We start from the raw sequence: 72089 nt of genomic DNA on the forward strand, positions 1-72089 counted from the left end.
AGAGTTTGGTCCTGGGTAGAAGACTACTTTTCATTTAAGAAGAAAATATATGATTTTCTGGGAAGTATACAAACATTTTCAGTAGACTAATACAAACACTTTCATGAAACAAATGCAAACCCTTGGCACTAAAATACTTATGAACTCACCAACTTAAATGTTGATATTCTCTTTCAAAATAACTTATATTCTCAGAGAACCAGTAGGCAGGTACACGGGCACATGTTTTGAGAAGATGGAGCATGTTCAGACTCGTCTTTTATTTTTGCTATACATTTTTGGTGTCATACTACTATATAAAGAACACACATGTATTATCTATTTTATTAATGAAATGGATGTTGTTGCTTGTTTTACTATTGTGCATTGTTATGATACTGTACATGACGTCCTCCACCCCCGAATGTTTCCACCATCTCGGTTTGGGGGTGTGACAATATCCCAAGTAACTCAAACCATGATCCATGGTTACCTTAAGATACTTAAACACTCTATTCACTGCTTCCCAATGTTGAGCATTAGGAGTTTTACTGTACCTGCTTAACTTTCCTACAGTAAAAGCAATATCAGGCCTAGTACTTGTCATTGCTTACATTAAACTACCAATATCCTTAGAGTATTCAATTGTGAAATAGGAGTTCCTATGTTGTCCATCAATTTCACATTTGGATCCATAGGAGTGCTCATAAGAGAACAATCTGTAAAATTAAACCGCTTGAAAATTTTCTTAATATAATGACTTTGAGTCATTACCAAGTGTTTGTTCATTCTTTTAATTCTTATTCCAAGAATTATATCAGCCTCTGCCAAATCTTTCATGGAAAACTTTGATGATAACAATTTCTTTATTTCATCCACTTGATTTTGCACGATACCAAAAATCAGCATGTTATCTACATATAAGCAAATGATCACTCCAGCACTAGTGGCATCATCAAATCTACTATAAAAAGATTTGTCACATTGGTTAATCTTGAAACCAGAGGACAAAATAACCTCATCAAACTTTTGATGCCATTGTTTAGGCGCTTGTTTCAGCCCATACAAATATTTGACAAGTTTACAAACCATATGCTCTTTATCGAGCATAATGAAGCCTTCTGGTTGTTTCATGTAAACTTCATCGCCAAATTCACCATTCAAAAAGGTTGTGTTCACATCCATTGATTATGTATACTTTCCAAGGATATCAACAATCTACTAGTAGAAATACGTGCAACTGGAGCAAACGTATCAAAACAGTTAACATCAGATTTTTTTCTAAAACCTTGAATGGGCTTTGAACTTGTAAATATTCCCATTAGCATTCACTTTCTTTTTCGAAAACCATTTGCAACCAAGTGGTTTAGAACTTTGAGCAAATTAGTCAACACCTAAGTGTTATTTTCAAGAATTGATGGCATTTCATTATCAATTGCTTCCTTCCAAAATATTACATCCCGAGACTACATGGCCTATTGAAATGTCTTTGTATCATCCTCAATACTATAACAATTAGAGTATTGAAGACCCTCCTCATCCCTTGTGCCTTCCACCAACTACATTTGGATGTCGGAACCGGAAATTTTCGGAAATTTTGCATCTTTTTCTTTTTCGTAGCTCTTGTGTTTCTAGTTTAGTAACACCATCTAAACTTTATGGATTTTTCCCTCCATTATTACCAAAATTCAAATCCTTAGGCCTTTGAATACATGCAAAGTGAATCTCATCAAAAATTGCATCTCGTGACTCAATAATGGTGTTAACTGATACCAAATCATTAGGTTTAATTATTTAGAACCTATATGCCTTGGGATGTTCAACATATCCAATGAAAATATAATCTATTCCACTTTCTCTCAAAGTTTTCCTTTTATGCTCGGTTAGTTTTACAACTGCCCGACATCCCCAAACCCGAAAATAGCTTAAATTCAACTTTTTCTTGAACCAAAGTTCCTATGGGAGAGATTTGTTCTGTTTATTTGGAACCCTATTTTATAAATAGTAGGCCGTTAACATGGCCTCTCTCCAAAATCCATTACTCAATCCCGGGTATTAAATTATCAAGTTTACTATTTCATTTAAAACTTGATTTTTGCATTATTCAATTCCATTATGTTGGGGAAAGTAAGGTGCCTTGGTCTCATGAATGATACCCATTGATTGGAAGTGTATGGGATCCATATATTTACCTCCACTATCAATCCTAAGACAATCAGATTGCCCAAATGCAATTCCACCTCGGTTTTGTATAATTTGAATTTATCTAAGGCTTTGTCCTTAGAATGTAACAAATACACATAGCAAAACTGAGTGCAGTCATCAATGAAGGTTACTACATACTTTCTATTTCACAACGAAGGAGTGGGGTAAAAGTCACACAGGTCATTGTGTATAAGTACCAAAATAGCCGAATTTCTAGTGACACTAGGAAAGGGCAGTTTTGTCACTTTTGTAAGCATGTATGTTTTACATTTATCAGAATTCATATCAAATGACAGAATTAATCCATCTTTTGACATCTCATGCATCCTTTTAAAGTTGACATGACCTAATCTTGCATGTCAAAGCGTAGATTTATCAACATTACAAGTACAAGATACTAGTGTAGAATTTTGAACATGTAATAATTTGTCAACAATACTCAAACGAAACATTCTATAATATAAATATCCAAAACCAATAAACATTCAACCTCGAGATAAGATGAACTTATTCGACTCAATAACTTGTTTAAAACCATTGGATTTCAAATAATCGTTTATCCATGCATACATGGTTCGTTGCTCCGAAGTCGATCCACCAAGCAACGTCATCATCTTGTACATAGAATAATTTAGGAATGAGTGAAACATAATAAACATAATTCTGATTAGGATTATCGATGTTACTAAAAAACTGACCTCCTCTAACTTGACCTGAAGACACGTTTACACATCCATTGGCTCCACTGTTTGCATCTCCATTAATGTTATTATGGTGCTGGAATGAGAAAAACCCTAATCTCGGGGGTTGCACCCTATTTAAAGGACTTTATGTCCTTCTCTCAGTCTCCTTATTACCCTAAGCTCGTGTGTGTGAGGCCTTTGGAGGGAGATTGAAGCTTTGGAAGTTGTTTCTAGTGGAAGAAACTTGAAGATCAAAAGGGCTTGCATCAAGAGAGTGGTGTAGATCCAGAATCTACTGCAGTTTGGGCACATCTTGGAGGTAATAAGTTGTTACCTTGCCTTTGTTGCTTCTAGATCTATTTTTAAATGAGATTTGGGGCCATTTTTGTATGATTGAGATCTATTTCGGGTTTGGAGTTTAGATCTGAGGTTGCTACTCCATATCTAGACTTGTGTTGATTTAGAATGTCATAAAGCATCAGTCAATGAGTTGTTGGTGAAGCCCCTTTGTCTTAAACCCTAGCCCTAGAGTGATTTGGACCTTTAACTCCTTGGGAACATGTAAAGTTTGCAACTTTACGTGGGAGTTATGCTCTAGAAGAGTGGATCTATAGTTTGGAGCCCCTACATGGCTCGAAAAGCCTCTGTATGGATGAAGGACTGAAGGGACTCGGCGAGTCACATGGGTGGACTCGGCGAGTCGTATGAAGATGGGCATGGACTCGACGAGTTGGAAGAACAACTCGGCGAGTCTGTTGAAGATTGCCTTGGACTCGGCGAGTCTGTTTTTGGACTCGGCGAGTCAGGTCGCAGAACCCCAACCTCTTTTGGTTGAGCTTCAGATCAGTGAGTCGGTTGGCGACTCAGTGAGTTGGACAAGATGGAATTCAGAGATCGTTGAACTCGACGAGTCCTGGGGCGACTCGGCGAGTTGAGGCGTGTTATGGGAGTTTTCTGAGTATAAGAACTTGACAAGTCGACGGGTTGACTCGGCGAGTAGGGTCAATCAGGAAGGTTGACTTTGGCCAGGACTTTGACTTTGACCTGTTTGACCTGCAGGGGTGTTATGGTATTTTGGATATTTATGTCATGGTCCATTAATGGCATCAGGTGTTGGAGTTTGGAGCAATGCTTTGGGTCAGTGCTTTCGTGGTTCGGTTTGGCAGTTGCAAGGTGAGTTATTCTCACTATATCAACAAGGTCTAAGGCACCAAGGCCGGCCCTTTATCGGATTTGAATCCGGGTAACTGTTTGATATGTTTTTGATTTGTTAGATCTGCATCCTGGTAATTAGGATGGTATTATGTTAGTGACCTGGTTTAGGTCGGTATCCTGGTATATAGGATGATGCTATGCTAGTGACCGGTTAGGTCGGTATCTTGGTTAGGATGTTGCTATGCTATATGATCTGCTGGATTGGTTTGTTTGGTTGTGGATAGTTATGTGATTACCTGTTTATGTGCACATGGTTGTTTGATTAGGGTTCGGTTGAGGCGGGTCCTGCTTTGTGCTGTAGGGCAACATACCCAGGGAGGACCGGATAGACCGAAGGCCCAGTGAGCGGTCCGGATAGGGTGAAGGCCCCGAGAGGGCGGTCCAGACGTGCCGAGGCTCGGAGAGTGGGCCAGAAAAACTGAAGGCCGGGTGCGGGCGGACCAGTCATACTGTAGACTCAGAGGGTGGACCAGGTGGACTGAAGGCCCGGTGCGGGCGGACCAGTCACACTATAGACTCGATATGCGTGGCTGCTCTGTGTTGTGATATGATATGACATGATTATGGTTGTATGTGGTTGGTATTTTGGGGGAACTCACTAAGCTTTCGGGCTTACAGCTTCAGTTTATTGTTTCAGGTACATCAGGAGATCGTGGCAAGGCAAAGGCGTGATCGTACCGCTCCTCACTTTTATGATGTTGTTTCTGGGATACTCTGATAAATAATATTTTGAAAACAACGTTGTAATGTTTGATGAACTTAATATGTTTTGAAAGGTTTAAATTGGTTTGAAATTTTCTGGGTGTTACAAGTTGGTATCAGAGCCTTGGTTTGAGTGAATTGGAGGAACATTCGTGTGAATCCAGTCTCAAATCAAGGAGGGATTTTCAAAATGGTTTTCAAAAAGTTTTCAAAATAAGTAAAGGAGGATGCAGAGGGTACGATCAGCCAGAGCCAGTAAGTAGACCCCAAAATACCATACAAGTTATTTGATTATGTGATATGTTAGAACAGCATGCTAGTACTAGGCTAGGGATCTTCAGGAATTGCATGATAGAATTGCCTGATTATGTGATGCCTACTAGCCTAGGGTTTTCTTTATATGAGATATTCAGCTTTCCTCTAGGAGTGAGGATTGAGCGCTCGCCATGTGTGTGTATATGGTTAGGGTGTTGTGATGATACTTGAGACAAATATGGGTAGGTGTGGAAGGTAGTATGGGCCCGTACTACTGAAATCACAGGACCCATACGCGTATCAAGGAAGTCACAACTCTCTAGGGTGTCGGTTATGAGGTAGTTCCCCGGGCGGGTATGTGATGTGTCTAAGGGTCTTGTTGGTGTATTGCAGTATGGCGATTACGAGACGTTTCGGGGCAGGATCCTGTTCGGGATCGGGATCAGGAGCGGATGGTCAGGATGGACCAGTACCACCCGAGGTCATTGGTCAGATGCGTACGGATGAGTTGGATGCCAGGATTCGTGAGATCCTGCATGATGAGGTTGCTGCTATGTTCCGGTCTGAGTTGTCGGAGTTGTTTGGGTCGATCAAGACCGCCATGGTTGAGTACTTTGATGAGCGTTATGCAGCTCTTGCGGAGACGGCTGCCGCGGCAGCTACAACGACTGTAGCAGCGGCAGGGGGAGGAACCGGTCGAGGTTTTCAGTATCGGGACTTCGATAATACGAAGCCCCCTACCTTTGATGGAGTTCATGATCCTATCATTTCTATGAGATGGGTGTCAGACGTGGAGGGTTTTTTCTTCACGTGTTCATGCCCAGCGGATCAGAGGGTGAGGTGTGCTCTGAACCTTTTGAGGCTCGGGGTGAAGGATTGGTGGAGGTTGACTACGGGATCTTATTCTGATGCACAACAGGCTACGGTTACTTGGGATCAGTTCTAGGAGATGTTCAGTACTCGTTATGTTCCGCGGATTGAGAAAGAGAGGTTAGCTCAGGAGTTCTTGGAGCTGAAGCAGGATTCAGAGTCGGTAACGAAGATCACCAGGATGTTCACGGAGAGGGCAATGTTTTGCCCTGAGTTTGCTTCGGAGCAGGCTCAGATGTCCCGATATCTGAGTATGCTCAAGAGGGATATCAGACAGTTTGTGTCCACGTAGAGATGTGATACCTTGTTGGAGTTACAGGAGGCCGCCAGGCGGCGTGAGTTGGAGATTGAGTTGCAGTTGCGAGAGCAGAGGCAGGCCCCGGTGCAGTCGCAGACGGCGCCGAAACGGTCCAAAACCGTTGACTCTAGGATTGGGGGTCAGAGCAGCCACACTTGCGATAAGTGTGGGAAGGGTCATGCCGGAGTTTGCAGATCCGGTGGTGCGTGTCGCAAGTGCGGGAGAGAGGGTCATTATGCGAGGGATTGCCGTCAGTCGGCCCCGATTCAGGATATGAGGATTTGTTATCATTGCCATCAGGTTGGGCACTTGAGGGCCAGCTGTCCACAGCTTGTTGCAAGACCGGTGCAGGCTCCAGCACCGGCCAATTTGAGGATTACGGGCGGGGGTCAGGGTGGAGCGGAGCCTCCGAGGGCTCAGGGACGCGTTTTCCAGCTTATAGCAGAGGAGGTCACGGCAGAGCCAAATGCAGCTGCGGGTATGTTTCCATCTTGTTATCTTGTTATTTGTGTGGTATTGTAAACCTGTCTGCCTCTTTCCACATGAATCGTAGTATGATTGAGGATCTTAGTAGTTAGGAGTTGTAGTTGGTTAGCGACCAGGAGGATTCATGGTCGGAAGATAAGATATATGATCTCGCTGCTAGGAATAACAACTGCGATGTGAGAAGTGTTCAGCTGAGATTCGAACTTCCTTAGAATTCGGGATGTGCGATGACGGAAGAGTTGTTCTGTGGAGGTTGCTCACTCCTGAGGGAATCAGTTCATGGATAAGGGGGAATATATCGAGTAGGGACGTTTGAGCTATGTCGGTTTCGTCATCGGTAGTTAGTAGTTGGTGCACTAGTTGGGGAGAATTGGAAAATTCTCAGGTGAAACAGTAAGCATCCGAGGTTGGTTAACTATTTAGATTCAGCAGTGTCTTTAGTTGAGAGTGTGATCTGATTAGAGCAGGTGATAGACACGTGCGGCATGGAGCAGACCATGGTTTCAGATAAGGTGGTTGATTGATATGAGGCCTGGGGTTAGGCCGGGGTTAAAATTCTTAGAATGGATCTGGAGTTCGGAACCCCAAGAGTGCTAGAATAGTCTACATGGGAGAGGTTCCCAGGAAGAATGGTTCAGGGTGGTGTACAACAATTTTGAGCGGTCCGGATAGACTGAAGGTCGAAGGACGGTCCAGTTAGGCCGAAGGCTCGAAGGACGGCCCAGATAGGCTGAAGGCCCAAGAGGGCGGTCCAGACATGCTGAAGGTTCTGAGAGTGGTCCAGATAGGATGAAGGCCTGGTAAGGCGGTCCAATCATGCTGAAGACTCTATATGTGTTAGTAGACCTGTATGCTGGGAATGAGTGAGTATGTCACCATTCAATAGCAATCAATAGGTCTGGCCTCGAGTATTGATCATGATTATAGAGTTAGCTAAAGGCCGTGTTTGGGCTTTGTTAGTTATGTGATCAGATTCGGAGTATATGGGAGTTATGAGTAGCAGTTGCTCTACAATGGGTAGTGTAGAGCGGAAGTTTTAGCACCGTGGCACTTGATGGTGTGGTAAAGGTCGTCGAGTAATTTTCCTTCAATAATGGAAAGGGAAATGTAAGTAGCTCCGGGAAGGAGTGTTGGGAAACTGAAGTGAAAGCAATAGTGTGAATGGATGATCGAAGGTATTCCAGTTATTGATAGTGAGCACTGAGATTGTACCAGATGTATGGAAGCACATCCGGGCTGGGTGTCCGTTAAGGTTGTGGAATGATTATCTCTGATGTCGATCTAGAGGAGTTCAGAAGTGATGCCAGGATAAATCCTTGGTTCCGAGTTTGGTTGTAGGCTTGAGTTACGTATGTGGTGGTATTCCAATCTAGGGTATTCCATCACGAGGATGACCGAACCCTATGATTGATTGGACCCGGTGCGTTTGGTATTCCAACCCGAGGGTTGATTGGGCCAAATATGCGTGGAAATTCATGGGTATACCATCCTAGGGATGACTGGACCCATTATAGGTTTGCCTGGTATTCCCGCCCGAGGCTGATTGGGTCAGGTACGAGTGGTTTTGAGATATAGCTGGTTGATTCATGGGAATTTCTAGAAGCTGAAGGATGCAGTATCCTGTCAGCACGAGAGATGAGGGATTCAAGAAGAGGATGGATTGGGTTCCATCATTGCGAGCTACTCGGGCTATCACTAGTTTGGAAAGGGAAGGGTAGTTTGACACTATGAGAGGATCCAGTGAGTCATGGTGGTACCTAGTAGTTGCAAGTCACGGAAAGTGTGTTCCTGACAGGAAGGGATAGTATCATCGGGTGATACTTGGTTATTATGTGTTGTCCTCAAGAAGAAAAGGCCGATGGTCGGCTTGGAGTATTGGCAAGGATGCCACGCGAGTAGGAGCTATGTTAAAGGGGGTGTAGTGGTCGGGTCTGGGAGGACCTGAGTTAATTGGGAAATCGGAGTCTGTAGTGCGAGTAGGTTGTTCGGAAGCGTATACTGTAGTAGGCTTCGAGGACGAAGACTAATTTAAGTGGGGGAAAGTTGTAACATCCCAAATTTCAGAAGTATGATTTAAGGGTTTAAAGTGTAATTTTGAAGAAGGGACTCGATGAGTAGGTATGCTTACTCGCCGAGTCGGAACGGGTTTTGGGTCGCGAATTAAGTGACCAACTCGCCGAGTCGGAAGCTGGACTCGACGAGTTGGTGCTGGAATGAGAAAAAACCTAATCTCGGGGATTGCACCCTATTTAAAGGATTTTATGTCCTTCTCTCAGCCTCCTTATTGCCCTTGAGAACCAGAAAACCCTAAGCTCGTGTGTGTGAGGCATTTGGAGGGAGATTGAAGCTTTGGAAGTTGTTTCTAGTGGAAGAAACTTGAAGATCAAAAGGGCTTGCATCAAGAGAGTGGTGTAGATCCAGAATCTACTGCAGTTTGGGCACATCTTGGAGGTAATAAGCTGTTACCTTGCCTTTGTTGCTTCTAGATCTATTTTTGAATGAGATTTGGGGCCATTTTGGTATGATTGAGATCTATTTCGGGTTTGGAGTTTAGATCTAGACTTGTGTGGATCTAGAATGTCATAAAGCATCAGTCAATGAGTTGTTGGTGAAGCCCCTTTGTCTTAAACCCTAGCCCTAGAGTGATTTGGACCTTTAACTCCTTGGGTTCACGTAAAGTTTGCAACTTTACATGGGAGTTATGCCCTAGAAGAGTGGATCTACAGTTTGGAGCCCCTGCATGGCTCGAAAAGCCTCCGTACGGATGAAGGACTGAAGGGACTCGACAAGTCACATGGGTGGACTCGGTGAGCGTATGAAGATAGGCATGGACTCGACGAGTTGGAAGAACAACTCGGCGAGTCTGTTGAAGATTGCCTTGGACTCGGCGAGTTTGTTTTTGGACTCGGCGAGTCAGGTCACAGAACCCCAACCTCTTTTGGTTGAGCTTCGGATCAGTGAGTCGGTTGGCGACTCAGTGAGTTGGAGAGGATGGAATTTAGAGATCGTTGAACTCGACTAGTCCTGGGTCGACTCGACGAGTTGAGGCGTATTATGGGAGTTTTCTGAGTATAAGAACTCCACGAGTCGACGGGTTGACTCGGCGAGTTGGGTCAATCAGGAAGGTTGAATTTGGCCAGGACTTTGACTTTGAGCTGTTTGACCTTCAGGGGTGTTATGGTATTTTGGATGTTTATGTCATGGTCCATTGATGGCATCAGGTGTTGGAGTTTGGAGCAGTGCTTCGGGTTAGTGCTTTCGTGGTTCGGTTCGGCAGTTGCAAGGTGAGTTATCCTCACTATATCAACAGGGTCTAAGGAACCAAGGCCGACCCTTTATCGGATTCGAATCCGGGTAACTGTTTGATATGTTTTTGATTTGTTAGATCTGCATCCTGGTAATTAGGATGGTATTATGTTAGTGACCTGGTTTAGGTCAGTATCCTGGTATATAGGATGATGCTATGCTAGTGACCGGTTAGGTCGGTATCCTGGTTAGGATGTTGCTATGCTATATGATCTGCTGGATTGGTTTGTTTGGTTGTGGATACTTATGTGATTACATGTTTATGTGCACATGGTTGTTTGATTAGGGTTGGGTTGAGGCGGGTCCTGCTTTGTGCTGTAGGCCAACATACCCAGGGCGGACAGGATAGACCGAAGGCCCAGCGAGCGATCCGGATAGGCTGAAGGCCCCGAGAGGGCGGTCCAGACGTGCCGAGGCTCGGAGAGTGGGCCAGACAGACTGAAGGCCCGGTGCGGGTGGACCAATCATACTGTAGACTCAGAGGGTGGACCAGGTGGACTGAAGGCCCGGTGCGGGCGGACCAGTCACACTTTAGACTCGATATTCATGGCTGCTCTGTATTGTGGTATGATATGATATGATTATGGTTGTATGTGGTTGGTAATTTGGGGGAACTCACTAAGCTTTCAGGCTTACAGTTTCAGTTTATTGTTTCAGGTACATCAGGAGATCGTGGCAAGGCAAAGGCGTGATCGTACCGCTTCTCACTTTTATGATGTTGTTTCTGGGATACTCTGATAAATAATATTTTGAAAACAACGTTGTAATGTTTGATGAATTTAATATGTTTGGAAAGGTTTAAATTGGTTTGAAATTTTATGGGTGTTACACATAATCACGCTTGCAATGCCCCACCCTGTTGCATCTCCAAGAAACTAGTTCCTTTTTCTTTTTGTTGGATTCATTTTGGGACATGTTCCTGCTTATGTTTTCCATGTGCTTTATGGTTCGGGTTCCTAACTTTATTTTCAACCATATGAATAGAAGGCTACCCATATTCAACTTTCCCTTTGGTGTTATCGGATTTGTTAACTTCCTTCATGCGATGAGATTCTTCAATACAAATATGACTAGAAGTTGAACCAATGACAATTCCTCCTTTTCATGTTTTAGGTTATGTTTGAAATCTTTTCAAGATGGTGGAAGTTTGTCAATTACACTTCACAAGACAATGGATTCATCCATATTCATGTTGTGTAGTTCAAATTGACAATAAATACCAAGGAGTCCATTGTATTGTTCAGTTACATACCTTGAATCGACCATCTTAAAGTTATTAAAATCACTAACCAGAAACTTCTTGTTAGAAGCGTCCTAAGTGATGTATTACACGGGTGTCCCAAAAATAATTAGAAGTTAAACATCACCATGGATATAAAATATAGCACCAGAAATGCCACTCAAAATGTGACCTTTGCAGATGTAGTCATCGTTTTCCAACTTTTGCCTCTTCCTGGTTTCTTCAAGTGTCTTATTAACACCTTCCTCCGGTTCAGGTGTTCTTGGAGTAGTCAACATGTATGTTGCCTTTAGTGTGGTCAGCATGAAGTACATCTTCTTCTTCCAGCGCCTGAAATCAACGCTTTCAAACTTCTCCAGAAATAGAAAATATCAGTTCATTGTTAGAAAGGGGGTAGGGTTTATATTGGAGATCTGGATACCCCGTGGATCGTGTAAACACTTTTCGAACTAATATTTCTATGCTACGTCAGGGATACAAGAAACTCGGCCTAGGATAATCCCAAGGGGACACTTACAAATCTAGGCACAAAAAATGTAAGCCAATTTGCTAGAACTTTTGAGTTCGTATGAAGCAAAACGAGAGCTAATGGTCATCTTTCTTCTCAAGAGGAGAGTCGTGTATATAGAAAACGAGATGTATAATTTTCTTCTAGGGTTGGCCGTCATGGGTTCCTTTGGAAACAATTCAAGGGAATTTGGAATTAACAAGGAAATCATGGATTTCCAAAACTGACGATCTTAGTCAGTTTTACCATATTCCCCCTCAAAAATTCGATTTTTCCACCATGTATCCACTTGTAAAATTTGGAATTAATGAGAAAATCAAGGCACTGCTCCTTGTACGCCGCTAGGGGTGCTACTCCAAGCCCCTGCCAAAGGGGCGCTGCTCCCGGACCCCTGACTTGTAGTCGAACCAACTTCTAATTCAACTTTATACATGTGTGCAACTCACCCGTATTGATCAATGTACTTTAACTAACCAACATGGTTTGCTTTTGCACTCTAATGAGAACTGTATTAACTCATAAGCAATGTCAAGTCAACTGGAAGGTGCACAGAAACAAGAATGTATCAACTGAGCACGACACGTTATCAACCTTAGGTCGTACACTAGTGATGACCAAAAGGTTTATTGTCGACTGACTCCTGAAACTTTCAAGATCAATAAGACTCCCACTGACTTCTTTACATATGATTTTTTTCTCACTGAACATTCCTTGATGACTAAAAGAAATATTTAAAAGTGCGTGCGGATTCTCGACAAGAAAAACCTTCACAAAATAGGTCTCGATTTATCCTTTATTTCTCGATTAACGAAAACATCACAACTCAAATTCTATTTGTGTTAGAGTAAGAAAACACTTTACTCCACATATTAGAGGTTTTTTTCAACCTTCTTAGTTTGAAATTAGTTTCAAGATACGATTTGTAGTACCAGAGTAAGACTTTAAAACTTGATTGGAAACGAAGTATGATTCATCTCTTGATCTAACTATTTCAACAACTTCTGATTGCCTTTCTTAGTCATATAATTGTACTAAGATGTTCTTCGAGGAGTCAATCGTGATATAGTTCCACAATCATTAAGATGATCACAAAACATAATAGTAAAGTACTGTCCTTTCCTTTTATATTGGAGAAACTTTTATCTTTTTGCCTGAAAGATTCTTCTTATTTGTTCTACTACTCTTCGAATCTTTTCAAAGTACCAGAATTAAGCTTAATCTTATAAACACAACTATATTTACCGAAACATCAGCAAATCATGTCGAATAGAGTTATCTTCCTTTTTGGTGGATCTGAATAGTCCATATCAACATGTACTAGATCCATTAGTACTTTAATTGACTCACATAGACATGTGATTAATGAATTAGTCATAATTTTCCAATGAACAAGATTCTCATATATAATGCAAATTGTACAACACCAAGTATTTGTCTAGTTGGTTTTGAGATTTCTTTTCACTTGGTCAATTATGACAATACCACAAGGGATATCATAAGAATTAAATCCACAATTAATATTACTAATATTAGAAATGTAATCAAGACTTACATAAATGTCATTGCAAGGAAATATATAAAATGAGGCAACCAAGTAAACCAAAGTTTCACTTTTATTGAAAATAAACAAAAATTTGGAACTTGTCCTTACAAAGCACAAAATGAAAAACTACATTTCTAGACATCTCCAAAGCGTAATAGCAATCTATTAAACTGTAACGCCTCGTTCATGGTACGCATTTAAATTGTATTTTTTTGCTTATTTTGTAGAGCAACTCGACAAGTTGGGAGCCCCAGACTCGTCGAGTAGAAGCGGGATTGGACGTGGGTTTAAAGCCGTCTACTCGACGAGTTGAGAGTCCTCAACTCGGCGAGTAGGCATGCAAGAATGAAACCCTAATTTCAGGGTTTTCCACCCTATTTAAGCAACTTAATGCCCACCTTATGGCCTTACTTCCAGCCTCCATGTCCTAAACCCAAATCCAAGAAACCCTAGAGCATTGTGTGAGTGTGTGAGCCATTTTTGAATGTTTTTGTGTGTTTTGAAGCTTGAATAGGAAGAAGAAGCTTGAGGAATTCAAGAGAAGATTCTAGATCTAGAAGCAACATTTCATTCCCTTCCTTTTCTGGCAATCAAGTCTATCACCTAATCATTTTATTCTTTAGATGTACTTATTTTTTTCCACTTTTGAGGGTTTTGGTACAAAGAGCTTGACCCTTGAGATTTGGACGTCCCAAGTAAGGTTCCTTTCAGATCTGGGATCATTTAGGGTTGCTAAGGCATAAAGGTGCAAACTTTATGCCACTAGAGCCCCCATGCAAGACATAGAGTGTTATATTGGCCTTTTTAGCCCAAAAAAGCCATCCATGAAGAGAAAGGTGGGAGCTTTACGTGTCCAAGTAGTGTTAGGAGTTGAGATATGTGGTTGTAAGTCTTAGTTTGGTGTATGGATGGCTTAAGGACCAAGTTTTACGTCCCAAGGAGTTAGGGTTTGAGCTAAACCCATTAAGAGGAGGTATTAACGGACAAAGTTGGAAACTTCACCCTTAAAAAGATATTTTTGGGGTTTATGTGAAGTATGAAGCTTGGATCTGAAGTGTAGTGGCTTAATCCATCAAGATAGCCCAAACAGACAAAGGGACTCGATGAGTCCAGAGGAGGACTCAACGAGTTGAGTCGCTTTGTCCTGATTTCGTACCAGGTGGAACTCGACGAGTCTGTGAAAGGACTCGACGAGTTAACTCGGTTTATCACGAGTCTGAATAGCGTAGGAACTCAACGAGTTAGGAGGTAACTCGACGAGTTGGGTTAACTGGAAGTTGACATTGACTTTGACTTTGACCAGAGCGTTGACTTTGACCAAGGTAAGGATTTTCAGTTTACCCTTAGAAGGACTTTCAGTTTTTGACTATGTTTTCCTTGTGAATTTATAGCCGGGAAGTCGTTGGAGCAACCATCAGAGATTCCTCACTTGAGATATCAGCAGCCAGCTTGAGAGGTGAGTTTTTCTCCAGTAGGAACGGGTCCAAGGCACCAATGCCTGCCCGTTTATGTATGTTAGCGTATGCCGGACTTAGGTCCGATGCGGGGGTTAGCCCGATGTAGTTTATATGTTTATGTGTTCCGGACTTCGGTCCTATGCCGGGCAGGGCCCGATGAAGGTCTTTATGCTTGATGTCTTTGTGATTCTTGCATGTATTGCTATGTGTTCCGGACTTCGGTTCGATGTCGGGGCAAGCCCGATGAATTTTTAGTTATATGCTATGTGTTATATGTTCCGGATTTCGGTCTGATGCCGGTGCAAGCCCTAGGATGGTTTAGTTTATATGTTTATGTTATGTGTTATATTACATATTTGTTGATATGTTATACGTATACCGGACTTCGGTCTGATGCCAGGCAGCGCCTGATGCCGGGCGGGGCCCGATGCCGGACTTCGGTCCGATGTCGGGCGGGGCTCGATGCCGGGTGGGGCCCGATGTTGGGCAGGGCCCTATACCGGATTCGTCTGGTGCCGGGCATGGCCCGATATAGTGGGCAAGGCCTAATGTATGCTATTATGTGTATGGTATGTGTTAGTTTGGAGGAGTCACTAAGCTTCGTGCTTACAGTTTTTAGTTTTGGTTTCAGGTACTTCCGATAGCAAAGGGAAGAGCTCGGGATTACTGCATGGCACATACCACAGTTTTCAGCCTGGGATGTTTTAGACTCTGATATTTTTACACATGGTTTTGATACAATATTTTGATACGAAGTTTGAGATACATGACTTGTGATTTTATTATGTAGTTTGACGAATTATGGGTTTTTCTTAAATGATTTAAAACGAAATTTTTGGACTATATTTTTGGGATGTTATAAGTTGGTAGCATAGCCTTGGTTTGAGGGTTTTGGTCACACTTCCGGGTGTGTCTGAACTCAAACTAAGAAATTGGTATTGAAATTTTCAAAAGGAAAACCTTTTTATAAAAATGAGCTTGAGGGGAAGAAGAGAATTTTAGAAAAAAAAACTTTGAAAAAGAGAAAAGGGTGTGGTGCATGAAATCAGCCGAGCTCAAGTAAGTACTCCCAAATTACCCATACAAGTTTATGTTATGATATGTTTATGAGAATTGCATGCTAGATTAGAGCTAAGGATCTAGGAAGGATGCCTTATGTGCCTGTTATACGTCTATCAGCTTTATGAACTTCATGCTAGTACATATTAGTCAGTATGATGGCCTGATTAGTATATGCTTGATTATTTTTACACAATGCTCGAATGCTGCTTGGTTTGTGCTTTTAGGAGTTCTAGTTGTCTTTCACTAACTAGTAAATGAATATGTTAAATTACATATTGCGAGGACTAAATAGTTTTAGAAGTTTACGTGTAGCTCTATTTCGCAGCTCTTGTTTGAGTCCAACCGTTGTAGGGTAGGATCTCTCATTTTTAGAATTATCTAGTCTTAGTGGTATGTGATGGTATTTGAGAGCTACTTAGGGGAGACAACAAGGACTTCTTCTGCAGCTGATGGTGGAGAGTGGGATGGTGATTACCTTAAGGAAAAGCTAGGATGAGAGTAGCACATGAAACAATAGTAGTAGAAGGGACTCGGTGAAGTCAAGGCAATTCTTGAGGAAAGTACGGATAGATATGCAAGGTAGTATGGGCTCGTACTACTGAAAGCAGAGGATCCATACTCGAGCCAAGGAAGGCTGAGATGAATCCAAGGAACTTGTAGTATACAGATGATCCATCGAGATATGATTAGTATTCTGATGTTTATTATGATGTGTTTTTCAGAATGGTGGTTTTAAGCACTAGACCAGTCGACAGTTCAGGCGCCGGTGAGCGATCTGGCTTAGGCTCAGGAGCAGGGCAGCTAGACGACCAAACTAGGGAGTTTATCTCCTCTGAGGTCACGCGTAGTATCTTGGAACAGACTCTTGTGATGTTCATCACGATCAAGGAGGGTATTTTAGAGCTTTTGGATAAGAGGTTGAGTGCTTTCCGCACCGAGGTGGCGGCCATGGTGGGGTCACGCACACTGACTTTCATGACGCTCGGGACCCCATTGCGAGCACTAGATGGTTGGTGGATGTCACCAACACATTCTGCACTAGCAGATGTCCCAAGGGGGACAAGGTTCGACTTGCATCCTATCTTCTTAAGGACAGGGCATGTGACTGGTGGGAGGAGGTCGGACATGCCATTGTTGATGATGCAGCTCTACATGCTGTGACTTGGAGTGATTTTACGGCCAGGTTCAGTGCCGAGTTTGCACCTCTGATAGAGGTGCAGCAGCTTGGTAGGGAGTTCCAGGATCTCCAGCAGATGACTGAGATCACCCCGATATTCAGGGAGAGGGCCCTTCTCGTTCCGCAGTACGTGGCGAACGAAGAAATGAAAAAGGCTCGGTATCATGAGATGTTGCAGAGTGATATCCGCCAGTTTGTGAGCCACTCAAGCTGCAAGACGCTGGAGGATATGATTTCTACGGCTCGAGACAGGGAGTTGGATTTAGAGATGGAGAGTAAGAGGAAACCCGAGGGGGTTCAGACAGGGAGTGCGGGCAAGAAGCCCAAGGTGTCAGATCACAGACCTAGGAGCCAGCAGGGTCGCGGCTGTTGTGGCAAATGTGGTAGGATGCACGACGAGGCGTGCAAGGCAGGGAGTCTAGGCTGCTTTAAGTACGGCCGAACTGGACATATGAGTCGAGATTGTACAGCTACTACCACCACCATGACAGCATCAGACCTGATTTGCTTTCAGTGCAATTGCAGGGGACACAAGTCGTCCCAGTGCCCGAGTTTAGCAGCAGCAGGGCATGTGGCAGCACCTGCCCCTGCTACATTGAGGATTACAGACGGCCGTCAGGGCCGGGGTGAGGCGCCTGTGGCGAAGAGCACGACCTTTCAGTTGACAGAGAAGGAGGCACGAGCAGCTCCCTACGTGGTGACGGGTATGTATCTTTCCCTCATCTCTTTATTGATATTGATTATTGCTTATGTTTATGTGTTTTGATTATAGGATCGTTCTTAGTGAACGATATATCAGCTTTGGTATTGTTTGATTCGGGTGCCACCCGATCTTTTATGTCGCTTGCTGATATTGCCATATTTATACATACTTTTAGGCAATATTTGAATACATTTTTATACATATTTTGGTTATTTGCATAGCATAATGGTACTTATAAGATTTAGTTGTATTTTGCAGCCAAAATAAGTCATTTTGAAGAATAAGGACTAAAAGTGTCAAAAGATGAAACTTTGGAGGCTTGGAAGACTAAAGAGAAGAAAACCCATGAAAACAGTTGTTTCCACATTGTGGATATCATTTACACGACGTGGATAGGAAAATTCCGGAATATAAGTATGTGCAAAGTCAAAATCCTTGCCCGATAAGGATTCATCTAAGTCCACGACGTGGAGCCCTATTCCACGATGTGGAATGTAATTTCTTGACAAGTGTATATATATATATATATATATATATATATATATATATATATATATATATATATATATATATATATATATATCTTTAACACTTACGGGTTTGGCGGTTGGTTTTTGGAAGAATAGAGTTAAGTCGTTTTTAAGAAGAATAAAAGTCAGAAATCCCATAGCTTCAACTTAGGAAGAGGAAGGAGATCATACTTTGTTTATAGTCTGGTACATTACATGTCTTTGAATATGAAGTTTACTTGTGTGATTATTTTGATGAGTAGCTAAATCTAACTGCTTCTGTTAGCTATATGAAGCTAGAACTCATGGCATGTTTATATTAATTTAGACTTTCCTAGTTGGTTAATGTCTTATGTGTGATTGTTTATACCTAGCATGCTTAACTTGATACTTGATTGTTTTAATTCACATTCTGTGTAGTCTAATGACCATTAATCTGCATGAATTTGACTACCTAGTAATCTAGTGAACATTATATAATTAGAGCTAAGATCAAACCAATCTTAGATAAGTAACTGAAGTATTGAATTTGGTTGTGTTAGAGAACTTAAATTGTGACCACAATTGTGTTTGTTAACTCAATTTTACATAGCTCCAATCCTATCTAATAATTGATTATGTGTTAAATTATGTGTGACCATGCATAGCTCTACATGAATTAATTGAATATTTGTAAATTTGGAATTGAATTGCTAATAATATTTTAATTGGTAACCAACGGGAATTGTCATAATTAATATTTAAACCATTGAGGGAACGTGGATTCAAACTAACATAACTGTTTTTATAATTTGATTGAATAGTCGTTAATAAATTAAGTTCATCTAAACTTGTAATATTAGATAAAAAAAACCCATTTTACTTTTGTTAGAATTTTAGATTAATTTAATAGTAAGTAGGTTAAACAATTAATTTCGTTTCCTGTGTTCGATACCCGACTTTTGGGCTATACTATTTGCGAGGAGAGTAGGTAAAATTAGGTGTAGATATTTTCACGCATAAAGTTTTTTGGTGCCGTTGTCGGGGAACGGCTTATTCGATTGTTAATTTATTTGCTATGAGTTAGTAGATCCTTTTTGTGGGGTAAAACTTGCAAAACGTTAATTTACTACGTTAGTTTTTGTTTCAGATCTGAGACCACGACGTGGACCTTAAGTACACGACGTGGGTGCAGTTAGGAAAGTATTTTTTTAGTATTTTTATTTTTTAGTTTTTGTTCAGATTTATGTTTTTATTTTTTTTTATTTTGCAGTAGTTCATGACCAGAGGTTCCAACAAACCTTTGGTAGCACCGCTTGAAGATCCAGAGTCGGCCCTCCATAAAAAGACGAATAAAAACGTGAAAGAAGACCAACCACCAAAGAACTCACCATTTAAAGACCTTAAATCAGTTTTTGGGAAGAAGAAAGGTAAGAACGTGGGTGAGTCTAGTAGTCAAAGGAAAGAAGATAGCAAATTAGAAAGCTTTGAACAAAATCCAAATAAAAAAGTAACCGAATACGGTACAGAACCCGAGTTTGAAGAAAGCGATTCCGAGGACGAGCTAAAGAACGAGATGCCAGACATTGCTGATATGTCCATGGGGGCATCCAAGAAGTGGATAAGAGAGGATGTTGGTCCTGGTTTAGTACAACCTACAATTCCTGCCACTGCAACATTTGAGCTAATGGGACACATTCTTACTGCACTTAAGGATGTACCATTTTCTAGGAAGGATCATGAGGATGATTACAAGCATTTAGATGAGGTCAATGACATTGCGGATTATTTCAATGTCCCGAATGTTCCAAGAGAAACTGTATTGTTAAGGATGCTTCCCGTTACTTTTAATGGAGCTGCAAGAGGCTGATTGAAAGCACTTCCACATGGTGCAATTACTACTTGGGCACATATGCGAGAGCAATTTTTGGAACAATTCTGCCCACCTTCAAAAATAGCTAAACTCAAGAAGTCAACAGCCAACTTTGAGCAACAACCAGGTGAATCACTTTATGAGGCATGGGAGCGATATAAAGGGTTATTAAGAAATTGCCCTCAAAATGACCTTAACATACAACAATAAGTGTCTATATTCTATGATGGGGGTGAATGTCATGACAAGGCAACTCCTTGATTCTCAAGGACCACTTACGAAGAAAAATCTGGGTGAAGTAAAGGAGTTGGTTAAAGAGTTCTCAAAGCATTCTCATGAATACCGTAATCCAAGACATGATGGAACTAAATGAATTGGGAGAGGAAATTCTGAAGACATGGCTGCTGTACTAGTTATGCTTGACACCATGGATAGATGAATGACCAAGATGGACCAATCAATTCATGCTATTAGAGTTGGTTGTGAAAGGTGTAATGGTCCACACTTAACAAAATATTGCCACTTGGAAGAACATGGAAATAAAAAGGTGCAAGTTTGCTACTCAAGTGGGGACAACTATAATGAAAATTGGAGGAAACCAAAAAGGTAGTGGTTATCATATGATGAATACAAGAAGCAGAAGGAAGAGAAGTATATGCAAATTGACCGAGGCTTCTAACAAAAAGAGCAACCACCTCCCGAGAAAAAAGTTGATCTTACATCTATGTTACATAGATTTATGGAGGCTTCCGAGAAAAGGCATGATGAAATGGATGCAGTGATAAGGGAACATCAGAATATCATGAAGGAACAGCAAGCCTTGCTAAGAAATCACCAAGCATCGATCCAAAATATTGAAGTCCAACTAGATCAACTAACTACTATAGTACAAGATAAATTATCTCCAAAAATCCTCGAGAAAAAAGCCTCAAGCACATGTCATGGTAATAGAAACCGAAGAGGATACCATTTAGGAGTTCCTTGAAGCACTACAAGTCGATCCATCTCAGTCTAAATCAAAGCCAAAGAAGTCCAAACTCGAAGAAAATAAACTTGCTGAAACACTGAATCCACGACGTGGAGAACCCATTTCCATGATGTGGGATAAGCCTGATCAGAAAAATTTGGATAATGTTCCTACTTAGCGTCCTCCTTTACTGTTTCCTTCCCGAGCTAAAATTCATCCACTGGAACATGAGCATTTGAAGTTTATGCAACAAGTAAAGGGTATTCCAATAAATACCCCTTTCATTGATTCGTTATCTAAATTTCCCGAGCATGCCAAGTTTTTGCAAGATTTAATAAATACTCGCCAGCAATTAGAAAGGAATTTCCGGGTAGTTCTAAGTGAGCATAGTTCTAAAGTGATAATGGGAGAGTTACCAAAGAAGATGAGAGATCCTGGATGCGTCACTCTTCCATGTGAATTTGGGAATAATTTGAAGAATTATGCTTTAGCTGATTTTGGGGCTAGCATAAACCTAATGCCTTACTCATTCTATCAAAAGCTTAATATTCCAAGGTTGAAGGCTACAAGAATGACAATTCACATGGCCAATCGTTCAGTGATATATCATAGAGGCATCGTAGAAGATATTTTAGTGAAAGTTGGAAAATTCATTTTTCCGATTGACTTTGTCATAATGGACATGAATGAAGACAACAATGTTCCAATTATCTTTGGTCGCCCTCTACTCAATACTGCTAGTGCCTTATTTGATATTCGCGAATGCAAGCTTACCTTGAGAGTGGGAGATGATGAAGCTACTTTTGGAGTAGAAGATGGTTTCAAGGGAGTGATGTTCAAGATGAAGTTTTCAATGTCGATGAAGAGAATGAACTTGAGGAATTAGAAAAGCTTATGGAAGAAGAGATTTCACAAGTCAACCGCACCAAACAGAGAGCATCTGTTCCTATGGTCTTTGAAGTTATTGCTTATAAAACTCCAACATATTGGCTGAGTGAAGATAGTGAAGAATTGGTGTCTAGTGATGAAGAGGATGTTACTTCTAATTTAAGGAGTTCAATTGGGAAAAAAAGGATGGTGACCGTGGAGCTCAAAAATGAAGAAGTTAAACATGTGGAAAGTATGGGAATTAAAAAGGAAGCTCGAAGAAGGAGATGTAAAGGGTAAAAACGAAAATTCCAAAAAGGGGTATCTTAGACAAGTCCAAGCATATAAATGGAAATGGAAGGAGCAAAAGGTGCAAATGGTGGTGGATACTCCGACAAATTCAACGTGAGGTGGCATGGAGTCCGACTCAAAACTCCAACGAAAAGAAGCGCTTCTCAGGAGGCAACCCAAGCATGGTTTGAATTTCTTTTCGTTTTTTTGCACTTAGTTTAATTTTGCATTTTAGTTGAGTGTTAGGATAATTAATCATCTAATTGTTTTAATTATTAAAGAAATTGGTGAACATCATGTGTGGGGTTCAAAAAAATTTAAGTGGTAAATAAATTAAGGCTTTTATATTAAAAATGGAAATTTCAAAATTAAATTCTCAATTCTGTGTCGTGGGATAAAAGCCCATGTCGTACATATATAATACAACCCGATCAGTCTAGGCCCAACACAGAAGCCCACGATGTGGAAATAAAACGTACGACGTGGACTTTAAAAAAACACGGGTGGGGGACCAGTTTATAATTAACAGTTTGACCATTCCTTATTTGTTTACTACGCACACGGATGAAGAAGCTCAAACCCACACTTGATTTTCTGCCACTTTCTACCATTTTCTTCCAAATTTCTTGCATGCTTTCTCTTCAAACGTCATTTGGTAAGTGATACATCCATTAATCTTCTACTTTTATTTACATTTATGCATTTGGTGGTTAGGGTTTCTTTAGAGATGAAATACCCAAAAATTGAAGCCATTAGTTTGTTAATTTTGAATGCATGTGTGACATAAGGCCGTAGATTAATGAAATAAACAAACCCCAAGTGAGATATGTGGTTGATTTTGGCCACGAATGGTCTGTTCTAGAATCACGTCTTGGACCAGGTCCACGACGTGGAGATGAAACCCACGATGTGGAAACTGGGTGATCCGTTTCCTGTTTTGCGTTATAATTTCATATCTTGGTTGTTTTGGTTTGTTTCATTTTTGATTGGTTATTTCAGGAAAAATGGGTCCTCGAAGAGCAGTTCCTCAACCACAATACCCTATTGATGTGGCGAGTATTCACCCGTTATACCGGTTTCCACAAAATATTCCCCGTGCAATGTTGAATAATTATGAAAATCGTTTAGCATGGTTATATAACCGTGAGTTTGCAGTTGCTCCCACTATGGATTGGGTGTTGTTACGCGGGGTTGGTATGACACCTTGAATCCTAATTTTATTAGTATAACCGTGAGTTGGCAGTTGCTCCCCCGATGTTTTTTTGTGAGATTTCGTTAATGCTTGCGTGATTTATGAGTAGAAAGGCGACTTACTCTAGACCCGGTAGTCCCATCACAGGTGGACATCTAGTTACCCAACTAGCTCGGTCTTATGGCACCTTGAATCCTAATTTTATTGGGAATCTCATGCGCTTTAAGGATAGCGACTTAACTATCCATCTTTTGGGTGTCATGTGAGTTGTAGTGAATGTTGGTGGAGTTTATGTGATACCGCCAGGGACACCCACAACCGCCACGTCAACCATTTGAGGGCGATATACCGACCGACCCGTTTCAAAGCTGGGTTGGTTTGTATTTAGACAATCTCCGTGGAGGTGTTAACTACAACACCCAAATGATCGATGCTTTATCTATACATTTGAACATGGAGCGACCTCCCACGATGCGACCTCATTGCCCGTATATTCCAACATGGGTAGAGCTATGGACACAACAAGGAGATGGGGCAAGGACTAGTGGAGCTCGAGACAATGAAGATTATTACTAGTTTTTCTTTTTATTTGAAGTTGTTTTCATTTGTTTTTGGAACTTGTTTTTTTATCCTTTTATTTGTTTGGAACTTGTAACCGAATGATGGATGATTATTTCCTTCTCTTTTCTATAACTTGTTTTTTTGCAGAATTCGTGAGTTTTCGTGAACAAGAAGTTAAGAGTTAGAGATAGAAGTTTTCGAGAGAAGTTGTGTCATTAAGAGTTATGAGTCGAGAACCATAATCTTAGATAAGTGTGGGGTAACCGAGAGAGAAGCGAGTTAGAAAAAAATCACGTTATATACAGTTCAGAAGGGTCTTAATATGTTAAGACACAAGTCCACATTACACTTATTTAAAAAAGAAAAACTTTCTGTGATGCCCAGTTTCCACGACATGGACACCACATACACGTCGTGGATTGAGTTCAATACGCGATTTCAGAAAATGTGATTATTTGAAGCCACGTCGTGTAATTCACCACCACGATATGGAATGCAAAAGTTCCATTTTTCTTCTATTCTACACCATTCCATGTGGCGTATACTTTCCCACATTGGTCTAGTGTGTTTTGAAGCTTTTCTGCATTACATTTGTTTAAGATTGAAGTCTGGATTTCAAATTTTTTCGGTACATTTACATGTCTCGTTTCTTGAAATTCCAAGTTTCGTATTTGAAGAAGTCCAAGTTCAAGATGTTCAAGTTACTCACACGTGAAGAAGTCGATCTCGCCACTACTACCTCAGGGGAGTCTGTTCCTTTTTCTCCCTTTTCTTGCTTTTAATTTTTTTTTATGTATACAATGAGGGCATTGTATGTAATAAGAGTGGGGTAGGGGGCTGAAAAAGTAACTTGCTAGACAATTATAGAAATTACAAAATTTTGAAAATTTTAAAAATAGATTTGAAATAATAATCTAAAAAATTGAATCTAGTGATAGTTTATACTTAAGTTGCTAGTGTAATGTGGTATGATCCCATGAGAGCTCAAATCTTTAATTGAGCCAATACATGTTATAGTATATTTGTGGCTTCCCATTCCTAGTGAAAAGCCATGAGATATGCAAAGGTATTTTGGTAATTTTTATGGTATAATATGTTTTGCAGCCTAAACCTGAAATTTATCCCGGAAAGCTTATGTAGTCATTGCACATAGACTAATACCTTTAGCCAATAAAGGTTGAAGTTAAGCTCCCTTACTTAAGCATGTAGGATTTGAGTGAAAAAAAGGTGAGAAATTGAAAAAAAAAAGAGAGAGAGAAAGTACCGAAAAGTTGAAGAGTTTTTGGAGCTATCAAAGTATGAAGATCAACAGATCAAAATTATGAAGAAATTCAAAAGTAGAAGATGCCAAAAATCACACAAAAGGTGGTGAATTCAAAGAAATCAAAGATCAATTATTCAAAGAAAGTGAAGATTTCCAAGAGCTCCATTGTGGTATCTAAAGTTGTAATTTCTAGATTATGTATGCTTGGGTAGCTTAACCAAAAATACCTTGAGGTTAAGAAAGAGTTCTGAGGATTGATTCGGAGGGTTGCAGAAATGAGTATCGTATAATATAAGAGGTGAAGGTTCATAAGGATTGTGAGTAGCTAGGATAGGGAAGTTATTAGGGATTCAGACACAAATATGTGCATTCAGGTCTTGGTATAATGGCTGAGATTGAAATGGATTGTTCTACGTGATGTTAGTGATGAAGGTTTGAATTTAAAATAATTAGTTTTGCTTGAGGGCAAGCAAAGGATAAGTGTGGAGTATTTTGATATTGCCATATCTATACATACTTTTAGGCAATATTTGAATACATTTTTATACATATTTTGGTTATTTGCATTGAATAATGGTACTTATAAGATTAAATTGTATTCTGCAGCCAAAATAAGTCATTTTGAAGAATAAGGACTAAAAGTGGCAAAAGAAGAAACTTTGGAGGCTTGGAAGACAAAGTGTAGAAAACCCATAAAAACAATAGTTTCCACGTCGTGGATATCACTTACACGACGTGGATAGGAAAATTCTAGAAGACGAGTACGCGAAAAGTCGAAGTCCCTGTCCGATACGGATTCATCTATGGAGCCCTATTCTACGATGTGGAATGTAATTTCATGACAATTATTTGACACTTAATGGTTTGGGGGTTGGTTTTTTGAAGAATAGAGTTCCAGAAGTTGTTTTTTAGAAGAAGAAAAGTCAGAAATCCCATAGCTTCAACTTAGGAAGAGGAGGAGATCATACTTTGTTTATAGTCTGGTACATTACTATGTATTTGAATATGTAGTTACATGTGTGATTATTTTGATGAGTAGCTAAATCTACCTGCTTCTGTTAGCTAGATGAAGCTGGAATTCATGGTTTGTTTATATTAATTTAGACTTACCTAGTCGGTTAATGTCTTATGTGTGATTGTTTATACATAGCATGCTTAAGTAATTGAAGTATTAAATTTGGCTGTGTTAGACAACTCATATTGTGACCACAATTGTGGTCGTTAACTCAATCTTACATAGCTCCAATCCTATCTAATAATTGATTTTGTGTTAAATTATGTATGATCATGCATAGCTCTACATGAATTAATTGAATACGGGTAAGTTTGGAATTAAATTGCTAATAATATTTTAATTGGTAACCAACGAGAATTGTCATAATTAATTTTTAAACCATTGAGGGAAAGTGGATTCAAACTAACATAAGTGTTTTTATAATTTGATTGAATAGTCGTTGATAAATTAAGTTCATATAAACTTTAAAAATTAGATAAAAACCTATTTTACCTTTTTAGAATTTTAGATTAATTTAATCGTAAGTAGGTAAAACAATTAATTCCGTTCCATGTGTTAGTTACCTGACTTTTGTGACATACTATTTGCGAGGGGTACACTAACCTAAGTCAAATAGCTAGTAGGAGAGTAGGTAAAATTAGGTGTAGCTATTTGTACGCATCACTCGTGCTCAACATGCAATTCTCTGGGGCTCTTGGGGAGCTGGATTTCCTACTTTATGTAGTGATAGTAGATTATAGGACCGTCAGGGTTGTGAGGGTCCGTCAAGGATGTACACTGCAGTTGTTTGATGAGTAGCTTTCTGTTGATTTAGTCCCTATTCCCCTTCGAGGGAATAAGGTTATAGTCGGTATGGATTGGTTTAGCCCCAATATGTTAGTGATTGACTGCGAGCAATAGCTAGTAAGGGTTCGCAATCCTAGTGTGGGAGGGTTAGTGATTCAGGGTGAGAGGCCACAGGGTGGACTGACCCTATGTTCAGCAGCGAGGGCGAGGCGCTATCTTCAGCAAGGTTGCGCAGGTTACGTCGCCTATGTCATGGATATCCGGGATAAGGGTAAGGTGACATTTGATGATGTACCGGTAGTGAGAGAGTACCCGAAAGTATTCCTTGAGGATTTACCTGGGGTACCTCCGGAGAGATAGGTTGAGTTTAGGATTGACCTAGTCCCTGGCACGGCTCCGATAGCCAAAGAACCATATCGGATGGCTCCTCCTGAGATGCAGGAGTTGTCGACGCAGCTGACAGAGCTTCTAGACAAGGGATTTATCAGGCCGAGCAGTTCGCCATGGGGAGCACCGATCCTGTTTGTGAAGAAGAAGGATGGGTCACATCTCATGTTTATAGACTATCGGAAGCTGAATAAGGTAATGGTGAAGAACCGTTATCCCCTGCCAAGGGTCGATGATTTTTTTGACCTGCTACAGGGTGCATCTTGGTTCTCCAAGATTGATCTACGGTCGGTTTATCACCAGATGCAATTCGGGGATGAGGATGTGCAGAAGACGGCTTTTAGGACTCACTATGGTCACTATGAGTTCGTGGTGATGCCGTTTGGGCTCACCAATGCTCCAGCCGCGTTCATAGACCTCATGAACCGCGCTTGCAGACCGATGCTAGATCGGTATGTGATAGTTTTCATCGATAATATCTTCGTCTATTCCAAGACTCAGGAGCAACATGAGGAGCACCTGAGGGAGGTGCTGGAGACACAAAGGAGGGAGAGAATTTTTGCAAAGTTCTCCAAGTGTGAGTTCTGGTTGCGCGAGGTGCAATTTCTTGGAACCATGTCAACCAGAAGGGTATTCTGGTTGATCCGGCCAAGATAGAGGTCGTGATGTAGTGGGAGATTCCGAGGTCTCCAAGTGAGATTTGGAGTTTCTTGGCTCTAGCGGGTTATTTACGGAGATTTATTCAGGACATCTCCAAGATTGCAGTTCTTTTAACCCGACTGACAAAGAATTCGGTAACCTTTCGCTGGGGACTGAGTAGCAGGCAGCCTTCGAGACTCTCAGACAGCGGTTATGCGAGGCAACGATCCTAATTTTGCCAGAGGGAGTCGACGACTTCGTGGTTTACTGTGACACTTCGATCACAGGCATGGGTACGGTTTTAATGCAGCGGGGTCACGTGATAGATTATGCTTTGAGGCAGTTGAAGCCTTACGAGGCTAACTATCTGACGCATGATTTAAAGTTAGGGGCTGTGGTTTTCGCCCTCAAGATTTGGTGGCATTACCTCTATAGGGTCCGTTGTACCATTTACACAGACCACAAGAGTTTGAGGTACCTCATGGATCAGTCGAAATTGAACATGAAGCAGCGTTGGTAGTTAGATGTGGTGAAGGACTACAATTGTGAGATCCTCTACTACCCAGGCAAGGCCAACATGGTGGCCGATGCCTTGATCCGCAATGCGGTAGCGGTCCCGATTCGAGACATCTGTCTGAGGATGAAAGTGATTACTCCATTGCTGGAGCAGATGCAAGAGGCGCGGGTTGAGGGCCTAAAGAAGGAGCGTCGGATGTGCGAGCGGATCATATGCCAGGTGACCTCCTTTGATTACGACAGGCGTGGGCTGTTGACCTTGCATGGGAGAGTCTAGGTACCGTACTGGGGCGGATTGCGACAGATTCTGATGGATGAGGCCCACAAGTCCAGGTTCTCCATCCATCCCAGGGCGACGAAGATGTATAGAGATTTTCGCCCTGATTATTGGTGGCCCTGCATGAAGCGAGATGTAGCTTGGTACTTAGAGAGGTGCATGACCTGTAGGAGGGTCAAGGCAGAGCACCAGACGCCTCACGGCAAGACACAACCGTTAGATATTACTTTGTGGGAGTGGGAGGACATTAATATGGATTTCATTACGAAGCTTCCCAGGACCACACGTGGAGTTGATTCGATATGGTTCATCGCGGATTGGTTGACCAAGAGTGCTCATTTTTTCCCGATCTAGGAGAGCATATCGGCCGAGAAGCTGGTGGATATTTATGTGCGAGAGGTAGTGGCACGTCATGGAGAGCCTGTCTCAGTGGTGTCAGACCGAGATATAGGTTTCACTTCCCAATTTTGGAAGCGGTTCCACGACGAGATGGGTACTCGTCTTCACTTCAGCACCGCTTTCCACCCCCAGACGGACGGACAGAGCAAGAGGAAGATTCAGACTCTCGAGGACATGCTTCGTGCATGTGTTTTGGATTCGGGGGTAGCTGGGATACGTATCTTCCGTTAGTGGAATTTTCGTATAACAATAGCTACCACGCCAGCATAGATCGACCTCCCTTCGATATGCTCTATGGGAGGAAGTGTAGGACCCCAATATGTTGGGGCGAGGTCGGTCAGAGGGTCATGAGGAGCACTCAAGTAGTACTCGAGACCACAAAGCGGATCCAGCAGGTCCGGAGCAGGCTCCAGACTGCTCAGAGTCAGTAGAAGAGCTGTGCTGACAAGCGACGTTCAGACTTGGAGTTTTAGGTGGGCGACATGGTCCACCTGAAGGTGTCACCTTGGAAAGGTGTCATCTGGTTCTGGAAGCGGGGCAAGCTGGGCCCCGGGTATATCGGGCCCTTCAGAGTCATAGCCTGGGTGGGCAAGGTGTCGTAACGATTGGATCTTCCAGCAGAGCTCAGCCAGATCCACAACGCTTTCCACGTTTCCTAGCTACTGAAGTGCTTAATGGATGACTCATAGGTGGTGCCTCTAGAGGACATTCAGGTTGATGATAGCCTGAATTACATCGAGAGACCAGTAGCTATTCGCGATAAGAAGATGAAGGAGCTGAGGAACAAAAGGGTTGAGCTGGTGAAGGTGCAGTGGCAGCACCACAAGGATTCGGAGTGGACTTGGGAGCCCGAGGAGAAGATGAGGGAGCACTATCCGGAGTTGTTTCTAGATGCAGCAAACTTCGAGGACGAAGTCTAAGTCAAGTGGGGGAGAATTGTAACACCTTGTTCCTGGTACACATTTAAATTGAATTTTTTTTGCTTATTTTGTAGAGCTACACGACGAGTTGGGAGCCCCAGACTCGTCGAGTAGAAGCGGGACGTGACATAGTTTAAAGCCATCTACTCGACGAGTTGAGAGCCCTCAACTCAGCGAGTAGGCCTGCCAGAATGAAACCTAATTTCGGGGTTTTGCGCCCTATTTAAGCAACTTAATCCCCACCTTATGGCCTCATTTCCAGCCTCGAAGTGTGAAACCCTAATCCAAAAGAACCTACAACATTGTGTGAGTGTGTGAGCACATTTTGAGTGTTTTTGTGTATTTTGAAGCTTGAAGAGGACGAAGAAGCTTGAGGACTTTAAGAGATGATTATAGATCCAGAAGCAATGTTTCATTCCCTTCATTTTCTGGTAATCAAGTCTATAATTTTATCATTTATTCTTTAGATCTACTTATTTTTTTCCACTTTTGAGGGTTTTGTTTCAAAGAGCTTGACCCTTGGGATTTGGATGTCCCCAGCAAGGGTCCTTTCAGATTTGGGATCATTTAGGGTTGCTAAGGCATAAAGGTGCAAACTTTATGCCATTAGAGCCCCCATCCAAGACATAGAGTGTTATCTTGGCCTTTTTAGCCCAAAAAGGCCACGCATGAGGAGAAAGGTGGGATCTTTATGTGTCCAAGTAGTGTTAGGGGTTTAGATCTGTGGTTGTAAGTCTTAGTTTGGTGTATGGATGGCTTAAGGTGTCATACCCCCAAACCGGAACGGCGGAAACGTTCGAGGGTGGATGACGTCATGTGTAGTGTCACAACAATTGTATCATAGCAATCATAGTAAACACAACCAACATTGAATACGTATATGAAAAAGGTTTTTACATCTGTTTGCTTCATAATTATATACATTTTAAAGTAGCAAAAGAAAGATGAGACTCTATACGCTCCATCTTCTCAAAACTCCCGGAGGTACCTGTCTATGGATTCCCTGAGAATACAAGCAGTTTTGAAAGAATATCAGCATAAAGCTGGTGAGTTCATAAGCGATGTTTTTGTAATGAAAATCCGTTGATGATTCTTTAAAAATGTTCTCATGTTTCCAAGAAAATCCAATATTTTCTTTAGTAAGAGTGAAATAATACCAGTTCCCTCTATAACCACTTTGTTCATACTAGCCACGTATAAACCAATATTGAATAGACCGTTGACTATGTGGATATGCCCTTAGTCCACAACCAAACAAGGAACAAGAAATGAGGCGGAAACCACACATTCCACAGTCTATCGAATATGTTCGATACGTAACCCTGATCCCAAGCTAAGGAGTTATAGAAATTACTATAATTGTTTATTATTGTATCCTGTTGTAATATAGAAAAACGTTAGTTTGTATTCTAATTACTATCAATCGTAGTATGTGTGTATTTTTGTACAAAAACCTTTGTATAATATGTTCCATATGAAATCCTGGCTGTCACTGGTATGAATAAAATGTTCTGTTCGAAACCTTGGTTATTACCAGTATGTATAGTAGTTTTATTTGTTATAAAGAAACCATGTATTTTCCATACTTATGCTAAATAATCGTTGTTCAAGTGAAGTATATTACTACGTAAATATATCGTTGTTATCTACTTGCGAGTTTTATGACCATACTAAACTTGATATGGTGCGAATCGGGCACCAGTATCTTTTATGACTTTGTCACCCGTAGCCCTTCCGGTCCTACTGTAGCTAGCCACATGGTGCGGGATAGTCAGTCTCGTATAGATCTATACACAAACTCACGCTCTCCCTCGAGGAGACTCTGGTTCATAAGAGTAGTTCTCCACTTAGTTATGTTTGTAAGCGCCCAAGGACGTGTCTCCAACTAGATTAACAACTTTACAAGTAATAATACAAGAAAACCCTTTTTATAAATAACGGAAAGGTTTATAAAAGATAAGTTTGTAAACCGTTTAATGAATTCGCAAACTATACCTATTATAGTTTGTGTGTTTGTATATGTATAACCTTGTATGAATTCCCAAACAATACCCATTATAGTTTGTGTGTTTGTATATGTATAACCTTGTATGAATTCCCAAACTATACTCATTATAGTTTGTATGTTTGTATATGTATAACCTTGTATGAATTTCTAAACTATACCCATTATAGTTTGTATGTTTGTATATGTATAACCTTGTATGATCTGAAAACTATGTGGTTAAGCTTGTAAGTTGAAAACGCCCCTTATGCTCAACATAATACAGAAGGGATAAAATATCAAAATATTTTCTAAAAGTATAGAAACTGTATGTTTATATCGTTTGCATCCGTTTTAATTTTATTGAAACCCTTTTGTATAAATTTCATAAAATCATGTATGTTTGGCTTGTATTGCCCCCCTAAAAACATTAAAAACTTGGAAAAATGTAGGGGTATGAACTCACTATTTGACGTGTGATTCGAATGTAAGATCAATAGGGATGCTGAGTGTCAAGTGAAGTCTCGAACACAAACGGACCCTATTTAACATATAATAGCACATATATGTATTAAATTAGGGTATAACACCACTAGTTATGGAAGGAAACCACCCTATAGACTAGGAAACACTTGAAACTAAGTGTTAGAATCATATGTGATTGGAAGAGGGAAGTTTGCGGCCACACAAAGGTGTGTACGGCCATGGGTTTGCGGCCCAATGGGGTTTACGGCCTAAGAGTGTACGACCCATGGGTTTACGGCCCATAGGTGTACGGCCAAAGAGTTTGCGGCCGTACACTCTTGATGAAGTGTGCATTTGAGGTGTTTTAAGGTCCTTTCTAGCCTCCTGGAAGTGTTCTAGGTCCCATGCATGGCTTAAGGAAGAGTTTAAGGCCAATCTTTGACCAAAAACTAGGGTTTGCGGCCAATGACGGGTGTACGGCCGTACACTTGGGTTTACGGACGTAAACCCTTCGTGTTCATGCCTTTTGGGTCGATTTCTAGTTAAAACACAAGCATTTTTAGTAGATAACAAGCATAGGAAGTAGTTACTTACTATTAGGAAGCTTGAAGTGGGTTTTTAGCCACCAAGAGCTAGTGTGTGTTCTTGGTGTTCATGGTGAAAGATGAAGATCTAGCAAATGATGAAATTTATGAGATGAAACATGGATTCACCACTAGAATAAGGAATGTAGGAACAAATCAAGGTGGGAACACTTACATCTTTGAAGATCTTGAAGGAACTTGATGGTAGAGAGAGAGAGAGAGAGAGAGAGAGCTCTAGACTTGAAGTGTGTAAAGTGATGAATGAAGGCCAAGTACTCCATATATAGGGAGGAGTTTTCGGCCATGAGGGGTGGGGTGGAGGTGTACGACCGTAAGCTCCTGTTTGCGGCCGTACACTCCTCTCGAAGGAATGTTTGGCCCGAATGTTATGTTATAACTTAGAATAACTCATCCCTGAACCTAAACCTTGATTGTAATGGGCTTAGAATACCCAAAAAGACCAAAAACAATGCTAAACGATGGCAGAAATAAGTCTGACTTGATTGATTTTGAACGGTTTACACAAAAAGAAATTTCGGGTTGTCACATCATTCCCCCGTTAGAGGGAATTTCGTCCCGAAATTCAAACATAGAATACAAATCACGGACTCGGAAAGAGATGTGTATATTTATGTTTCATTGAATCTTCGCGCTCCCAAGTGAATTCAGGTCCTCACTTGGCATTCCATCGGACCTTCACTATCGGGATACGACTTTGTTTCGTTTGATTGGCCTCTCGGTCCATGATCTCTACTGGCTCTTCCACGAAGTTAAGGTTCTCGTTGATCTCGATCTCATCAAGAGGGGTCACAAAGGTTTCGTCAGATAAACACTTCTTTAGGTTCGAGAAATCGAAGACGGGATGTATGCTGCTGAGTTCTCGGGGTAAACGAAGTTTGTATGCTACGGGACCGATCAAAGCAAGGATCTCGAATGGTCCTATGTATCTCGGATTTAGCTTTCCATGCTTTCCAAAGCGTATCATGCCCTTCCAGGGTCAGACCTTCAATAGAACATGGTCGCCAACCTGGGACTCCAAAGGTCTTCGTTTCTTATCGGCGTAGCTCTTTGTCTATCTCTCTAAGCCTTTAGTCGTTCCCGGATTTGTATGATCTTTTCTGTGGTTTCACGGATGATTTCTGGGCCTGTGAGAGTACTATCAGGGACTTATCCCTTGGCTAGCTGCGTTTCGCCCACCTCAGCCCAACACATAGGGGATCTGTACTTATGGCCATAGAGGGCTTCAAAAGGGCGCAACCTTGATACTAGTATGATAACTGTTGTTGTAGAAGAACTCAACGAAGGGTAAATGGACGTCCCACGACTTACCAAAATCAATTACACATGCTCTTAACATGTCTTCCAATGTTTGAATGGTTCTCTCACTCTGTCCATCTGTTTGAGGATGGTAAGTTGTGCTCATATTCAACTTAGTTCCAAGAGCCTTCTGCGGTGACTGTCGAAATCTCGAGGTGAATCGGCTATCCCGGTCGAAGATAGTGGACACGGGCACAACATGCAGTCGGACTACCTCTTAAATATGAATTTGTGTTAGTTTCCATGTTTGAACTAGACCCATTGGACAAGTGGTAGTTCTGGAGGTTTTACTAGATATACTTCAGAAGGGTTTCGGAGGGTAAGGTACTCCTCGCATGAGTAATTCGGGGTCTAGAATATGAAAGAAAGGCGATTCAGAGATCTATGTCGGGTTGTCGTTACGAGTGACGAGGGTCTCGATAATCGGTCGGTTAAGACGGTGGGTTTTCGTGACATACGAACTTGGTATGGTGAGGACCACCCTAATCCCTGTCAAATGGCTACGCCAGATTCTTTATCGAAACAAGTGTTAGGTCGATTTGAAAGAAACGTTTGTTATAATGATGGTGTATTCGGAGTGTGCTCGACAATGTATTATGTGTAGGCTTTCTACTGCTTTCTCGATATTACCACTGCCACAAATTGTACTGCAGGAAACGAGTACTAGCAGTGGCTTTGATAACTATTGACGATACTTTATATTATGATTCTTCTTGGTACCTCTATGATTGCTTGGCATATACTAGTTATGTATAATTAAAATGAATAAGACGGTCGACTGGGTGACTCTGCCCTAAATATTAATATTAATGTAGATTAAATATTTAAAGAAATTTTTATTTGAAAGAGGTACCAAATCTCAAAAAGGGAAGGGAGGTTCCTTGTTGCTCTTATATGTCATGCTGTTACACTCCTCCTTCTCCTCCGTCCTTTTTCTCCGTCGGACAGTATCTCTTGAAATGCCACATTTCCCCACATGCATGGCATACTTGAATTATACTAGCATCGGTAGTTGATGTGATGTGTTAAGTCGGGGTCTTACGGAAGCGAGCTTCTTCGCCATTTTTAGTCCTTGGACAATTTCTTTCGAAATGTCCCGGTTCGCCACAACTATAACAAACCTGACTCACTTCCATGCCAAGAACCTGGGTGATTGATCGTGACGGTACCCTGCAGAAACGAGTGGTATGTCCTTGCCGGTTGTCGTTCTTACATCGCAACTTGCGTCATTTTCCTATGTGGTGAAAGTTGCATCTCTTGCATTCTGGTAGATTTCCATCATATTTCCGTACTGGCATTGGTGCTGGAGTGGCAGATGTCGTGGCTGTAGAAATTTCCACAGGTTGTCTCTTGGCAAGTTTTTGAGATAACTTGCGCTCCTTTTTGTTCTAAAATTTTCGTTTATTATTCTTAGGTTTGGCAGTTGAAGTATCATCATGGCTAGGCCCTTGTCGGTTTCTTTGTGTTTTGCCACAGTTTGAAGTGTTGACACTGTTTCCATTCTCATTTGGATTGTTGGCATCGAATTACGCCATGGCAGGTGTTACAGCGGCTGTGACCGTGGCCTGAAATGTAGCGAAGTCTATATGCAGAATTGGAGTCTTGCCAGTTGGTTGATTACCTCCTTGTGAATACATGGTTCTGTGGCATGACGAGAAACGATCTTATGAGTAACGATGGTCATCGGTAGTTGTATTCCACGAATTTATATACTTATAAATTCCACGCCTTGGAGAAACTACTCTGACTGGTTCTGATAGTGTTCCTGAGGTGTATTCTATGGAAGTAAGTATTGCATGAGCGTTAATTAAGCTAAGTTATACTGGTATTCCGAGAGTATGATAATCCGACTTCTATAGTGTCCTGATAGTCATCCATAAAGGAAGTCTATACGGAATAAACTTTTGGATTTGAAGTGACTATTCTTGAATGAAATTTTGACGAGACGTTTGTGAAGTGGTATTTCTCAGTTATAAATTTCAAAGATGAAATAGTTGTATGACTTTTATTAAGTTAGTTAGTTTGCATGCTACTGATCTAGAATATACTTTCGATAATGATAATCTTTAACTGAAATAAGATTGATGTCACTATAGTTGGTATTGAGATTACACAGAGTTCGGAAAATTTGACCTAGGAGTAGGTCTGCAACATACCAACAGAGGGAAAATTTGACAACATAAAGAAATACTGAAATAGTACTCGGAAGACAGGGATGTTTACGGGGAAAAGAGCTTCTTAGAGCATAGATATGAAGGCTATTCCTTAAACCAAAAGGAAGGATGAGTAGGGTATTTCCTATCGGCGACGGGCACCCCTCAGATGAATCCTTAATTCGGCCAGCTGACACTCCACACCAAACAGGCGTCTCTCGTATACTGACTAACATGCTCGGAGCTCTATGACTTCAGCTCGAGCTAGCTCTTGCTGCAGAGTTTTATTGTCTCTCATAGCTCTCCCATGAGCAATTTCAAGGTGATGAATGCGATCCATACTGGCGTTTGAGTCCGCTTCAAGTTCCACCATTCGCTGAATGGTTGCCACACCTAGCTCAACATTGCGAGCCACTCGGCGAAACAGGATTGGAAGAGCCCTGTCTGCGGGGCCTCCCTCATTCAGATTGTAGAAGTTGCGGTCTCCGTTGTATGGGAGGGGTTGGCCTTGCTCGTGGCTCCATCTATTCAAACTTCCAACCCACATAGGCGTCGGACCTTGGAATTCAAGTTAGTGATTAGGTATTGGGGCCACTTGAGATAGGTTCTTGACTCCAGTTTCTAAGTCAGCCTCTTCAGGAAATTGTTCGGCGAAGTCATCGTCCAAAGGAATTTCGTGATTTTCTTCTGGCTCTGCTTCGAGCCATCCGTTATTTCCTTGGTTGGGAAAGTATGGGTCGCCAGGAAGATGGAATCCAGCCATGATATCTACGCGAGAATAGGGGTGAAGAGATAGTTAATAGACGTCGAATCTAATAATACTGCTCTAGTATTATAATTGTATGCTCGATACTTTGTGGTTATCTTATAGTAAAAATACTCCTATAGTATTTTAATGTTGTATGTTCTGTTCTATCGATCTCTGATGTATATATATACTTGGTAAGTTTTAGGCATGCTGCAACACCACAGTCACTCCCAAGCACATGTTGGTCATGTCTCGAATAAATATAGTTGATCAGGCTATTTTGACCCTAGACATGATTACATAACTGCCCAGGTTTAACAGCAGTGTCCAACATCCAAATACTTTTATTTTGTTGTACTTATGTTACTTGTTTCTAGTACGTATGTATACTTGTATACTCTCTATAAAATACTTATATTTTAAAAGTATCCTGTTGTAATATCGAAAAACGTTAGTTTGTATTCTAGTACGTATCTTGTTGTAATATCGAAAAACGTTATTTGTATTCTAATTACTATCAATCGTAGTATGTGTTTATTTTTGTACAAAAACCTTTGTATAATATGTTCTATATAAAATCCTGGTTGTCACTAGTATGAATAAAATGTTCTGTTCGAAACCTTGGTTATTACCAGTATGTATAGTAGTTTTTTTCTCATATAGAAACCATGTATTTTCCATACTTATGCTAACTAATCATTGTTCAAGTGAAGTATATTACTACATAAATATATTGTAGTTATCTACTTGCGAGTTTTATGACCATACTAAACTTGATATGGTGCGAATCGGGCACCAATATCCTTTATGACTTTGTTACCCGTAGACCTGTCGGTCCTACTGTAGCTAGCAGCAAGGTGCGGGATAGTCAGTCCCGTATAGATCTATACACGAACTCACGCTCTCCCTCGAGGAGAATCTGGTTCATAAGAGTAGTCCTCCACTTAGTTATGTTTGTAAGCGCCCAAGGACATGTCTCCAACTAGATTAACAACTTTACAAGTCATAATACAAGAAAACCCTTTTTATAAATAAAGGAAAGGTTTATAAAAGATAAGTTTCTAAACTGTTTAATGAATTCCCAAACTATACCTATTATAGTTTGTGTGTTTGTATATGTATAACCTTGTATGAATTCCTAAACTATACTCATTATAGTTTGTATGTTTGTATATGTATAACCTTGTATGAATTCCCAAACTATACCCATTATAGTTTGTATGTTTGTATATGTATAACCTTGTATGATCTGAACACTATATGGTTAAGCTTGTAAGTTTAAAACGCCCCGTTTTAAGTTTATTGAAACCCTTTTGTATAGAAACTGTATGTTTGTATCGTTTGCATCCGTTTTAAGTTTATTGAAACCCTTTTGTATATATTTCATATAATCATATATGTTTGGCCTGTATTCCCCCCTAAAAACATTAAAAACTCGGAAAAATGTAGGGGTATGAACTCACTATTTGACGTGTGATTCGAATGTAAGATCGATAGGGATGCTGAGTGTCAAGTGAAGTCTCGAACACAAACGGACCCTATATAACATATAATAGCACCTATATGTATTAGATTAGGGTATAACACTACTAGTTATGGAAGGAAACCACCCTAGATACTAGGAAACACTTGAAACTAAGTGTTAGAATCATATGTGATTGGAAGAGGGAAGTTTGCGGCCACACAAAGGTGTGTACGGCCATGGGTTTGCGGCCTAATGGGGTTTACGGCCCAAGAGTGTACGACTCATGGGTTTACGGCCCATGGGTGTACGGCCAAAGAGTTTGCGACCGTACACTCTTGATGAAGTGTGCATTTGAGGTGTTTTAAGGTCCTTTCTAGCCTCCCGGAAGTGTTTTAGGTCCCATGCATGGCTTAAGGAAGCGTTTAAGGCCATCTTTGACCAAAAACTAGGGTTTGCGGCCAATGAGGGGTGTCCGGCCGTACACATGGGATTACGGTCGTAAACCCTTCGTGTTCATGCCTTTTGGGTCAATTTCTAGTTGAAACACAAGCATTTCTAGTAGATAACACGCATAGGAAGCAGTTACTTACTATTAGGAAGCTCGAAGTGGGTTTTTAGCCACCAAGAACTAGTGTGTGTTCTTGGTGTTCTTGGTGAAAGATGAAGATCTAGCAAATGATGAAATTTATGAGATGAAACATGGATTCACCACTAGAATAAGGAATGTAGCAACAAATCAAGGTGGGAACACTTACATCTTTGAAGATCTTGAAGGAACTCGATGGTAGAGAGAGAGAGAGAGAGAGAGAGAGAGAGAAAGAGAGAGAGAAAGAGAGAGAGAGAGAGAGAGAGAGAGAGCGCTCTAGACTTGAAGTGTGTAAAGTGATGAATGAAGGCAAAGTACTCCATATATAGGGAGGAATTTTCGGCCATGAGGCGTGGGGTGGGGGTGTACGGCCGTAAACTCCTGTTTGCGGCCGTACACTCCTCTCGAAGGAATGTTTGGCCCGAATGTTATGTTATAACTTAGAATAACTCATCCCTAAACCTAAACCTTGATTGTAATGGGCTTAGAATACCCAAAAAGACCCAAAACAATGCTAAACCATGGCAGAAATAAGTCTGACTTTATTGATTTTGAACGGTTTACACAAAAAGAATTTTCGGGTTGTCACATAAGGACCAAGTTTTAGGTCCAAAGGAGTTGGGTTTGTGCTAAACCCATTAAAAGGAGGTATTAACAGGTAAATTTGGAAACTTTACCCTTAAAAGGTCATTTTTGGGGTTTATGTGATGTATGAAGTTTGGATATGAAGTGTAGGGGCTTAATGCATCAAGATATCCCAAACAGACAAGAGGACTCGGCGAGTCCAGAGGGGGACTCGAGGAGTTGAGTCGATTTGTCCCGATTCCATACCAGGTGGAACTCGACAAGGCTGTGAAGGGACTCGATGAGTTGACTTGGTTTATCATGAGTCTGAATAGCATAGGAACTCGATGAGTTAGGAGGTAACTCGACGAATTGGGTCAACTGGAAGTTGACCTTGACTTTAACTTTGACCAAAGCGTTGACTTTGACTAGGGGTAAAATGGTCATTTTACCCTTAGAAGGATTTTCAGTTTTTTGACTAAGTGTTCCTTGTGAATTTATAGTCGGGAGTCGTTGGTGCAGCCATCAGAGATTCCTCACTTGAGATATCAGCAGCCGGTTGAGAGGATAGTTTTCCTCCAGTAGGAACGGGTCAAAGGCACCAATCTCGGCCAAATTATGTATGTTAGCATATGCCGGACTTAGGTCCGATGTCGGGGTTAGCCCGATGTATTTTATATGTTTATGTGTTCCGAACATCGGTCCGATGTCGGGCGGGGCCCGATGAAGGTCTCTATGCTTGATGTCTTTGTGATTCTTTGTGACAACCGTCAATTCAAGTCAAAGTCAAAGTCAAAGTCAACAAGTCAAACCAGTCAACTTAACTAGTACTTGTATGTTAAAAGTTATTCTATGTGCATCTTTATGTCAAAAATTCAATTGTCTCGAAGAACCTATGTGTTAATAATGTAAAAACCCTAAAAAGGGAATTAAACGCATCAAAACACGACTAAGGACCCTTTCGGGGACTTAAAACAATCATAAACGAAACATAACGAGGTTCACGAACCTTGCATTACGAGATTATACGATAATAATGGCTACGATTAAATCTCTCCAAAATCTCTCCAAGTATGTGAAATCTCTCCAAGTATGTGAAATCTCTCCCAAATATCTCCACCAAGTATGTGAAATCTCTCCCAAAACTCTCTAAGTATGTGAAATCTCTCCAAGTATGTGAAATCTCTCCCAAATCTCTCCAAGTATGTGAAATCTCTCCCAAAACTCTCTAAGTATGTGAAATCTCTCCAAGTATGCGAAATCTCTCCCAAATCTCTCCAAGTATGTGAAATCTCTCCCAAAACTCTCTAAGTATCTCTAAGTATGTGAAATCTCTTCAAGTATGTGAAATCTCTCCCAAATCTCTCCAAGTATGTGAAATCTCTCCAAGTATGTGAAATCTCTCCCAAATCTCTCCAAGTATGTGAAATCTCTCCCAAATCTCTCCAAGTATGTGAAATCTCTCCCAAAACTCTCTAAGTATGTGAAATCTCTCCAAGTATGTGAAATCTCTCCCAAATCTCTCCAAGTATGTGAAATCTCTCCCAAAACTCTGTAAGTATGTGAAATCTCTCCAAGTATGTGAAATCTCTCCCAAATCTCTCCAAGTATGGGAAATCTCTCCCAAATCTCTCTCAAAATCTCTCTCAAACTTTTTATAGTCATCCCGACCCTTAACTTGGTGAAAAACCATGCGAAACGGGAAGATACCTTGGAAAATAGCCTTTTAGGGCCGGAGTCCCTCTATAAGGGCCAAACCCTACTTGAACCAGAGTCCCCCTATAGGGACCAAACCTTACTTGGACCGGAGTGGGACTACTAAGGACCAAGGCTGCTGAAGACCGCAGCCACCTAGCCGCAACCGGACCGCAGCCCAGCCGACCGCAGCCAATTTGACCGCAGCCAAGCTGGACCGCAGCCAAGCCGGACCGCAGCCGAGCCGACCGCAGCCAGGCAGACCGCAACCTCCGAACCGCGGGTGTTCTTCCCTTCGGATCCACTTCAGTAACCAAGCTCTGACTTCGGATTTTTCCATTTTTCACCCGGTTTTCGACCACGACTTCGTTTTAAGCCCGTTTTTCATGATTTTAACGTGTGATTTTCACCCAAATCCATATTTTACCATTTTAGAACTCCAGAACTCTTATTTTAATTACTTTTTTGTATTTATTAATTAAAAAACATTAGTTTATATTAAGAAGATATTAACCCCACAAGTGGGTCAAGTGTGCCCACTTGCCTTCCATGTTTCACCCTCTCACTTGCCACCTTATCAACATCACACAAACCAATGCACACATCACTTCAAGCTCACAAGTTGCTCCAGCAACCTTCCATATAAGGAAATCCCTGGAGGATTTCTTGAGTTACTTGCTCATTTCAAACACACACACTTCTCATATCACCACTAAAGAAAGCTTCTTTCTCTCTACTTTCCACCACCTTGTGCAAGTGTTCTTGAGTTGCTACAACACTTTTTGGTAAGTATTCCATCTAAACTCTAGTGTCATTCCATAATTTCATAACGCCCTTGGATCATTGACTCATATCTTAACACCCAAAAATCGTTCTTAGGATCATCCAAACTCTCATGTGTTCATCAAGTGTTCTTGATTCGATACTCCTCGTCTTCTACCTTCCACTCTTCAAGTCATCACTCAAGGTGAGTTCATACCCCTACATTTTCATGTTTTCTTCAGTTTTCAGGGGGGGAATACAAGTTAAAATACCAAACACTTAACTAAATTCAAACAACAGCTTTCATCAGAAAAGTTGAGTCTTATTCACGGACTGTTTTGACTATCTTAAACTTAATATCTTTCAAAAATGTTTAATATGCAAATAGTTCAGGTTCATACCTTTAAAATGACTACTTGCACATCTCTATACGATATTTCTATGATTTATGGTGATTTTTACAAAACAACCTATCATTTCAGAAACGAATTCGGACCAGTCTGTGAATATGAACATTTTAACACAAGTTAAAGACTTCTAAAAATCATAATAAAAATTATGAATAAACTAGACACATTTTATGAACTCTCAGAATTTACGGATTCAGTTTTCGACTTTGTATGATTTTTCTATGATTTTTCTAAAAACAGTGCAGAAAGCTTAAAAACTAGTTAACAACTTATAACATTCATAGCACTTTGTATTATGTTGAGCAAAGTGTATAACAATACGTTCTAAATATTGAATGTGTTTTCTTGTTAGTTTATCATCATAAAATGAAATTTAGTCATTCATGATAAGATTCTTCATTCATTTAGAACACATATAATAAGCTATAGTAAGCATAGTTTATGGATTCATAGTACCAATGAATTTTCATAAAAGAGTTCTTTTACATTACAAACGTTGGATAAACTATAGTAGGTATAGTTTATGTATCATTTACATTTCAAACTTATTTACCAAAGGTTTTCAGTTCAGTTCACGTAAATCTGTTAATGAATAAATTTGTGAGATGTTCCCTTCATGTTACCTTCATGGTAGCAAAATCAAAAGTCCTGTAAATTGTAACCAGAGTCTCTTGTAGGGAGAGCGTGATAGTTGTGTATAAATCTATATTGGGTCTGACAAGCCCGCACCTAAGCTGCTGCAACAGCTAGACCGGCAGGTCTGTGGTGACAAATGTCATTTCGTTTCCGACCCCTGAAGAACGTCGTATTACAAGGCCGTCTGGGTCTTAGCATGGTTACAATAACTCACATGTGGTATTAACAAATCATAAGATTTACGGGTTCTTACTTTTAAATTAGCGAGTTATGTCGATTTAACTCACAGGAAATATCTTTAAGTATGGAAAAACACTTGTCTTCGGTCCTGGGATCTAGGACCACCTGACTTTAAAAAGGGTTTTATGCCGATTTAAAATCGCTTTTATATCTTTAAGTATGGAAAATACTTGTTTGTTTTCGGTCCTAGGAGTTAGGACCACCCAACTTTAAAAAGGATTTTATGTGTAACATCCCGAAATTTAGGTACAACTGCTTAACCCTTCTTTTTATTCAAAGTGTCAAGTTTAGCCCGTAAGAGAATTGGTATCAAATAAGTACGCTGGGCGTACTCAAGAGTACGTTGCGCGTACTCATGCGCTTATTTTGGACGCGGACTCGCCTGAGTACGTTGGGCGTACCCAGGGTTACGCTGGGCGTAATGTGTCCAGGTGCAAACCCTAATTTTAGACTTGTGCCCTATATATTGGATGCTAAGGCTCATTTCTCAGCCTCCCTAGCATTGAGTAAAACCCTAAGAGAGAACTTCCCATCGTCCTTAGTGAGTATGTGTGATTTTGGAGCTAAAAGTGCCTTGGGGTGTTAGTGAAGAAGAAGGAGAGGAGCTTGTGGAGGCTAGAGCTTCAAGTGCAAGTTTGGATCTGAGATCTACAGAGGAAGGAGCTGCTTTTAGAGGTATAAAGTTTAAAGCTTTCCTCTTCTTTTGGTTTGTTGTTGCATGGGCCATTTCTAGGGTTAAAAGTCCCAAAGGTGGAGACTTTATGAGTGTAAGGTGCTCCATGGTCCAAGATCTGTCCCCTTTCAGTGATATTTATGTTTTAGATCCATAAAGTTTCTATCTTGGTCGTTGATATGAGGACATGCTAGAGTTTTGAGCTTTCTAGGGCTAGAAGTGGTATATCTTGGGTGTTAGTGACTTGTTCAGCCATGCAAAGGGTTAAAGTCATCGACTTTATGGATTAAGAGGCTTAGAAATGGTCAGATCTAAAAGTTGGACGAGAGTCTTAACTGATTAAGACCTCAAGAGCTAAGGGACTGAAACTGAGAGTTACGCGGGGCGTAATCTCAGTATGCGCAGCGTAAGGGGTCGCGCACCCCGTTACTGTGAGGACGCCAGGTACGCCCAACGCACGTGTTTGGTACGCGCAGCGTAACCCGGAGGGTTGACTTTTAGGGTTTGGTCAACTTTAGGGCCTTTGAGCCATGGGAGGGGTAAAATGATCTTTTACCCTTCTGAGAGTACTAAGAGGAGGAATAGTCTAGCCTTGAGAGATATATTGATTTAGAGTGTATATTTCATATCATTAGGCGGGGGCTAGACCAGATTTTACAGAGTTCGAGCTTTACCGAGTTACCCGAGGTGAGTCTTCTCACTATACTTTACCTTGAGTAGGTAACCAGAGTTATGTGACAGAGTATCTTGTATGTTATGTATGTTATATGTTGCACTGCTATATTTCTATGTGATTTATGTTGTGCATGTTCTGAGTTTACAGAGTTAGGACCGGAAGGTCTACAGAGTTAGGACCAGAGGGTCCACAGAGTTAGGACCAGAGGGTCCACAGAGTTAGGGCAAGAGGGCCCACAGAGTTATAGCCTCGAGTGGCTAATATGTGTTAGAGTGGTATTTTGGGGAACTCACTAAGCTTCGTGCTTACAGTGTTATGTGATATGTGTTGCAGGTTTTCTCAGGATCACAGGACGGCACCGGCTCGATTGTACACACCAGAGAAAGAGTTATGTTTTGAGGATCCTGGAGTATTATTTAATTGAATATGGAGTTATGTTTGTAACTTAAAGAGCAAATGAGATTTTAATAGAAGGTGACATGAGAATTTATATGAGTTTAAATGAAATTTTTAGTTTGAAAAATCACGGTGTTACAAGTTGGTATCAGAGCCTTGGTTTGAGGGATTCGGATGCGCCTTCGGGTAAATCTGGACTCAAACTGAGGATTTGAGAAAAAATTTCGAAGAAATGATTTTTCTAAAGTGAATAAGAGTTTCAAAGAGAAAACGAGAAAGAGCAGTGTGTACAATCAGCCAGAGCCCGAACGGTGATTTCCCAAAATACCCTTACTTTGTGTTATGAAATGTTTATGAGATATTATGTATGTTAGATATAGGCTAGGTATTTCATATTTTAGGACTAGAGTGGCCTGATTTGTGATGCTTTAGCCTAGGATTGTGGTTATCCGACTTGTGCTTCCGAGTATATGTTGAGTAAGAGTATCCAGCAGGAATCCCAAGTAGAGAGGGATTCGAGTAGAGGAGTAATCTAGGAGAGATGCCTAGATGATTATTGTGGAGCTTATCGAGAGAATAGTTAGAACCCGTGAGGGGTAGAGTTGCAGAGTTCGGTGATATCTATGAGAATGAGCAGATCAAGTGGAGTTATCACCTAGAGTGAGTTCTATGTATTAGTCGATGCTCGAATGCTGCTTGCTTTGTGCTTTGTGGGACCCTCGATGATGGGAGCCAGCTACTGAGTGAATATGACGATATTCAGGAGGTAGATGGCTGGCATCATTAGGAGTTCTTCAGCAGCTGATGGCGGAGAAGAGTGGGAATCTAGGAAGAGCCTAGGGAGAAACCTTAGTCAGATGAGTGCGCTGGCAGGGTAGAGTATTTCGCTGAGGAGCGAGCACGTGGGACGGAATTGGTGAACGATAAGGTTGAGTAGCTACTTAGGAACTCTAGGATGGTCCGTATGGAAAGTATGGGTAGATGTGGCAGGTAGTATGGGCCCGTACTACCGAAATCAGAGGACCCATACTCGATACAGGGAGTATTCTGAAGGTTCGAAGTAGCAGATTGAGGAGTGATGTTATGGTTCGAGTACCATACATCGGAGAAGATTGAGGAGTGATGTTATGGTTCGATTACCATACATCGGAGCAGATTGAGGAGTGATGTTTAGGTTCGAGTAACATACATCGGAGCAGATTGAGGAGTGATGTTATGGTTCGATTACCATACATCGGAGCAGATTGAGGAGTGATGTTATGGTTCGAGTACCATACATCGGAGCAGATTGAGGAGTGATGTTATGGTTCGATTACCATACATCGGAGCAGATTGAGGAGTGATGTTATGGTTCGATTACCATACATCGGAGTAGATTGAGGAGTGATGTTATGGTTCGAGTACCATACATCGGAGCAGATTGAAGAGTGATGTTATGGTTCGATTACCATACATCGGAGCAGATTGAGGAGTAATGTTATGGTTCGAGTACCATACATCGGAGTAGATTGAGGAGTGATGTTATGGTTCGATTACCATACATCGGAGCAGATTGAGGAGTGATGTCATGGTTCGAGTACCATGATTGATGGCAGATTGAGAGATGATGTCATGGTTCGAGTACCATGATTGGCGACAGATCGAGAGGTGATGTCATGGTTCGAGTACCATGATTGATAACAGATCGAGAGGTGATGTCATGGTTCGAGTACCATGATTGGTAACAGATCGAGAGGTGATGTCATGGATCGAGTACCATGATTGGTGGCAGATCGAGAGGTGATTTCGTGGTTCGAGTACCATGATTTGAGCTGAGCAGAGAGGACATGGTTCGAGTACCATGAAATGTGGCGGTCAGTGCTTCTGGCCTTGCCGGTTATTCCGCAGCGATTATCTAGACCAAGGTCGGATGTGAATGAGTATGGGCCCAGAAGGCCAGGGAGAACGAGTTTTAGTGGAGCATCCCTTGATAGGGAAACCGAGTTAACTCCAAGGGATTGTTGATGATATGCCAGTGGAGTCGCAAGACTCAGAGATCAGTAGGGACGATGCGATATGGAGGGGTACAGTCTGAGCTGGAGAGCCGGACGATAGTATATATGTCACTTTCCGTGACCCGAGTGGTGCCATTTTCGTTTTTGTGGGAGACGTAAGGGGTATTGAGATTTCGGTTTCTGAGTTGGGGTGAACCCTGTGGAATCACACTGATGGTGACTTTTCAATCAGAGTATCCGGCAGCGGGTCTGTCGCGATGGAATGGTATAGCTTGAGCAGGCTGACAGTCGAGACTGAAACGGTCAAGGATCAGGATACACCCTATTTGAGTATAATAGGGCAGGTGTTAGCTGCAGTGTTGGGTGATCAAGAGGGGTATATCAGGGCAGTGACTCCTATTGTTCTTGAGAGGTATAAGGAGTGGAAATGTGGTTTCTGCTCTTATGATAAGGGGCATGTTGGAACGTTGGGCAAGGAGTCAAGGATGAGGAGTATGATGGTTCATTATTTCCAGATCTAGGGTTAGTGATAACACTGGACTGTTGGGAGGTCCGGTGAGGGTATAGTGTGAGATCCCGAATGACTAGAGGCAGTCACGATGGTAAGTTCTGAAGGTTGCATATGAGATCCTGGTATTTGGAGTTGTTTAATCCTTGTCAGAGAGATCATCAAGCGTTGCGTAGCACCTTGCAGAATTAGGTGAAATGTTACTGGTGGAGACAGTCTGTGGGATAGAGTGTTGGTGCACTAATTGGTGATGGTTCGAACCCTAAGCGGGGAAGAACCGAGTATCTTATTCAAGAAATCTGCACCTGCTGCTAGAGTTACTGAGGTTCGGCCAGCGAATGTCGAGGCACCGAAGGCTCGCGGGAGAGCCTTCCAGTTGACAGCGGAGGAGGTCCGCGCATCGCCCGATGTTGGGACTGGTACTTTTCTGTGGGTTATGTACCTGCTTAGGTGATATTTGACTCGGGAGCGAGTCGATCATTTGTGTCAATAGTGTTTGGTCGACACATCAGTAGCCGACGAGAGGCGTTGAGTCGACCTCTACGAGTTTCCATAGCTGACGAGCGAGCGGAGTATGCTACGGAGGTGATTCGGGGATGTATACTCGAGATCTTTGGTGTTGAGTTCCCGATAGATCTGGTCCTGATAGCGATGGTGGACGTATGAGTTATGAGGGGCATGGATTGGTTGAGCCGATTAGGGGCTGTCATAGACTGCGAGTGACAGTGGGTGACGATACGAGACCCCAGTGGGGGAGTACTTACGGAGTACGGCGAGGGTACCCGATGTGGATCGGCGTTTTGTTCAGCCGCCAGAGCGAGACAGAGATTGCAGCAAGGCTGCAGCGGGTATGTGACCTATGTGATGGACACACAAGAGGCCGCTGGGAGGCCAAATTCGATGGATGACGTTCCGATAGTGCGTGAGTTCCCGGATGTTTTCCCGAGGAGTTGTCGGGTGTGCCTTCCGAGAGGCAAGTAGAGTTCCGCATCGAGTTGGTTCCGGGGGCAGCGCCTATCGCCATGGCGCCTTATCACCTTGCACCGCCAGAGACGCACTAGTTATCCTCGCAACTTCAGGAGCTGCTGGGGAAGGGTGTTGTGATGCTACGGGGAGCCGTAGTACTCACCAGTCAGAGAGAGAGTGTTGTGATGCTACGGGGAGCCGTAGTACTCACCAGTCAGAGAGAGAGTGTTGTGATACTACGGGAAGCCGTAATACTCAGAGTATGTTGTGATGCTACGGGGAGCCGTAGTACTCACCAGTCAGAGAGAGTGTGTTGTGATACTACAGGAAGCCGTAGTACTCAGAGGTTGTTGTGATGCTATGGGGAGCCGTAGTACTCACTAGTCAGAGAGAGGGTGTTGTGATGCTACGGGGAGCCGTAGTACTCACCAGTCAGAGAGAGGGCGTTGTGATGCTATGGGGAGCCGTAGTACTCACTAGTCAGAACAGGGCATTGTGATGCTACGGGGAGCCGTAGTACTCACTAGTCAGTGGGAGGTTGTGGTGATGTTATGGGGAGCCGTAATACGCACTAGTTTGCGAGAAGTTGTTATGAGGAAGCCTTCTTGATCAAAGTATGAGAAACGGAGGGTTTTACGCTTGAAAAGCCCTACGCATGAGTTTTGGGAGCCTGGTGGTCGGACCAGGGGTGAGACCGGGGTCTCCTCAATGATTGGGAATCATTATATTCTGAGTAAGTGTGGACATCCAATCCGAAGGGATTGGATAAGTGAAGTACGCATGGGCTGCGGGTCACAAGCTATGAGTTGAATGGGTCATTGGAACGAGCGATTCCAACTAGGGGTCGGACTAAGCTCTTGAGTTTAGTTGAGTCCTGGTGGTGTGTTGAATAGACCGGACCGGAGGGTCCAACGATATAGACCGGACCGAAGGGTCCAACGATGAGCATTAGATGATAGAGGTCGGGGTTGAGTCAATCTCCAGTTGGGACACGTATTTACCCTTGGCTGAGTTTTCCTATAAGAACAGCCATCATCCGAGCATTGGTATGCCACCCTTTGAGCTGTTGTATGGGAGGAGGTGTCGGACTCCCAATTGCTGGGGTAAGGTCGGGCAGCGTGTGATGGTTAGTACAGAGATAGTACTTCAGACGACTGAGCAGATTCAACAGGTCAGACTGAGGTTGTTGACCGCTCAGAGTCGCCAGAAGAGTTATGCGGACAGGCGTCGCTCGGAGCTCGAGTTTCAAGTTGGTGATTTAGTTGGGGCCTCGGTATATTGGTCCATTTAGGGTGATTACAAGAGTAGGCAGGGTAGCATATCGATTGGAGCTACTTGCGGAGCTGAGCCGGATTCACGATACCTTCCACGTATGCCAGTTGAGGAAGTGTATAGCCGACGAGTCGGCAGTGGTACCACTGGAGGATATTCAGGTGGATGTGAGCCTGAATTATGCCGAGAGGCCAGTCGCGATTACGGATCGGAAGATCAAGGTTCTGATGAACAAGGAGGTGCCTCTGGTTCAGATCCAGTGGCAACATCGGAGAGGGTCCGAGCTGACTTGGGAGCTAGAGTCAGAGGTGCGAGAGCAGCACCCGGAGTTGTTTACAGCATGAGACTTCAAGGGCGAAGTCTGGTTCTAGTGGGGGAGAATTGTAACATCCCGAAATTCAGGTACAACTACTTAACCCTTCTTTTTATTCAAAGTGTCAAGTTTAGCCCGTAAGAGAATTGGTAGCAAATGAGTACGATGGGCGTACTTAAGAGTACGTTGCACGTACTCATGCGCTTATTTTGGACGTGGACTCGCCTGAGTACGCTGGGCGTACCCAAGGTTACGCTCGGCGTAATGTGTCCAGGTGCAAACCCTAATTTCAGACTTGTGCCCTATATATTGGATGCTAAGGCTCATTTCTCAGCCTCCCTAGCAGTGAGTAAAACCCTAAGAGAGAACTTCCCATCGTCCTTAGTGAGTATGTGTGATTTTGGAGCTAAAAGTGCCTTGGGGTGTTAGTGAAGAAGAAGGAGAGGAGCTTGTGGAGGCTAGAGCTTGAAGTGAAAGTTTGGATCTGAGATCTATAGAGGAAGGAGCTGCTTTTAGAGGTATAAAGTTCAAAGCTTTCCTCTTCTTTTGGTTTGTTGTTGTATGGGCCATTTCTAGGGTTAAAAGTCCCAAAGGTGGAGACTTTATGAGTGTAAGGTGCTCCATGGTCCAAGATCTGTCCCCTTTCAGTGATATTTATGTTTTAGATCCATAAAGTTTCTATCTTGGTCGTTGATATGAGGACATGCTAGAGTTTTAAGCTTTCTAGGGCTAGAAGTGGTATATTTTGGCTGTTAGTGACTTGTTCAGCCATGCAAAGGCTTAAAGTTATCGACTTTATGGATTAAGAGCCTTAGAAATGGTCAGATCTAAAAGTTGGATGAGAGTCTTAACTGATTAAGACCTCAAGAGCTAAGGGACTGAAACTGAGAGTTACGCGGGGCATAATCTCAGTACGCGCAGCGTAAGGGGTCGCGCACCCCATTTCTGTGAGGACGCCGGGTACGCCCAGCGTACGTGTTTGGTACGCGCAGCATAACCCGGAGGGTTGACTTTTGTTGACTTTTAGGGTTTGGTCAACTTTAGGGCCTTTGAGCCATGGGAGGGGTAAAATGGTCTTTTACCCTTCTGAGAGTACTAAGAGGAGGAATAGTCTAGCCTTGAGAGATGTATTGATTTAGAGTGTATATTTCATATGATTAGGCGGGGGCTAGACCAGATTTTACAGAGTTCGAGCTTTACCGAGTTACCCGAGGTGAGTCTTCTCACTATACTTTACCTTGAGTAGGTAACCAGAGTTATCTGACAGAGTATCTTGTATGTTATGTATGTTATATGTTGCACTGCTATATTTCTATGTGATTTATGTTGTGCATGTTCTGAGTTTGCAGAGTTAGGACCGGAAGGTCTACAGAGTTAGGACCCGAGGGTCCACAGAGTTAGGACCAGAGGGTCCACAGAGAGATTTTAATAGAAGGTGACATGAGAATTTATATGAGTTTAAATGAAATTTTTAGTTTGAAAAATCACGATGTTACATTATGCCGATTTAAAATCGCTTTTATATCTTTAAGTATGGAAAATACTTGTTTGTTTTCGGTCCTAGGAGTTAGGACCACCCAACTTTAAAAACGATTTTATGCCGATTTAAAATCGCTTTTATATCTTTAAGTATGGAAAATACTTGTTTGTTTTCGGTCCTAAGATTTAGGACCACCCAACTTTAAAAAGGGTTTCATGCCGATTTAAAATCGCTTTTATATCTTTAAGTATGGAAAATACTTGTTTATTTTCGGTACTAGGATTTAGGACTACCTAACTTTTATAAGGAAAATATAGGAATTTCTTTGGAACATATTTCTATTAAAACTACATAAAGCTAGAATTGTTAGACTTCAGCTACAATTGTTAAGTGTATATGATAGAGTTATATAAGAATTTAGTCAAAATCGACCTAGAATTGGTGGGCCCGCCTCATCTCCTGTTCCTTGTTTGGTTTTGGACCTAGGGCAGACCCATGATATTCAACGGTTTATTCAACTTAAATTTTATATAACTTATATACACTGGGCGATTATAGAAGGAATCTATGGGTACCTCTAGGGTTCATTATCGCATAACATAGAAGCATTCATTTTACTTAATAACGAAAATATCGAATTATCTGGAAACATACTTTGTCGCTTTTACAAGGAAAATGGTTTCTTTCTCAAACAAAACTCTTATGAACTCACCAACTTAATTATTGACACTTTTTCAAACTACTTGTATTCTCAGGAATTCAGTGATAACAGGAAATCAACCGCTTTTGATGATGGGACGTTAAATAGTCAAACATTTCATTTTTGTCATCATAAGTGTAATTGTTTGGAAACATGTAAACACATACTATTGTATAACTTTTTCAATTATATTTATGATGGTTGTATTCACTTTTGGCACTATTATACTCATTGTTGTGATAGTATACATGAAGTCCTCCACCCCCGGACGTTTCCGCCATCCTTGGTTTGGGGGTGTGACAGATTGGTATCAGAGCATTGTTTATAGTGAACGAAGTATATCGAACCACATAAGATATACAAACTATAAATGCATTGGGACTTAAGTCTCTGATTTAAACATTTTCAAATAACTATACTTTTAGAAATAAATAGTTTCTTGTTAAAAGTATAAGTACATACATGCATACCGGTTTAGTGCTACGTCTAAGGAAAACACAAAAGTTAAAAATAGAAGAGTTGTGCAATGTGAATATACCCTGGAATATGCAATCAAGTCTGGGAGGAATATAGCCTGATCAACTATATTCGTCCGAGAAGTGACTAGTATGTGCCGGGGGATAGTCATAGTGGACAACGAGTCTATCAACTTACCAACACCCATACCAGAAAATCGTTAACAACCAAACATAACATTTAAAATACTATAGGAGTATTTTGTGGTAGTATAACTTATGTGAAAACTAAACTGATTCTTGCTAGTAGGTCTACAATCACTAAATTGATACGCTAAAGTTACATATAACTTAGATATGTAACTGGTATGCACCAGGTCATCATAAAAATAATTAAAGAGGATCAAACCCCTATAAGTATTTCTAGGAATATAATTATTATATGCCTCTTAACCCCTATTCTCGCACAGACATCATGACAAGATTTTACTTACCGAGAGACCCCTACTTTTCGAACCCGGAAAGTTAGTGGGTGATGAGGAAAAGAGCCAGAGATCAACATCTCCTTACATAGCCAGGGCTCTCACAAACCGCCTCGACTACATCGAATTTGTGCCCCGTTGGGCAACATTGATCAAGGGATGGAGTCGCCATCAGCAACAGCAATCGCCATTTGGGGGCGAATTGTCGTGAGCAGAGTCCATTTTACTCACAAGACCTGGTAGATTAGGCCTATGAGCGTGCGTTGGTGTTACTCCCCTCCATGTGTAGACCCGACCCCGCAAGTTAGTGATTACACTAGTCGAGAGATTTGTTTGCGGTCCAAACGTTTCCTTGCAATAATGTGGTGTAGACCTACATCAGGCTCAAAACCTTTCTCTACAAGCTAAATATACTAGAATCATACAAATGAAAGGGGCATGCGTATTATTTTCATTGGGAGCAATACTACTAAAAATTCATGAGTTTATTATATATAGACTCTCATTATGAATTGTTTTCAAAAGACACCAAAAACATTGGAACTCGATACACTCAGAACTACGATAAACTGAGTGAGATAACTCCTGACGTATAAACCCTTATTCAATACTCATTATCATTTCTTCTTTTTAAACCTCATGGTTGAAAGGTGCCTTTCCATAAGACCTATAGGGTGCGGTCATACCAGCACTAATGCACCAGATCCCATCAGAACTCCTCAACTAAGTGTGTTTGGACAAACCTAATCCCAAGATGAGTAAATCTTAACGCCCGTACAAAACCTACTTCTACCCACTACCATAAACTCCGTCTCCGGAACGTTAGCAGAAACATCAAGTATAGTTCAGTAAAGTGCGAAATTTATACATGTGTATATAAATGATAAGGGTATAACTAGAATCGTCCCCACTCACGAAATCGTTTCTCCCCATGCAACAGAATTATGTCTTCACAAGGAGGTAACCATCCAACAAGCGAGGCAGCAATCCTGCAGATAGATCCTGCTACTTTTCAAGCTGCAGTCACGACAGCCGTGACAGCCGTCATGGCGCAACTCAATGTTAACAACGCTAGCAGAGATGGAAGCGGTACCGCCAATACAAATCGTTGTAACAATCAGGAACACCGACGGGTGTCTGCCCATGAAGAAGCACAACCAATCTCAAGGAGCACAACCAATCTCAAGAAGCGAATGTTTTGGAACAAAAAGGAGCACAACCAATCTCAAGGATTCGCTAAAAGACAACAACCCATGGTCACCCCTGCCATTACAACAGCAGTCACGACACATGCCTCGGCACTAGCCACAAGGTCTGTCACCCAAGAACCGGTCAGACCATATAAGGGATCACTCCCAAGGTGTAACAAGTATGGCTACCATCACCATGGGGTTTGCCGGGTGATGCACTGTAAAAACTGCAACAAGGACGGACATACTGCCCGCTTCTGCAGGAAACAGACCCAACACATCGCTTCAATCACCAACATCAGTGTAAGTCCAGTATGCTACCTATGTGGTGGAACGGGACACTTCAAGAGAGAATGTCCAACTGAGAGGAATGACGGGGGAACAGGAGGAACGTGACAAACAAACCAGCAGGAGCAACAATGAACCTTATTAGGACTTTTGTAATGTTTCCAACAACAAAAACGTTTAAGTACCGTATGTTTGTAATGAAATTGGTATGTTGCTAAAATTACCGTATATCAAAAAGTAGTTAAAAATACTCTCTCACTCAATCAAATCAAAGACACTTATATATGGATCATTACCAGTAAGCCGGGATAACTTGGTATATACATCAAGGTTAATTATAATCAAAATACTAAAGACTTAAAGCGAATAATTCCGTCTTAACTCCTATTCCGTGTCTAATAGTGAGATTAGGGTAGAGCCACCCACTCGACGGGTTCATCAATACCAGTTTACATACGACATACATATATCGATCGATCATGGAATGATGGGTCGGGGATCATGATATAAGGAATCACTACTAAATTTTAGAACACACTTACTACCAGTGCTAGCTGTTGTGATATGAATCATTTGCAGTAACAATAACACCGATCAAAATAGAGCACAGTAACAAGAATCACATGATTCGTACGAATACAGCTTAACATATGTGTTACTAAATGGATCTGTTGTCGTCATTCGATGTCGATTGTTATAGTCCTCACTTTCCCGATTACACGGCTACGAAAAGACCCTTCACCTAACCTCGAAACCCTCGTCTCTTATAAACACAAATACAACACGGATCTACTGACCATCTCTCGCTGTGAAACCTCAAAACACTCACCAGAGGAGTATTACACTTTCCGCACCTTTTCAAATTATTCCTAGTGAACCCTTCGAGAATAACACACGTATAACAGGACAAGATCAAGCACGGAAGCTTAGGACGAATACGGTTAGTCTATCACTACTAAGTGTATATACGAGGATAATATATAATTAAGATTCTATGGACATTGGATGTGTGCTTTCGCTCTACTTCCTGTTCCTTGTCTGGTTGTGGACTTGGGGCGGAGTCACCCATCAAACTGTCTTGCCAACCCTAATTACATACGACCTATATGCGCAAGTTAATGACAGATGGACCAGGTACAAGTCCTACCATGAACTTCGGGACAAGGCTATCCAGGAGTGTGAATGAACGTTCTACCATCCAAATAAGTCTAGTCTCGTAAACCGAACCCATATGCTCCCTACCGACCTAATCAAACGAGGAACACTAAAGTAGACCCTATGCAGCGCTCCGAGGGGGAAGTTATTACTTACGACTTAGTATAAATTCGAGAAAGGCTGAAAGCATCTCGAAGCCGACAAAAGAACTGCACAGATAAGGGACGCAAACCCTCGGAATTGCGGGTTGACGACCGAGTTCTACCGAAGGCCTCACCATTCAAAAGAATGATATGTTTCGGTAAACATGGGAAACTAAACCCAAGGTACAACATCCTTGCTAGGATTGGCCCAGTAGTATACAAACTCCGACTGTCCCAAGAACCTAATAATGTATATCTAACCATCTGCGCATCAAATTTAAAGGAAGGTATGTCTGACGAGACTCTTGTGAAACCTGCTGACGAAACCAAAGACGCACCCCTGTTTGTGAAGATCTGTTGGATCGTGAAACAAGGACCTGAATTCACCTGAGAACGCGAAGGCCAAATAAAGCAAAAATACCCACATCTATTCCGCAACCCTTGATGTCCCACTCAAATACAAATTTCGGGACGAAATTCCTTCTAACGGGGGGATAATGTGACAACCGTCAATTCAATTCAAAGTCAAAGCCAAAGTCAACAAGTCAAACCAGTCAACTTAACTAGTACTTGTATGTTAAAAGTTATTCTATATGCATCTTTATGTCAAAAATTCAAGTGTCTCTAAGAATCTATGTGTTAATAATGTAAAAACCCTAAAAAGGGAATTAAACGCATCAAAACACGACTAAGGACCCTTTCGGGGACTTAAAACAATCATAAACGAAACATACCGGGTCCACGAACCTTGCATTACGAGATTATACGATAATAATGGCTAAGATTAAATCTCTCCCAAATCTCTCCAAGTATGTGAAATCTCTCCAAGTATGTGAAATCTCTCCTAAATCTCTCCAACTATGTGAAATCTCTCCCAAAATTCTCTAAGTATGTGAAATCTCTCCAAGTATGTGAACTCTCTCCCAAATCTCTCCAAGTATGTGAAATCTCTCCCAAAACTCTCTAAGTATGTAAAATCTCTCCAAATATGCGAAATCTCTCCCAAATCTCTCCAAGTATGTGAAATCTCTCCCAAAACTCTCTAAGTATCTCTAAGTATGTGAAATCTCTTCAAGATGTGAAATCTCTCCCAAATCTCTCCAAGTATGTGAAATCTCTCCAAGTATGTGAAATCTCTCCCAAATCTCTCCAAGTATGTGAAATCTCTCCAAGTATGTGAAATCTCTCTCAAATCTCTCCAAGTATGTGAAATCTCTCCCAAAACTCTCTAAGTATGTGAAATCTCTCCAAGTATGTGAAATCTCTCCCAAATCTCTCCAAGTATATGAAATCTCTCCCAAAACTCTCTAAGTATGTGAAATCTCTCCAACTATGTGAAATCTCTCCCAAATCTCTCCAAGTATGTGAAATCTCTCCAAATATGGGAAATCTCTCCCAAATCTCTCTCAAAATCTCTCTCAAACTTTTTATAGTCATCCCGACCCTTAACTTGGTGAAAAACCATGCGAAACGGGAAGATACTTTGGAAAATAGCCTTTTAGGGCCTGAGTCCCTCTATAAGGGCCAAACCCTACTTGAACCGGAGTCCCCCTATAGGGACCAAACCTTACTTGGACCGGAGTGGGACTACTAAGGACCAAGGCTGCTGAAGACCGCATCCACCTAGCCGCAACCGGACCGCAGCCCAGCCGACCACAGCCAATCCGACCGCAGCCAAGCCGGACCGCAGCCAAGTCGGACCGCAGCCGAGCCGACCGCAGCCAGGCAGACCGCAACCTCCGAACCGCGGGTGTTCTTCCCTTCAGATCCACTTCAGTAACCAAGCCCTGACTTCGGATTTTTCCAATTTTCACCCGGTTTTCGACCACGACTTCGTTTTAAGCCCGTTTTTCATGATTTTAACGTGGGATTTTCACCCAAATCCATATTTTACCATTTTAGAACCCCAGAACTCTTATTTTAATTATTTTTTTGTATTTATTAATTAAAAATCATTAGTTTATATTAAGAAGATATTAACGCCACAAGTGGGTCAAGTGTGCCCACTTGCCTTCCATGTGTCACCCTCTAACTTGCCACCTTATCAACATCACACAAACCAATGCACACATCACTTCAAGCTCACAAGTTGCTCCAGCAACCATCCATATAAGGAAATCCCTGGAGGATTTCTTGAGTTACTTGCTCATTTCAAACACACACACTTCTCATATCACCACTAAAGAAGGCTTCTTTCTCTCTACTTTCCACCACCTTGTGCAAGTGTTCTTGAGTTGCTACAGCACTTTTTGGTAAGTATTCCATCTAAACTCTAGTGTCATTCCATAATTTCATAACGCCCTTGGATCATTGACTCATATCTTAACACCCAAAAATCGTTCTTAGGATCATCCAAACTCTCACGTGTTCAACAAGTGTTCTTGATTCGATACTCCTCGTCTTCGACCTTCCACTCTTCAAGTCATCACTCAAGGTGAGTTCATACCCCTACATTTTCATGTTTTCTTCAGTTTTCAGGGGGGGAATACAAGTTAAAATACCAAACACTTAACTAAATTCAAACAACAGCTTTCATCAGAAACGTTGAGTCTTATTCACGGACTGTTTTGACTATCTTAAACTTAATATCTTTCAAAAATGTTTAATATGCAAATAGTTCAGGTTCATACCTTTAAAATGACTACTTGCACATCTCTATACGATATTTCTACGATTTATGGTGATTTTTACAAAACAGCCTATCATTTCAGAAACGAATTCGGACCAGTCTGTGAATATGAACATTTTAACACAAGTTAAAGACTTCTAAAAATCATAATAAAAATTATGAATAAACTAGACACATTTTATGAACTCTCAGAATTTACGGATTCAGTTTTCGACTTCGTATGATTTTTCTATGATTTTTCTAAAAACAGTGCAGAAAGCTTAAAAACTAGTTAACAGCTTATAACTTTCATAACACTTTGTATTATGTTGAGCAAAGTGTATAACAATAAGTTCTAAATATTGAATGTGTTTTCTTGTTAGTTTATCATCATAAACTGAAATTTAGTCATTCATGATAAGATTCTTCATTCATTTAGAACACATATAATAAGCTATAGTAAGCATAGTTTATGGATTCATAGTACCAATGTATTTTCATAAAAGAGTTCTTTTACATTACAAACGTTGGATAAACTATAATAGGTATAGTTTATGTATCATTTACATTTCAAACTTATTTACCAAAGGTTTTCAGTTCAGTTCACGTAAATCTGTTAATGAATAAATTTGTGAGATGTTCCCTTCGTGTTACCTTCATGGTAGCAAAATCAAAAGTCCTGTAAATTGTAACCAGAGTCTCTTGTAGGGAGAGCGTGATAGTTGTGTATAGATCTATATTGGGTCTGACAAGCCCGCACCTAAGCTGCTTGCAACAGCTAGACCGGCAGGTCTGTGGTGACAAATGTCATTTCGTTTCCGACGCCTGAAGAACGTCGTATTACAAGGCCGTCTGGGTCTTAGCTTGGTTACAATAACTCACATGTGGTATTAACAAATCATAAGATTTACGGGTTCTTACTTTTAAATTAGCGAGTTATGTTGATTTAACTCACAGGAAATATCTTTAAGCATGGAAAAACACTTGTCTTCGGTCCTGGGATCTAGGACCACCTGACTTTAAAAAGGGTTTTATGCCGATTTAAAATCGCTTTTATATCTTTAAGTATGGAAAATACTTGTTTGTTTTCGGTCCTAGGAGTTAGGACCACCCAACTTTAAAAAGGATTTTATGCCGATTTAAAATTGCTTTTATATCTTTAAGTATGGAAAATACTTGTTTGTTTTCGGTCCTAGGAGTTAGGACCACCCAACTTTAAAAAGGTTTTATGCCGATTTAAAATCGCTTTTATATCTTTAAGTATGGAAAATACTTGTTTGTTTTCGGTCCTAAGATTTAGGACCACCCAACTTTAAAAAGGGTTTTATGCCGATTTAAAATCGCTTTTATATCTTTAAGTATGAAAAATACTTGTTTATTTTCGGTACTGGGATTTAGGACTACCTAACTTTTATAAGGAAAATATAGGATTTTCTTTGGAACATATTTCTATTAAAACTACATAAAGCTAGAATTGTTAGACTTCAACTACAATTGTTAAGTGTATATGATAGACTTATATAAGAATTTAGTCACAATCGACCTAGAATTGGTGGGTCCGCCTCATCTCCTGTTCCTTGTTTGGTTGTGGACCTAGGGCAGACCCATTATATTCAACGGTTTATTCAACTTAAATTTTATATAACTTATATACACTGGGCGATTATAGAAGGAATCTGTGGGTACCTCTAGGGTTCATTATCACATAACATAGAAGCATTCATTTTACTTAATAAAGAAAATATTGAATTTTCTGGAAACATACTTTGTCGCTTATACAAGGAAAACAGTTTCTTTCTCAAACAAAACTCTTATGAACTCACCAACTTAATTGTTGACACTTTTTCAAACTACTTGTATTCTCAGGAATTCAGTGATAACAGGAAATCAACCGCTTTTGAGGATGGGACGTTAAATCGTCAAACATTTCATTTTTGTCATCATAAGTGTAATTGTTTGGAAACATGTAAACACATACTATTGTATAACTTTTTCAATTATATTTATGATGGTTGTATTCACTTTGGGCACTATTATACTCGTTGTTGTGATACTATACATGAAGTCCTCCACCCCCGGTCGTTTCCGCCATCCTTGGTTTGGGGGTGTGACATTCTTGCATGTATTGTTATGTGTTCCAGACTTAGGTCTGATGTCGGTGCAAGCCCGATGAATGTTTTGTTATATGCTATGTGCTATATGTTCCGGATTTCGGTCCGATGTCGGGGTGTCACAACCAGCAAATTAGGGTTGAGATTTAGACTTCTTGTACGAAACTATTACTTATATGTAACCCTATATCATCAAGATAATGAAATTCAAACTACAATGCCATTTAAGTTATACGTACATACATTGTGAACCAAGTTGAAACAGCCTCATGCAAGTCCAAAACTCGATCCAATAGCTAAGTCCGATCAATTTTTGGCGTTAGCCCAAGAATTCCCGGCCCAAAACCCCTATTGGACCAAGACTTTTTCATTGGGCCTTATTGGCCAGATAACTTCTGCATTTGGATTTTCACCACTCCAATCTTAGCGTTTAAGACTGTAATTTTTTTACACAACATAAAATATTGGATTTTCTGGGAATGCACTCTTTACAATTACAAACAATAGAAAACAAATGACATGCATGCAATTATTCACAGTTTTAGAACGAGACTCACAAACCATTTTTCACAAAAAATATCGGTTTTGTTGGAGTTTTACAAATTATTACAAACAAAGATGTTATATAGTTTTTCATACAAATATGCTTATGAGCTCACCAACATTCTATGTTGACCCTTTTCAAAACGATTTGTATTCTCAAGGACTCAGTGAGCAGGTATTTGGGCTATGGATCTTGGATATTTGCTGTATTTTTGAAATATCATACATTATGTTATTTTTGTGTAATTTCATGAACTAGTATGACTTGTAAGCAATGTATGTTGGTATCTTTTAATATGTGATGTTTGGTCACTATGTTTCATTCATATTCAATTGTTATGATACTACATAATGACGTCATCCCCCCCCCCCTCGGGACATTTTCGCCGTCTTAGTTCAGGGGTGTGACAGATTGGTATCAGAGCCAGGTTTATAGTGAAGTAGTATATCTAACTATACAAGATATGAAACTATAAATACAATGGGGGCTAAAACACTCTGACTCAAAATATGATTTAAAAATATAAGTATTTTATAAAAAGTATACCTACTTGTGATTACACTGGCAGCGGAGTCTTAACATGAAAACAAGTAAAAGTATTTAGAGGAGTTGGACATTGCGACTAGACTTAGACAATTATGTAATCATATCTAGGGTAAATATAGCCTGATCAACTATATTTATTCGAGATATGACCAACATGTGTTTAGGGGTGGTCGGGGTGCACAACAAATCTAAAACTTACCAACTTAAAATCACAAGGGTATAAGAACAAAACTAAAAGAAATAAAAAATTTGACCTTCCATCTATTTTCTGTATATATATATATATATATATATATATATATATATATATATATATATATATATATATATATATATATATTCTCGTGCAGACGATATGGCAGGCTTTCATTTTCCCGGAGACCCATATTTCCCCAACCAGGGAAATGGGGGATGGATTGAGGAGGATTCGAAAGAGATGGAAGAAGAAGAGACCTAGGAGGGAGGTAGAAGAGGAGATTGACGACGTTGAGGAAGAAGAGGAGGGTGACTCGGACGCAGAGTTCAAAGTCATCAACCCACCCTACATGGCGAGGGTGTTGGCACATCGATGGGGCTACAATCGCCCTACGCCCCCTTGTGCACTTGATATTGAGAGGTGGAGCCGACACCAGGGACATCGCCCACCATTCAGCATGGAGCAAGGTTTCTACAACCTCCATCATGGAGGTCCGGAGGATCCAGCTCTTCCTGTTATGGTCCGACAGACTAGGGACATTGGCGATCAGGCACAGGTGATCGCCAACCAGATGATCGATAGGAGAGCCGTAGTGGAGCGTGTGGAGAGGCGCACTCAAGACCTCGTGATGGAATATCAAGAGCGGTAGGCTGCACTGGAGGCGAGGGTGCGAGTCTCCGAGCGCCGACTAGCCGAGCTTCAGGGCGCTTCTATCTCATCACAGGCACCACGAGGGACCACTCGACGTGCGTAGTGTTGGATAAGGTGTCTAAGTCCATAACTTATTTGGTATATACTTGACCCGACCCGGCATGGTCCATTTGGGTTGCACTTCACCCGAACTATTTATATGGATAATTTTATGAGAATAGTATATTAATTATTTATTAATATATTATAAGTTATAATATATTAATATGAAATTGTATTATTTACTTAGTATTGGTCTTAAATTAATTATGAATTAATTTAGTGATCAAATGGTGACTAATTAAACATGGGCTATTATATTTATATAGTGTGGGCTAACACTCATTATGGTAATGGGCTAAGCTTATATGGGAGTCCATGGATGATCCATGGAGCTTTTAACCCATGGATCCTTGGAAAGGAAAAGACATGGGTTATTAGGGTTTACCCTAATCATGTGCACTATATAAATAAGCTTGTGATGCTTGAAATGACACCCTAGTGTGTGTGAAGAAAGGTGGCCAATTTCTAGAGCATAGATATACTCTCTCATAAGTTTTCCAAGTTTGTGGTGATTTGTGATTTCCATTTGACGCATTGACATTATTGGTGCTTGGCTCTCAAACTCCTAAGGAATCAATTCACAATCAAAGGTATGTAATTCATCTAGTTCTTTTATGTTTAAAAGTTCCCCATGCCATGCTAGATAAGTTATAAACCTTGGAAAACAAATTTTCCATGTATTTTAGACAAACATAGATCCAAGGTTTATTAGGGTTGCATGTAAACTTAGGAAGTGTTAGAATGCTCAAAACCCAACAGTGGTATCAGAGCCTAGGCTTGTTTGTTGATACTTGATGCAAAATTGTGTTAAAAATCGAAATTGTTTGCTGTCTGAACAGTGGACTCGCCGAGTCCATGGGGGGACTCGACGAGTCCAAGTGAAAATTCATCCTACTCGTCGAGTAGGCTCGTGCACTCGACGAGTAGAATGAAGTGACAGTAGATTTTCGACTTTTGTTGCTGGAAATGGACTAGAAACATTACGCTAAACTGTTTTGGTGTTTTAAAACCTATTTTAGATGGTGTAATGTTTATGCTAATCCATTTACAATGGCTTATATCAAAATTCCATGATTTTATGTGTTCATATAATTCTTGAAATCTTGATGATCATGTTCATGTTCTTATGAGTTTAGAAAAATGATAGGAATTATTTGTTGAATTTAATTCTTGATCATTTATGTGTTTTAATGGAGTCCATAATTTGTCCTTAAGTTATGGATATCCAAAGGTCACTATCTTTTAAACACACATTTAAACACATAAGTTACATAAAAATGAAGAGTCTTCATTTTTATGAACCATTAACTCATAAGTTTTGAAATGAAAAGTTTTGAAAAGTTTCAAAACTTGCCCTCAAGTTTTGGAATTTGTGAAGTTACACACACTTTAATATACTTTAATTCCAACCCTTAGAGTTTTAAAAGTTAAAATTCAACCCTTATACTATTTATAACATTAATGGTTAATTATTATATATATGTATAAGATCAAGTCATTTTACCGTTAGTAGGCCTCATTCACGAAGCCGGTCTATAAGGGGGGTATAAGGTTGTTGCCTATAAAATGGCAGCTTAATGGGTGTCGACTCTCACCCACCGCTTCCTTGATCGGTGGAGGGTCGTTAGCCGAACGGGTAGGACAATGACTTTAATTCTCATTAAAAGTATAATGAGTATAAAGTAACTAAATATTTTTATGATTCCCAATCTTAGTTATTTTAGGAAAATGTGAATTTGGTGCTAACCCATGAAATTCACACTTTGTACCTTACCAAGTCGTTGGTGGAGCGTATGTGGTTAACCGGCACACTAACTTGGACTAGTAAGGATCACGAAGGGTGACTTAATGTTTATCATAGATCGGTGGAGCGTGTGTGGTTAACCGGCACATCGATTAGGTGATAATATTAAGGGTACCAAGTGAGTTTGCATGGTTATTCATACCTTGTTTTGTGATCCTCGGCATCCCAGTCACAAAACTTGAAGGGCACAATCGAGATTGAAACATGCCATTGAAAGTTTAATGAATCTCAAAAGATCTAGGAGTTTCAAATCCAATTAAAACTTAATAATTTATTTCGTTTTTCATGGTGGAAATTGGTGAATCGTCATTCACATACCTTCAAATATTTTATAGCTTGGATTACGGCATCCCTCTTCCAAGTTATAAAATATTGTGTTGGGTCCTAGCCTTAATATTTCATATTGGGTGTTATATTAAGGACTTAAAATCAACTAACTTGAATATCTCCCATTATAGATGTCTGGTTTAGACAACTGTGATCTTCCCAAATCTCATGGAAATCATACTTCTCTACCTCCACCTCCACCTCCACCTCCTCCATTTATTCTCCCTGACCCACAAGCTCGAAGACTTGAAAAATTCAAGGTCACTCAAGCCCTACTAGCAATGAAACATAAAGATGGAAGACCTGTGTGCACTCATGTCTTAGGAATGAAGTCACACTTTGACAGGTTGAGAATGTTGGGTGTCATTGTCCCAAGGAAGTTGGCTATTGATTGGGTTCTTCAGTCACTTCCAGAGTCATATAGTGAGTTCATTAAGAACTACTACGTGTTAAATCACGACATGACCCTAATAGATCTGTCTTGTTTGCTTGTTGCTGCTGAGTCAGAAATGATGTGGCGCAATGGTCAAGCAAATATGGGTGGAAGGTCTATTTCTCAAACTTCCATGGACATGGACAATGGTAACATTGGAAGTCCAGAAAATCCTTTTCTTCCCAATGGAAAGGGATCGGCCTTGGTCAACCCGGTTGACCAAAAGGCAAAAGGAAAGGCTAAGTCTGTGATAATCTCGTGTACCATTCCCAAAGAGTCTATATGTTTTTATTGTCATGAGAAGGGACATTGGAAGCGAAGCTGCCCTGAATACCTAGAAGATCTGAAAGCAGGTAGAAACAAAAGGTTTGACTCTGCTACAGGTAAGTCCACTATCTAACTCTGTTAAGTTCCTTATTGATGATTCTTAATACAAAATGTGACTCGGTTACATTTTGGTGTTTGACAGGATCAAGCAAATGGAAGGAAAAAGCTTTGATAGATTGCTAGAAGATATGTAAAGAAAGAGTATGCTGAATCTGATCGCGAAGATGGATTTCAATCGCATGGTTCGAAGATCGGATTCTTGAGCTGCTACATAAGAGTTTTGATAGATTGCTAGAAGATATGTAATAGCATAGTTTTCATTTAAAGTTGCACTATAAGGAAAAAGCTTTTCCGCATTTATAAATAAATAAAATTTTGTTTTATTTTATTATATCTCCTTGCAATGGCATTTTATGAAAAATTGATGTTTGTATGGTTCTAGCAATAATGGAAATGTGCATTTGATTCTTTCATTTGTGGTAGTGTCTAAATTTATCAAATAAGGGAAGATTCTCATCACCCAAGGTTTCAATTGGACTGAAACTTGGAATCATGCAGGTTGTATTGCATGATGAATGAGAATTTTCATTTTTGGAAAGTTAAGACTAATTCCTTGACCACATGTATATGTGAGACAGGTGAACGACTAAAGGATCGGGTACACTGGGTGTGTGCAGGTCAAAGTCTACCACAAAGATCGATAAGACTATTCGTCATGATTTACTAAAGTTTAGTAAACATGGTTGTACCTACAAGTTGAAGTACAATTCTCAAACATTGGAAAAGTTTCAATGTATGGCAGGACGAATGGGAAGAATCAAATTGGGCAGAAAGATAAAAGTTTCTCAAATCTGAAAAGATGGGAGAGTACTTTAGTATCTTGTTTTATGATCATCTTAATGATTAAGAAACCATGTCACAATTCATCCTCTAAGGAAATCTTAGTGCATTTTATGGCTAAGAAGAGGATTCATGAATTGTTGGAATGGTTAAAATAAAGAAGATGAATCATACTTTGTTCCAAAACAAGTCTTAGAGTCATACTCCAAGATTGTAACTTGAGTGATACATCTTAAAGAAGGTTTATAACCCTTGTCAAATGTAAGAGTAAAATGTTTTCTACTCTTGCACATTTGAGATTGGTAAGTTGTGATGTCTTGGATAAAGCAAAGACCAACTGACACCAATTATGTGAAGTGTTTATCTTGATAAGAATTAGCACTGACTCTTGAATATTTGTTTGTTTGTCAAGGAATGGTTCTTGACAAAGAGAAACTTATATGTCAAGGGGACAGTGGGAGTCTTAAAGGTCTTCAAAGTTTCAAGAGCTAATCAAGGATAAAACCTATAGTTTATCGCTAGCACACGACTTGAGGTTTGTAACATGTCGTGTTGACATAATTCTTGTTTCTGTGTCTGTTCCGGTAAAGTTGACTATGTATGTGAGTTCTGTGAGTTCTCAATTGTGTACATAACAACTTGGAAGCAATGGTGGGCCCTTGGGCTACCAAGAGGCAAGAAATCAAGATCGAACAAGTTCAATCCATATGATTTTGAGTTTGTCACTAACCTTATCTTGTGATTAAGGTTTTGACGAATTCATATGGATAGGAACACATACATCATAAAATCTAAGTGTCATAAGGTTTCTTTCCGATTCATGAAATGATGGTGAGGAAACGCTTTCACTAAGTAGATTTTAAGTAGATAGCAATTGTGTTGTTTGCATTCTCAAAGTCGTTAGTGGAGCTTGTGTGGTTAACCGGCACACTAACATGGACTTGTGAGAAATGGCAAACAGGTCTAAACATTATGATTACGGCATCCCTCTTCATAATTGTTTAGACACACATGTGGGCTATCTAAAGAAAGATGTATGTGTCTGAGAAGCTTAGATAAAGTTTTGTCGAAGCATCTCGTATCAGAAGTCTGAACTTTGGTGATGAAAGTCAATAAAGTATTGATTTCTAGAAGTCCATTTCTGAGTACATGTCAAAGCTAGTGGGAGCATAATTGTTGTGCTAAATAATTATTATGCTAGTGGGAGCATAATCAATTATGATGAGTATCGTTAATTATAGAAAACAAGAATTTCACTTGGAAAAAGGTTGTTTTGCTATAATTAAGGGAGAGGAGATTGTACTTCATTTCAATCCTAAAAGTTTAGATTGAGATTTCAATCATCTTTAGTCAAGGATATATATATATATATATATATATATATATATATATATATATATATATATATATATATATATATATATATATATATATATGAATTTTATGCTGGAATGGTTCAGCATAAGGAAATTCTATATATATTGCGTTCTCAAATTCGATTATGATTACGACATCCCTCTTCATAGTCGATTTTTGAAAACATGGCAAATAAAAAAATAAAAAATATTGTAGCAAGAGACTGATCTAGTGTCATGTCTTTATGTGAGACATCATGAATCGTGTCTCATATGCTTCGGGTATAGGATCGGTCACATGTGCTATAATATTTATCCGTTCTAAATTTTTATTTCAAAATGCTTAGAGCATTAAGAGGGAAAAACAAATAGAACCGGATATGACTAAAATGATTAAGCAATTGTCGAGGGCAATCTAAGGTTCACCAAAGATTGGTTGCTAAGGGACAGTTGGAAGTATAGTGTTAAATTTTGGAAGGACGATATAGATATATTCTGAAAAGAGGTAGCTCTTGTTCAGATATGATAATCAAAATGGGAATATGGAAATTTTCATATTGGGAGTTGGATATTAAGAATCTATGAGAAAGTTAGAAACTTTTATGTAAGAAGGATGTTCAAAGCAATGTACTTTGAATATGAGACTTCGTTTCCATGGAATTGATCTCCTTTGGAATACTCTGTAATGACCGTTGAAAAGGTTTTATGACTTTTGTGCATAGACATTGCAAGAGGATCAATACATATAAGTTTGGAATCTAACACATTACAGTAAATGACAGGAATTTGGTATTCTTTCATTTACGGTAAGGATTTGGGACTGTGAAATGAGCATCATTGGAATCATGTTCAATTGATCTACTTCACAAAGTAAAGATCATAGACAAACATAGTGTGCATACTTGGTGTATGGCATGACTATTGTTTAGAAAACATAGTGTACATGCTTGGAGCATGGGACAACTATTGTTTTAATTCAAGTGTTAAGTTGATAAATCGAAACAGAATAATGTGGAATCAATATGGTGATGAATAAAAGGTGTTTTATTTATATTCATAAGTGCTAAGACCATATTTGATTCAATTATTCTTGTGTTTCACTTTGCATGATTTCACTTCCATAATAACTAGATTATTCTTTCCGAATGATGAAGTTATTCAAACCATCCACAGTCGGTCATATGTTGGAAGTAGATATGAATCAAGACTGTCATGAGTTGGTTGTAGAGGTCTAAGATGTTGGACATGGCTACAACACTCATGAGTGCTCATAAGTTATGAGTATTGGAATAAACCCACGCTCACTTGTATCACTTCGTGGAATTTATCTCGAGTGATCGTGAGACGGTAATATCATATAAGTCTTCAAACCTTGATGTTATAAAACGTGACTTTGTGTACAATTCAATAAATAGTAGAACAAGCATATGAGTCGAAGTTTATCTGTTCCTTCTAAAAATAGAAGCGATATTTGGGCCCCTCGATGATTTTGTTTTGACCTATGTACCGGGCCCGGTCAGAACTAAATTGATGTGTTCGATTAAGTTCTTTGTCAAACAAATTGGAAATCGGGAAACAAACTGTTGGACAATAAGCAAGACATTGTTCCATGTATTTGTCCGGCTGATATCATGAGAGCAGAGGATTATGTGATCACTTATCTAAAATGGCGCTTCATAGTTCAACAGAGTTTTCGAGAGCTACGATTGTCGGTTGGTTCCTGAAGTCATATAGGCAAATATAGTTATTAGACTTATCCAAGTGGGAGACTGTTGGATAAGGTGTCTAAGTCCATAACTTATTTGGTATATACTTGACCCGACCCGGCATGGTCCATTTGGGTTGCACTTCACCCGAACTATTTATATGGATAATTTTATGAGAATAGTATATTTATGATTTATTAATATATTATAAGTTATAATATATTAATATGAAATTGTATTATTTAATTAGTATTGGTCTTAAATTAATTATGAATTAATTTAGTGATCAAATGGTGACTAATTAAACATGGGCTATTATATTTATATAGTGTGGGGTAACACTCATTATGGTAATGGGCTAAGCTTATATGGGAGTCCATGGATGATCCATGGAGCTTTTAACCCATGGATCCTTGGAAAGGAAAAGACATGGGTTATTAGGGTTTACCCTAATCATGTGCACTATATAAACAAGCTTGTGATGCAGGAAGTGACACCCTAGTGTGTGTGAAGAAAGGTGGCCGATTTCTAGAGCATAGATATACTCTCTCATAAGTTTTCCAAGTTTGTGGTGATTTGTGATTTCCATTTGAGGCATTCATATTATTGGTGCTTGGCTCTCAAACTCCTAAGGAATCAATTCACAATCAAAGGTATGTAATTCATCTAGTTCTTTTATGTTTAAAAGTTCCCCATGCCATGCTAGATAAGTTATAAACCTTGGAAAGCAAATTTTACATGTATTTTAGACAAACATAGATCCAATGTTTATTAGGGTTGCATGTACACTTAGGAAGTGTTAGAATGCTCAAAACCCAACACGTAGGACTCATCGTACCGGTCGCTTCCTATAGATTAGGCTTTGGGTATGCGTTGGTGCTACTCCTTTTCTTTTCTTCATGTATGTAGGATCGACCCTACGTTTAAGTGATTACACTACTTGCAGGGTCGATATGCTGTCTGATTTCATGTACTGTAGGCCTTATCAAAGGTCAATTTTCTCACATTATGTACTAAACTTTTATTGTTAATGAAACGGATATGTGTTTTACTTATGATGTTGTTATCTGTTATGTTCTCTCTTTTCATTTTTATTTGATATAATACAATTTCATTTATAAGTATAAATCGAAGCACTGTAACCATTAGAAACAAAGGGTTTCCATAAACTCATCTTCATTCCTACTTCATAGCAGGAAATGCCCAGAAGGTACATTCGCAAAAAAAACACAATAGCACCACCACCACCGCCGCCTACATCAGAAATGGATTTTGCTGCTTTCTATGCGGCAGTCTCAGCTGCAGTTACTGCAGCACTGACACACATTAACAACAACGGAGCAAACGGACGAGGAAATGGAAATGGGGCGGGGAGTTCCAATCACAGCGATAATCAAGGACATCAAAAAAACATGAACATATAAAGATTTCACCAAAGGAAAACCAAGGCCTTTTAACTGGAGTGGAGGGGTGATAGCTCTCACTAGATGGTTCGAGAAGATCGAATTTGTCTTCGAAATATGCGGTTGTCCGGAAGAAAGTAAAGTAAAGTTTGCAGCTTGTACATTTTCCGACAGGGCCCTCTCATGGTGGAACGACCATGTCAAGGCTCTAACTCTACCAGTAGCAAACTCCATGGAATGTGAGGACCTCAAAACCCTGATGTTGGATGAATACTGCCCCCGGGGTGAAGTACAGAAGCTTGAACAAAAGCTATGGAATCTGACTGTAAAGGATTCTGATATTGAAGCTTACATTGCCAGGTTCAGCGATCTAGCACTCTTGTGCTCGGGAATGATAACCTCTGAGAGTAAGAAAGTCGAACGGTTCATCTGGGGGCTAACTCCCCTGATTCAGGGAAATGTGATAGCCGCGAACCCAACAACATTTGATAGTGCCAAGCGCCTAGGACAAAAGCTTTACGACCATGGAGAACCAAAAGGCACGAAGACTGTTGTCACTGAACCAAAGAAGGGGGGTGATAACAAGAAAAACTTGGGAAAGAAGAGAAAAGGACAACAAACCCAAGAGTCTGGGAAAAAGAAACAAATTGTAGCGGTTCACGTCGCTACCACTCCTGCTACCTCAACACCAGCTGCACCAGCACC

The 72089-nt window shown here is 40.6% G+C and overlaps 1 protein-coding gene and 1 non-coding gene across 2 annotated transcripts; one reads left to right on the forward strand and one right to left on the reverse strand.

The window, feature by feature from the left end:
• Positions 1-20137: 20137 nt before the first annotated feature.
• Positions 20138-20244, reverse strand: LOC145110290 (small nucleolar RNA R71). The gene has a single exon (XR_013709674.1). It is a non-coding gene; the product is annotated as a small nucleolar RNA R71 (small nucleolar RNA).
• Positions 20245-21420: 1176 nt separating this feature from the next.
• On the forward strand, positions 21421-21903 carry LOC145106494 (uncharacterized). Its single transcript, XM_079043458.1, has one exon. The coding sequence runs from the start codon at positions 21421-21423 to the stop codon at positions 21901-21903; it is 483 nt and encodes a 160-aa protein (XP_078899584.1).
• The last annotated feature ends 50186 nt before the right edge of the window (positions 21904-72089 follow it).

The sequence above is a fragment of the Lactuca virosa genome, chromosome 4 (genome assembly GCF_052849685.1).
Source record: "Lactuca virosa cultivar CGN04683 chromosome 4, Lactuca_virosa_CGN04683_v6, whole genome shotgun sequence".
Classification (NCBI taxonomy): domain Eukaryota; kingdom Viridiplantae; phylum Streptophyta; class Magnoliopsida; order Asterales; family Asteraceae; genus Lactuca; species Lactuca virosa.

Coding starts and splice junctions, on each gene's coding strand:
- LOC145106494 (XM_079043458.1), top strand. CDS start 21,421: ATGGGAGAGTTACCAAAGAAGATGAGAGATCCTGGATGCGTCACTCTT.